The 64,489-nt window shown below is 36.7% G+C and overlaps 1 protein-coding gene across 3 annotated transcripts; it reads right to left on the bottom strand.

The window, feature by feature from the left end:
• Positions 1-19,675: 19,675 nt before the first annotated feature.
• Positions 19,676-57,422, bottom strand: SAXO6 (stabilizer of axonemal microtubules 6). 3 transcript variants are annotated; one of them, XM_014070377.2, is made up of 15 exons: positions 57,299-57,422; positions 51,830-51,944; positions 49,960-50,324; positions 48,740-48,874; positions 48,073-48,249; positions 46,190-46,308; positions 45,896-45,995; positions 43,705-43,743; positions 43,204-43,379; positions 42,140-42,412; positions 40,449-40,573; positions 39,965-40,098; positions 35,774-36,020; positions 34,924-34,992; positions 19,676-21,879 (listed from the first exon to the last, which is right to left on the bottom strand). In XM_014070377.2, the coding sequence occupies exons 1-15, from the start codon at positions 57,314-57,316 to the stop codon at positions 21,764-21,766; spliced, it is 2,208 nt and encodes a 735-aa protein (XP_013925852.2). In that variant the 5' UTR covers positions 57,317-57,422; the 3' UTR covers positions 19,676-21,763. The 3 variants fall into 3 exon arrangements, with proteins under 3 accessions (XP_013925852.2, XP_087579591.1, XP_087579592.1); XM_087723465.1 differs by lacking the exon at positions 57,299-57,422 and adding an exon at positions 56,936-57,137; XM_087723466.1 differs by lacking the exons at positions 43,705-43,743; positions 57,299-57,422 and adding an exon at positions 56,936-57,135.
• Positions 57,423-64,489: the final 7,067 nt, after the last annotated feature.

Below are 64,489 nucleotides of genomic sequence, written 5' to 3'. Positions count from 1 at the left end.
TTCTCCAACTATAGCTCTCCAGAGGTATTAGGACCACATCTATGGCATAGCATAGATGAATAATTGCCATTTTAATCATTTTGAAAGGTGTATATAGCAGAAAGGCTGCTTTAAGTTTTACTGTACTAACTCTCACCATCCCTGATCCACATACAGTATGAACAAGATCTGATAAAGAGTTTAAACCAGTGACTTTTAGTTGAGCACAATTTTATATTACTGTTCTGCACATTAAACACTCTAATACTATGACGGTGGTAGTTCAAGAGGAGCTTTCTGAATTCACAATATTTTTTATACAAGGATACGTGACTGAAAATGCTACTGATTGAGTTTGCTGTGAGTCCAAACTAACCATCAGCTTAGCAGCAGTCCCATTGTTGAAACACTTTTAGTCTGTCCTCAGCTTAATCAATATTAAATTCTCCTTTATATTATAGTTAAAATTCTTTGACATAAAAAACATCATTTTCTCTTACATTAATTAGGCCTATTGTGATAAAATAATGGTCAAAATGTTTTTACAAAATAAGTTACTTTAATTATTCTTACTCTGGAAAGAAGTAAATAATTTGAAATACAGTATATCTGAAACCTCAGAAACTGCAGCATCCAAAAATATTTGTAATTTTTTTTGTATCATATGAACAAAGATTTTTGCAAACTGATCTTAACAGTGACCTATAATATATATTGCTTTTTCTTCAGTATACGAAAAATATATCATAATTTTGATTATGTTTTGTTCTTCTTGCCTTGGGCCTGTTCTTGCTGTCTTTCAAGTGCACGCATCCCTCAGATAGTCATACAGGATATCAAGTTCACCAACCATTTTGTTCATTCCATTGTCTCCCAACTGAAAAATCATAGAAAAAGTATGGTCTTCAACTGGTCCAAGTACATACTGCTTTGCGTAGAACTTTATTTGGTGATTATTTTTATAGTGTGTGTTACTTAATATAGAATGGCCAAATATTGCTCGTTTGTTTTACCATGTGGAAGGTAGGATTTTTTTTGTTTTGCTTTTGGACCAGTTGTGTTATCCCATATGATAGAAGACATAAGACATTCCGTCAATTATCAAGCCTATTTAGCGTAATCATGGCCTTGCAGAACCTAATTCTGATATCTCATATACACAACATCAAATAAAATATAATCAAAAATTATAAAGACTTACAATTTTAAAATAACCTATGGCTACTTGAGTAGCAACTTAAAAACAAAAATAATTAAAGAAAGCTATATTAAATATATTTGGACTTCAAACTGTCGTAATGCAATTCTATAGCTACTGCAGATTTTGACCGATCTTAATAGAAGTGAAAGCATGAATTGGAGACTTAATTTTCTATTGAAAAAAGATCATAGCTCCTCTGACTGATAGCTGTACTGCATGTTTACCTACATCATGTAAAAAACCCTTCCCAATATATTGCAAAGAGAGAGCTGTTGCATTTGCCATCACCAAGATTATTGTTTTGCTCTGATGTTGTTTGCCATCATAGTGAAAATATGCAAAAGCAAATATGCAACAGTTCAAAGTTTGACAAAATAACATACTCAAATCAAAATACAAGATGTTGAAAACAACTGAAGAAATGGAGGGTGAAAGAAAAAATACAAATAATGTGGATTCAACTATGCTACATGTCAACTTTCCTCAATTTCATTCTTATCTTGATTTAACATGGTCTACCTTTTCTCTAATAATGTATCTACAATCCCTGAAAGCTGGTCAGAACTATTCTAAACATTTAATTCAACCTTCCATAGTGACAAAAATAGACAGCATACCTCCATTTTGTCATCAATCTATTCTTAAATTACCTGTTCTAATTTATCTGTCATTCTTTTCAAATTTCTTTCTATGTATGTTGTATCTTCCGGTGGATTCTGAAAAGGAAATATATATTTATATATAACAATGTGGTTTGCATTTCACAACTCTTTCTTTTTACTTATGTTGAACTTTAGAAATCTTGGATGTTTTGATTTGAGGTTTCCTCTGTTAGAGTTATCAGCACCAGAGCTATGGTATTAGATGTAGATGAAGATATAGATGAAGATGTAATGTAGGTGTACTATAGATAAACAGAGGCTAACTCAATTTGCAGTTTGAAACCATCCAAGAAAGAAAAAGAAGTGGACAATTTGAAGAAGCATAGGGAACAGATAAAACCATCTGAAGTTTTCTCCAAACTGACATTTCCTTTACATATACTGAAATATTCCTCCCACCATCATCTGCAATGAAATGGTCTGACTGGAGAGAATGTTTACCCAATATACAATTCTTATTATGCTTACACAATTACGCAGTTCTTTAACCAATGCCACCAAAAAATATATTACTTCTACGAAAAAGGGATTTTGGTTCTTCCAATCATGGAGAGTATGTGTGACAGTATCTGTTACTCTTTTCATTAAGTAGCAACGTTCATTCATCTGCAAAATAAACAGGCAAATATATTGACAATTGCAGGAGGGGCAAAAAGGAACAAGTAAGAAAACATGTGTTATGTTGTCCTGAGCAAAAACCACAAGGTGCATCCTAGCATCCAATGGTCAGGATGTAAGTATGTAATGATTAAAATCATGTCACTATGTCCGTCTCAACATTTTGACAGTTTGCTGCCATCTGGAGGAGTGAGTCTTCGAAGCCAAGATAGCCATAACCCTGCACCTGAAGGCTCTCCCATTTTTCAGAGTTGCACATGTGATGTATATAAAAAAGGACTTTGATCTCAAAATTACAGCTTCTGTTTCACTTTTGAGAGATTTTGCTGCAGAAGCCTAAGTTTATATTGATAAAAAAATTAAATTAATTAATACATGTTTAAAATAGAGTCTCACCATGACGTTGATGTATAAATTCTGTCCCACAAACCTGTTAACTGTGTCCCGATCATTAGCACTTGCCTGAAAAGAAAAATAGGAAAATTGTAAGTCAGAAAAAGGAGCCTTTATCTTTGTGGAAATCCTATTTTGTAGCTACCAATTTACTGGAACTACAGTAGCTTTCTAATTTCACCAGGGAATTGTAGAAACCAAGAAAAAGGTAGAAATAAAAAGGTACATTTTTATTTCAGCTAGCCATAGATTCATACACTACATTTTGTTTTTTTTAAATAAACACAGTAGCTGATTTCTGCATAACTTGGTAAGCAATATGCCATTACTGACAAACCATGGCAGAATCACAAATTGCTCTAAGTCAAAATTAGGCAAACCAATATGAAAATGTGGCAAAAAGAGTAAAACTCAACAAAATAGGAAACCTGAGGAATTTGCTGGAGAATCTTGACATGGAAATCACAGTATATTGTAAATATTTAATAAATCTGAAATTTACAAGATTTATAAACAGAACATAACAGGGAGCAAAATTAAACAGCTGACAATGTGCAGAAAGCCAATAAAGAAATGGACATGTATCAGGCTGCTACCAGATTACCCTGCAGAGACTTCTGGATATGTTCCACTGAGTTATGGCTTTTTCAGATTACACTTATTATATAGCCAATTTTTGAAACCCTAACTCCCCAGGACAAATCCAGCTGTCACAAAATAGCCTGTCTTTTCAGAAATAAAAAAATGGCAAAAAAAAAGGATGAAAACTGGAAAATACCCATTAGAACAGTCCTATAGCCAATACTCTGGCATTATGCAAAGCCCTCTGGTTTTACCTCTTTGGCCACAGTATAGGTCATGTTCTTGAAGGCAAACTTCTCAAAGTGACGTGGGTTAAGCCTGCAGGACTTATAATTCCGTGTGCCTTTTTGGTTCAAGGGCAAAGGACTTGAAACAGTGAGGAGGAAGAGGTAATAACAGTAGAACACCCAAAGAAGATAGCATCTTGTCCAATTCTTCCATGGATCCATGGTTCCAGAATAATGGCAGACAGTCCTGGAATGTCTCAGCTACAACCTTGGACTTTGTAATAGACACAGAAAAGTAAGATTACCCCCAAAAGACACATAAAATGAATAGTTCTAGTCTAGTCATATCTATAAAACAGCAAGGCATATACATTAGTACTTACTTGAATTTTTTGGATGCAATTTAAAACAGCTGAAGATACTCTTATATAAGTGTGTGTGCATATCCATTACTTCTGTACTCAGACAATAGAGATGAGTTAAAATGACATCATAAGATCTCACACTTTCCACTTCCTGACAATTTATTAACCACAACATTTTTAAAAAAGTCACAGATACAGTAAATTACTTCTGAAGTGTCCCAATTGATGATGATGGGGGTAAAAAGGGGTTTTGTCACCTTGATATGTGCAAGTTAAGGTCAACCTAAATGTGATATCATGCTTTAAAAATGCAAATTACAGGCGGGAAAGACAATATATCTGGGCCAAGCTCACAGCAAAGGGTTAAACCTCTCTTGATTTTTTTCCCATCAAGATCATTGCCACAGATCTGCTATTAGACCTTGAAAAGATAAACTGATGGAAATTCAAAGTATCTCTGGTTCAGTTCTGTGGTTGCTAGATTGCAGACAATATATTCTATAACATGGAAGAATATCTCTCTTGAAATAAGACTAGTTTGCATTTTGTTAGCTTTCCAAGAGGTACTAAAGCCAGAATTATTTAGAAAACTTACAAAAAATGAATGATATCAATGCTATTTGGACTGCTGCTGTTGTGGTGAGATATTGTGAAATATAGGTAGTCCTTGACTTATGAACACAACTGAGCCCAATGTTTCTATTGCTAAGCAGAAGAGTTGTTAAGTGAGTTATCTCCATTTTACAACCTTTTTTGCCACAGTTATTAAATGAATCACTAAAATTGTTAAGTGAAACATGCAGACATTAAGCAAATCTGGCTTCCTCTGTTGGCTTTGCTTGTCAGAAGTCAACTGTGAAAATTACATATGGTGATGACATTTCCCCAGGACCATACATGCCAGTTGCCACGCACCCAAATTTTGATCACCGAATCACGGGGTTGTTGCAATAGTTGTAGGTGTGAAAACTAGTCACAAGTTGCTTTTTCAGTGCCATTGTAATATTGAATAGTCATTAAGTGAATGCTTGTGAGTCAAGGACTACCTGAACATTCTGTTTCTTTCATCTTTACCTACTCCAGTATTGTCTACAAACCAGAAAGTGGAACAGACCAATCTTTATGGAAATTTTAGCCTCATGCGTATAGTTGTATGGGCTTTTTGTATCATTTTTAAAAGTCTTGTTTAAAAAGAGTGGAATTGTCTCCTCATTCCTTAGATGCTGTTTAACTGTTTAACTGTTTATTAAATTTATAGGCCACCCAATCCCGGAGGACTCCGGGCGGCTTACAGAAACAGAAATTAAGAGAAATTAAAAACAGATAAAAACACAACAAATTTTAAAAGACACAACATGCACCCAATCTAAGCGGGGCTGGACCTCAATCCAATATACTATGTAACAAAGTTACTAACCAAGAGTAATTGGTAAAATATCTTGTTAATATTCTCAAGCCAAAGGAAAAGATTATAAAAAAGAAAGCAGAAGGGTGAAAGCCAACTGTCCAAGTATGAACATTGAAAGGACAGGTTATACATTTTACATATACATGTTCAACAGCTTCTATTATTTTTCAACATCATTTGTTAAATCATTTGCAGCAACAATCCTTTTATATTTAAAAGTACTGAGTCTAGACTGATAGGATTTAGCATAGATTAAACTCCATGTGACAAATTGTGGTTTCAGTAATATCGAAAATATTTTTAAAGTGTTTATATTGTATACAACATATTTCTATGTTCTGTACAAAACATTACACACATACTTGATACATCTCCTCTAAAGGAAGAATTAGGAAAGTTTCTGAAACCCTGCTGGACATAATACAAAGCCAAAATAGATACTCAAGATATGTGTATTGAGAGTATGTTGAGGCCGGAAAAGTCAGGATCAACACTGAACATTCAGAACATGCAGGAAACTTTGTTAAGGATCCAAGAAACAATGGCAAGGATACAAAAGGCAATAGCAAATAATCATGAAGAAACAAAAAGATACCATGAAAAAATTAAAACTGAAATGGGAGAAATGAATGGGAGACATTAAAAGTATAGACAACAAAATAGAGAACATCCAACAAACTATAACAGAAAATGAACAGAGGATAAAATCAGTAGAAACAAAAATGGAACAAGTTGACCCAAAAATTGAAACAGAACAAAAATGTATGCTGACAAATAGGGACCTTGAAGAATCGATTGTCTTTCAAGAGGGAGAAGGTATCATATTATCTAAGATTCCAAAACATTATACAAGAGAAGGAGGAAGACCTCGGGGGGGGGGGGGGATGGCAGTGATCTTTGCATAAATTTTACAGAAAGACAAACAAGATGTCAAAAGAGACATAGATGAAGTGTACAGGGTGCACACAAACTATGCACAAAGATACAGACTGGCCAAAGAAGTGCACATAAGATTTGAGTAAGAGCGATCAGAGATGAAATGTACAAAAAAACCAGAGAGGAAATGAAAGCATAGAAAGGGAAAGAAATAATAACACTGAAGCAAATACCATGTAGAGTGAGAAATCAGAGAAGACAATATCAGTTCTTAACAACCCAACTAGCCAAATATAAAGACATGTTCAGGTGATTAGTGGCGGAAGGCATCCTGATTACATGGCAGGAAAAAAATTTAAGATAGACATAGTGGAAAAAGCACAAGAATTCTTTGAACACCATTTTGTAACTGAGGAGGAACAGGAAAGCAAAGAAGAGGTGGAAAGTAAGAGTCAAGAAGAAGACCTAACAGAAGAAAAAGAGAAGGAGAGAGAGAAGAAAAGAGGATACAAGAAAGGGAACAAGCCTAATGGGAAGGTGCAAAAGGAAGAGTCCAAAGAGAAACTAGAAACATGAGAAAACAATACAAGTAAACCACAATAATTTCCATAAACATAAATGGACTAAACTCAGCAAGGAAAGGAATGCAAACCCTCACAAAATTACGGAAGTTAGATATAGATGTGATATGCCTCCAAGAAGTACATATCAAGAAAGAACACAGTAAACTACTTGAAAACCCAATAATGGGAAAATTATACACAACACTAGCACACAAGAAATAAAATCAAAACTAATATATGCAGATGAAGACGGTAGAATCTTAGTGATAGAATTAGAAATAGAGCAAAAAGCAACCCAACTCACAATAATATATGCACCAAATAATAAGTAATATGAATTCTATAAAAAAATACATAACAAAATAACAGAAATGGAATATGATCATATTTGTATAATTGGAGACTACAATGCAATTGTGGACATTAAAAAAGACTACAAAAGCAATAAAAACTAAAACAAAGAAAAATATATTGCCAAAATCATTATTTGAAATGGCATCAGAATTTAACCTGCAAGATGCATGGAGAGAGACACATGGGTCATTCAGCTAGTATACATTTTATTCAAACCCACACCAATCTTGGTCAATGATAGATATGGCATGGATGACACCAGGACTATGTAAAGAGATAGAAGAAATAGAAATAGAGACCAATAGTTGGGTGGACCACAATCCAATAAAAATAACATAGAAAGACCAGAAAAAGAAAAAGAGATGGATGATAAACCAAAACCTATTAAAAGAAAAAGAATATAGACACATTTTAGACAAAGAACTGAAATTATTTTTCGCAATAAACAAAAAAGAAGACACATCAGTACAAAATCTTTGGGACAAGCTTATATACGGGAACTAACAATAGCCTACATGGCAAGAAAAAATAAGAAAAGAAGAGTACAACAAGAAACATTACAGGAGGAACTCAAAGATACCAAATCAGAATTACAGAAAGATCCACAAAATAAGACTATAAAAGAAAAAAGAGAGATTATAAAACATAAACTTAACCGTGCAGGAAGAAATAGCTCAGAAAATTAAAATGGCCAAGCAAAACTATTTCAAGCGTGCAAATAAATCCAAATGCTGGCTATCATACAAATTGAAAAAAGAAAAAGAAAAAATAATAATATACCAACTACAAGATGAGGAAGGAGTAATACAACATAGAAGAGAGGAAAAAAAGAGCATAATACAAATATATTTCACAAAACCTTCTCCAAGATAATATAGCAGAAGATAAGATTAAACAATATCTAGATATAGCAACTATAAATCAAATTACAGATGAACACAGAGATGTTAAATAGACCAATCTCTATAACAGAATAACAGAGCGGCATTGAAAAAACAGAAAAATAATAAAACACCAGGCCCAGAGGGAATATCAGTCAAACTATACAAGAACATACAAGGAACATTAGAATGGTTATTATTAGAAGTATTCAACGAAACCTTAGAGGAAGCCAAAATACCGGTAACATGGACAGAAGCAATGATAACCCTTATTCGGAAAAAGGAAACAGACCAACAAAAAATTCAAAACTGTAGACCCATTTCACTACTAAACACCAACTATAAAATATTCACTTCAATAATATCTGAAAGGGTCAAAAGAATCTTAAACGAACACATCCACCCAGACCAAAACGCTTCCTTCCAAATAGACAGATCAAAAACAATTAAGGAAGATAATCATAACAAATTAATACAACAAATAAAAAAGGATCTAGAGAATTGGAAAAAATTACAACTGTCACTTATAGGATGTATTCCCTTTATTAAAATGAATATATTGACTAGAATATTATTCCTATTCCAAATTACCCCAATAAAACTAGTGCTCCCAGATTGAGCAACAGGAACTAGACAACATATTGCAAAGCATAGATAAAAAATTGATTAGGAAAATATATAAATTCTTGCTAAGGTATAAAATGGAAGATGAAAAAAGGGTCAAAGAAACAATGATAAGGTGGGCAAAAAACTTTGGGTATAGTATAGATCTGGAATAATGGGGAAAACTCTGGGAAACAAACTTGAAACTGACTATGTCTGTGGCATACAAGGAAAACCAGTACAAAATGTTTTACAGATGGCACCTCCCCGCCAAGCAATGCTTGGAAAGATGTTCCCAAACACATCACCGATCTGTTGGAAGTGCAAAAAAATCATATGACTTATTATAATCTATGGTGGAAGTGAAAGATGGCAAAAAAAATACTGGACCAAAATTAAAAAGTGGCTCAGAGAAATAACAGGAAATTATATAGATTAGAAACTATTTCTATTGGGTATAATTACAAAAAATTACAGTAGAGAAATACAATACCTAATTCTTTATATCATAACCGCAGCTGGAATAAAGTATGCCCAAAATTGGAAAAACAATTCAATACCAAAGGAAGATGAAGTGATAAGAATTTTTTTAGAGTGTGCAGAGATAAACAAATTGATGAAAGAAATACAAGGAAAAGAGGAATCGGAATATTATTTAATATGGAATAAATGGTATAAATGGTTAGAGGATAGAAACAAGTAGTAGGGAAACATAAAATAGTGATGTCATAGAAGTGTTAAGATATAGTGATAAGATAAGATATAATTAAGATATGTTAAGATATAGTAACTAAATGATAGCAAGTATATAATGTACAATATGTGTAAAGTGATATGCTGATACAAACGGTCAAGTATAAGTAAGTATGGAATAGTATATGCAAATAAGTAAAGAACAAGGGGACCACAAATGTAAGATATGAATGTATAGGTGGGGGGAACACTAATTGTAAAGATATACCGATATGGAACTGCTGTATGATTGAATTTTTTTATTGTTTTTTGTTTTTGTTGTTCCTTTGTTGTTTTAATCTATGTCTTGTTTGGTTGATGTGTTTAAAATAAAAAATAAAAAAGATATGTCCAATAGTGTTCGGTAATTGAAGAGTCGAAATGGACTATATAGGAGAGTATTCTTCCCAAAACTGTAAGATTGCAGCTGCTTTAAGTAAATCATAAATTAGATGATGGTGTTATTCAGAATGATTAATATAAGATAAAGAATTGTTTGCTGATCATCACTTCTCTCTACTTAATTTGAATTAATTTTCTCATATATAATCAGAAGAGCAGGAGTCTGAATCTTATATTGCTTAAATATTGTGCTTATTTTCTGAAAAACAGTTGTTTCTACATTATTATTTTTAAAGTATTATTTTAAGCCAGTGGTTCTCAATATTTTCTTCACCACAGTCCCCCTTTAAATACCATTTGTGTCATGGACCATGGCCACAGACCTCCAAGACTTAACTCAAGATTTAAATCATAACATTTCTTTAATCCTTTGTGGACCCACTGTGATGACATCGCATGTCCCCCAGTGGTCCACAGGCCATAAGTCGAAAACCACTGCTTTAAGCCATGTTATATGAGATCCCATCTAGAATATCATTAAATTGGTTGGAAATTGCTCTCCTTAATTCTATTATGCATATACAACTCTGCTGCGCTTTCTATAGTATTTTGAACATCAAAATGATGTAATCAGTTCATCCTGCCGCTTTCAGTTCTTCAGTCTGCCCTTCCCTGTTGGTTGGATCGAATCTAGGAGAACCAATTTCCTTGACTCTTCTTCAACCTTCTGAAAAATGAAAATGTCAGTAGGACTTCCGCAGAATTTTGGAGATCTTGCAATCTTGACCAAGTTGCTTTTGTAACTATTATTTCTTCCTGGAGTTCTCAGTTCAGTTAACCAACTTAGCATTACATAATTGTGTATATTTGTCTCCCAAGTCCAACTGAATTTTGAGCTATGTTGTTGTTGCTCTTATTGTTTTAAAGAGAGATTTGGCACTACTGATACCTGCCAAAGATTCAGTGTGTATGTTGTGATTCCTAAGCATTTTAATCTCTTCTTTGTTTAATGTGGATGAACTAATATATTCAAGATTACCCTACAATTTTTGCTAGGTCTAAAGTAACATTAACATATTGTAGCACTTACCACTGAAGAATTATAGCAGACATTCCCAATTGCTTTATAAACATTATGTAATAATGAAAGACATAACATAGTAAGTCCTACTTAGAATTTTTTTTCTTTCCAATAACATTTTGGAAATTTACCTTTTCCCATTTATAAACTAAAGAGTGGTTCCAAGCCACATATACATTTTGAGATTCTCAGTTTGGTAATAAGTCAGAATGGCTGTTACTTGCAAAAGTTAACCCACTTTAAAAGCAAGGAAACAGGACTTGCATCAAAGCCACAATAATCTCCCCCTTAATTTTAGTTTTCAGTCATTTAGATGATATCTCTTTTTTCTTTATCTTAGAACTTGTGCAGACTTATTCTGCACATATTGACCTTGGTGTATTCATATACTGTGAATGTTTCAAATTATGATTTGAAAATTTGAAAGAAAATTTGAAAGATTTCAAATTTTTGGATGAGATTTTGAAGGGCTAACATATCAAAGTAACAGCATCGTGAAGGCAGATTTTTTTTAATATAAAAAAGTTTTAAGAACATGAGAAGAGCCTGCCAAAGAACAAACAGATGAAATGGTGAGGCAAATGGGAGAAGTTACCAAGAAGAAAAGCCAAAACCAAGAAAGAGAAAGGTCTTAGATCTAAAGAACGTAACAAGGAATTTCAGAGGGCAGATAAAAGGGAAAAGCCAGACTACAAAATCAAGGTAGAAAGCAGCATCTCTTGATCAGCTGGGTTTTTGTAGTCCAGATAAGATCACTGATATCTGATAATAACTTTGTTAAAAGAAGGGTTTCCAAAAATATATTGACGGCAACAAGAGGGAGTGAGTCAACATGGGACATGTATAATTAAAAGTGTGCAATATGTTCTAAACTTGAAAGAAAGCATCAAGTTCTGAGGTTATGTCCCAATTTCAGACTAACTAGTTTTATACTGAATTCAAGATAAAACACTGCTGTTTTAAGCTGTGCTGTTTGTTTATGTCAATGCCATGATCATGTTGTTTTTCAATCATGATAATTAATGGTGAAGAGTTATATCTTTTGCTACTTTTATGTTTTCATGGAGTTCACCGAAATTATTCCATTTAGTGCTACTTTTGGTTTGGATTCTGCTGGTATTTGTGTCGGCAAGCTACAAAATTCAGTAAGGTTTGTGATGTTGGCTGTTTTTCCATGTCAAGCAAGAACACTCTGGATGTTACAAGTTTTATTCTTTCAGAAACAGCCAACAAAACATTTCAGTGGAACATAAAAATGGACCATAAAATACCGGAAATCCTTTTTTCTATTCTATGCATCTTATTGAGTCTTTCAGATATATTCAAATTGCCACCACAAATCACTTTGGCCTTACTAGTTAAACAAAGACTGGAAACTAATGTATCCAGCATATACCTAGAATCTGTCAATTGTGGCTTCTTTTGATTTTCACCTGTCAGAATCTATCTACTTTACTTTGTTGAACTTGAGAACTTTTATTTAAATTTTTACACTAATGCCCTTTTAAATTGGGGATAAGATTTCAACATTTGGAAAAATTCAAATACAAAATTAGATGAATTTGCACTCATGAAAACTAAACAATCCACTGATTGATCCAGGATATCTGCCTCTATATTCCCAACCTGTGTCTCCCAATGACACCAACATCACCACTGTAACCAAGTTCTTCAACGTGGTGCTGGTCATTCTCTTTTCCCTTTTTTCTTAAATCTTTTGTAGCATTATAGACTTCACTAGGGAGTAAGATGTTCACATAATTATCCTAAATATAATTTTGGATACTGGCCACTTGTGCCTCAAGTGAGCACTCTGAAATTATTTGTTCTATTATCTGTTTGTTTTCTTGATTATCCATTCCCAAAACCCTTCCCAATACAAAGTTCAAAAGCATTAATACTCTTTCTATTCTTTTTCTTTTGTTTTTGTTTCTACAGAACCATTACCTTCATGGTTCTAATCATAGGTGATATAGACACATCGCAGCATTTTGTCCAAGTCCTTATGGCTATTATTCTAAGTCCTAGTCTCTTGGCTGCTGGCTCCTTTACAATTGATAGCTGCTTTTCTTCAGGACTTCAATACCTTCATTGTTAATTTTAACACTGCTCCTTTACTTTTACAGAGACTATGTTATTAAACCTTTCTTACTGTGGTTGTTGTTGAAGTAACACTAAAGGTGCTATCACTAGATATAGCCTTGTTTGTAGAAGATGCCATATTTTTAACAAACTTTCTTTTATAACATGTACTTTCATGTTTTTCTTCTTTGGCTTCTTTATACCATTAAAACCTATGGAGTCTATTGCCTGAACCAGTCTTCTATAATTGACATTATAGAATGCTATTATGAATTGTTCTGTCCCCCCCTTCTTCGCTCGTTAACAGATAACAGGCAGACAAACTTAAAAGGAAAGAACTTTATCAGTCCTCGGCTCAGACTGGCTGCGAGCCCAAAAATAAACATAAATAAAGTCTCTGACAAGATAACAGAATGCAAAACAAAACTCTTACAAAGCAATGCACTTCTCCAAGTGTCTCCTTGAATCAGGGTTACAGAAAGCAAATCACTTCTCCAAGTGTCTCTCACAAACCACAACCGATGATCAATGAACGTTGAACGAACGTTGACTCCTGCAACCAGGGCATGGCACCATCCGTCCTTTTATCCCCAGAATACGCCACTAACGAGGCCCAGCTGCATTGTTAATCTTGCATCCCGAAAAGACTCACAGGAAACTTCTGCTGAGTCACAACAATGAATTATTAGTTATTTCTAACCTGCCTTTTCATATTCCCAAGGCACTGAACAAAGCCTAATTCTTCTGCCTTCTATTTGCCTCCACAACCCTGTGAGGTGGTTTTTGCTGAAAGAGAATGACTGGCCCAAAGTAACACAGTGGCCATCATGACTAAGGGAAATCAAGAGGTCTCATATGTTCCTGGTTTCTACACCAACATTTTAACTACTACACCAATAAACAGCTTGTCCGATAATATAATTTAAGGTTGAAAATGCAAATCCACCTCTTTTGAATCTGGAGGAATTTTCTTTTCCTTAAAAGAGAGAGACAGAGACAGAGACACACAGAGAGAGAGGTGGGTGGGAAAAGCTTGAAAGAGAATGATTTCTGATTTTTGCCAAAATAAGCAGAACAACTAGCATTTCTCTAAATGCAGTGTAATTTGTTTTGGGTGATCTTGAATACTATTTTGTTGGCACATGAAATTAAGATTATTGTACATTGGAATCTGACAACTGGACAATATAAATAGATTTTCCATGCTATGAATTTGTTAAAATAGATTTTGCTAGATTAGCCTTATTGCATTTGATAAAGTTATTGTATGACAGCTGATCAGCAAGCTAGTTAAAATTGGCTGAATTGCATGAGATTTAAGAATATACATATTGGCCATACTTGTAAGAGAATTCACCAGTGGGTTCTCATCAAATTAGAATGAAGTATCAAGGTAACAAAGGTGTTCTAGAAAATTAGAATCAAATGCCTCAACCAGAAGGCAGATTTTGACTGAATATTAGAAAAAGAATCCTAAGAATAAAACAAGTTTAACACTGGAACTAATTTCTCAAGAAAAGTGGGTCAGACTCTTTATTGAATGAGTTCAAGGCAAGGCTGGAAAGAAAGGTAATAAGGATTCTGTACCAAGAAGGTTTTGGCTCAATGACCTAGCTAACTATTTCCAACTCTAGATGTTCCCTTTATGCTTATTTATAACCAATTTTATAAATCCATTAGTCATCAGTTTATTCATATTGGAAGAACAAGATTTCTAAGTACTATCATTCTGCATGTTGTAACTAATATCTCCAGGAAACATATATTTCTTATCTCTTTAACCACAGAAACAGGAAACACAGTAGAGTTTTGCTGAGGTTAGACATTTTAAAAAACCTTTCAAATATTTAATTATACAAACGTGGGTTTTCAGACTAACTTTGTACATTTACATCAAATTTCTTAAATATGGTGATCCAAGTTGGATCCAATCTGAAAATCGTCTCAGTCATGCAAAATCTGATGTTTGATAGAAATCTTTAATAGATGGTCACCCTGAATGAGCAACGTGGTATATACCACATTCCTATAAAATTATTCTGACCGTGAGAAGCACCAGTGGACAGTCTGTTATGTTGCCTTTGTAGGACAAGGCACTGGAAATACATTGTACACAATCACTCCTATTCACTCTTACACTTATTTTCAGGCTTAAGTACAATGTTAGGATATTCCTCATCACAAAATGGTGGGTATCTTTAGCAATCAAGATCTCCAAGAACCACATAAAGCAGGAAGGCTACCAATGACCAGAATGCTGTACAATCTGATATTTTCAAAAAGCACTTTGAAATAAAGTAAACAAGCACATAAAATTAGGTGTAAGCCATCGTATTAAATGTAGGCCCATTTTTATCTGTTTCTGAAATGGGTGATTCACTGTCCACATAGCAGCTATAAATTCAATGACTTAGGTATAGCAATTCTTTTCAGGTTTTTACCATCAAAGAAAGTATGATAATATTCCATTTGATGACCTACTTAAGTGAATGAATGCTTCTTTATTATTAGTTTTAATGTCGTGTTTCATAAGCAGTGATTTATTAAAAGGTTTAGAACTGCATCCTAAAATCATTTATGGAAAACTACATGGACAGTTTGGGCTAATGGACACATTTCAATAGAACTTTCACATACTTGTTTATTGATCAATTACGAAGTTTTGATGTGTATGGTAATTTACAAGACAGCCATTTATCTGAAGACAAATTTCATAAGGATGCTCCTACTAGTACCCAGCCGTACTTCTATCAAAACAGTTTGCCTTAAGTGCATTTCAAACCAAAGCACCGGAGAGCAGAGAACTTGGCAAGTACCAAGCAAAGCATTCTAGATATAGGGCTGACTTTGGGCACCAGGGCAGGACTGTAAGATTTGGAGAACCCCAAAGAACTCAGAACTTTCTTCTGAGCAGCCTGTACAGAATTAATTGGTGAAATTATTATGCACAAAAATGATGCAAATAAGTAACTTTATAAAAGGAAGATGTAATAATATGATGCAAACTAATTGTAATGTTTTAATTTATTATATGTATAGAGTTTATTAATATTTATTTCAACAAGTTGGATGTTGACATAATCAGGGAAGAATTTTAAGATTTTCATCAGCAAATAAAGGCTACATACTAAAATGTAGCCTTTTTCCATATCATATAAATTATTTCTTGATAATGAAATAAAGGTGACAAACTGTTGGAAGGAAAGAGGCTAACAACATTTAACTGATTTCAATTTTGATTTCAATTTTGGATCTCTGCAAAACTGTTGTTAATTCCAACTTTGTTTTCATTTAGAAAATCAGATGATGAGGAATGAGAAAAGCAGAAAGGGAGCTGTAAAAAAACCCATGAAGGTTAATGTGTGAGACAACTGGATAAGGAGCCAGTTGACTAAGTACAAGCAATTATTCTTTTGGTGCCTTGTTTTGTGCTAATCAAATATTTCAGATAGCAATTATGGATTCAAAGACACCATCAAACAACCCCAGAATCCAATACAAATACATTTGGACTGATCCGTCCTTACCTCTCTGAAATATAAGACGATGCCCAATGGGGGTGTCCTATGATGGAAGTGGTGAGTGGACTAGAAAGTAGATCCCATCCCCATCCTATTGTATTCAGGTTTTAAACTTATTGTTCATTTTAATTTTTAATGTTTGTATGCTTGCTTTTATGATGTTGTAAGCCACCTAGAGTTCCTTGACAATAAAATGGTCAGCATGTTAATAAATAAATAACAATAAATAACAATTTAAAACATCTCATATTGTATATCACACAGGAATTTAAAAGCAGGGTTGCAGGGTGAGGATTGCAAAGGAGCAAACTGTCTTAATTTTTTTTTTAAGCTACATAATTCACCATTTAGTGGGTATTGTCCTTACCCATACCTAGCTCAGGGAAGGTTAAGGCTGGTAGCAACACATATTAGTTACCAAATTGACCAAAATATTTTTCTTATTACGTGCATGAAATCTATTCTGGAAATCATATAACAAAGCCACTAAGGATATTTTTCATAACACGTTTTCTTCACTACAGCCCTCTTTAAATACCTTTTGTGTCACAGACCATGGCCACAGACCCCCAAGGCTTAACTCAAGATTTAGATCATATTTCTTTAACCCTCTGTGGACCCACTGTGATGACATCGCATGTCCCCCAGTGGTCCACAGGCCATAAGTCGAAAACCACTGCTTTAAGCCATGTTATATGAGATCCCATCTAGAATATCATTAAATTGGTTGGAAATTGCTCTCCTTAATTCTATTATGCATATACAACTCTGCTGCGCTTTCTATAGTATTTTGAACATCAAAATGATGTAATCAGTTCATCCTGCCGCTTTCAGTTCTTCAGTCTGCCCTTCCCTGTTGGTTGGATCGAATCTAGGAGAACCAATTTCCTTGACTCTTCTTCAACCTTCTGAAAAATGAAAATGTCAGTAGGACTACCGCAGAATTTTTGAGATCTTGCAATTTTGACCAAGTTGCTTTTATAACTATTACTTCTTCCTGTAGTTCTCAGTTCAGTTAACGAATTAAGCATTACAAAACTGGGTAACAGGCATGTCACATCCAGGCTACAAAATCGAGGTAGAAAGCAGCATCTCTTGATAATCTGGGTTTTTGTAGTTCAGATAAGATCTCTGCTATCTGATAATAACTTTGTTAAAACAAGTGTTTCAAAAAATATATTGACAGCAACAAGAGGGATTGAGTCAACATGGGACACATATCATTAAAAGTGTGCAATATGTTCTAAATCTGAAAGCATCAAATTCTGGACACATATCATTAAAAGTGTGCAATATGTTCTAAACTTGAAAGAAAGCATCAAGTTCTGGATACGTACAGTGGAACCTCGGTCACAACCATAATCCATTCCATGACTTCGCTTGCAATCCGATTTGGTCGTGACAGGAAGCAAGACTGACTGTGCATGCACGTTAAAAAAAATGGTGCAGAAGGGAAAATTGCTGTGGCTGTGTTTGATCACCACCCGAGGATATGTTCCTGACCAGAGTGGAACAGTTACGGATTTTTTGGTCGGCCCCCGACTTGGTAGTGGTCAGAAGCGTTCGTGACCTAAGGTTATACTGTATCATTAAAAGTGTGCAATATGATCTAAACTTGAAAGCATCAAATTCTGAGGTTTTGTCACAACTTCAGACTAACTAGTTTTATACTGAATTCAAGATAAAACACTGCTGTTTTAAGCTGTGCTGTTTGTTTATGTCAACACCATGATCATGTTGTTTTTTCAATCATGATAATTAACAAAGAGCTATATCTTTTGCTACTTTTATGTTTTCATGGACTTCATCGAAATTATTCCATTTAGTGCTACTTTTGGTTTGGATTCTGCTAGTATTTGTGTCGGCAAGCTGCAAAATTCAGTAAGGTTTGTGGTGTTGGCTGTTTTTCCATGTCAAGCAAGAACACTCTGGATGTTACAAGTTTTATTCTTTCAGAAACAGCCAACAGAACATTTCAGTGGAAGATAAAAATGGACCATAAAATACCGGTAAATCCTTTTATTTCCCCCTAATAAATCTGTTGTATGCATTATTTATTTATTTATTAAATCTTTACAGCGCTCATCTTTCCTACAGGTGACTCTGGTCAGCTTTTATTTAGAATTATTAAATAGAATTATATCTATCAATATTTGCACTTTTTTCCTAATATGCCCTTTTAAATTAAGGATAGGTTTTCAACATTTGGAAAAAATGCAAATATAAAATTAGATGAATTTGCACTCATATGAAAACTAAACAATCGACTAATTGAAATCATATAACAAAGCCACTAAGGATATCTTTCATAACATGTGGTGTGCAACTAATTCAGTTTCTTGAGAATTTTTATGATACAGGTAGTCCTCGACTTATAACAGTTCATTTAGTGACCTGTCAAAGTTACATCACTGAAAAAGGTGACATGACTATCTTTCACACGTACAACTGTTCTAGCTTCCTCGTGGTCACATGCTTTACATCCAAAAGCTTGAGAACTGACTCACCTTTATGACTGTCACAGTGTCCAGCAGTCATGTAATCCCCTCTTGCAACCTTCTGACAAGCAATATCAATTCATTTATCCACCATGCTATTAATTTAACAGCTGAAGTGATTCACTTAACAAATGTGGCAAGAAAAGTCGTAAAATGGAGCAAAAGTCACATAACAAATTTCTCACAACATAAATTTTGGGCTTAATTATGGTCCTTAAGTTGAGGACTACCTGCATTTAAAGATAGCCAACATAAAAACTGATAGAGGTGGGTACATTTCTTCACTCTTTGGTTAAGCAGAAATGTCAAATGTGGCTCAAAACGTACAAGTATAATCTTTTGATTAAAACTTTATTCAAACTACCAGATACTAAAGATTTCACAACTTTAATTATTCTATTCAGCTAACTCTAGCCATCTATGCTCTAGCCATCTATGCTATTAGTGTGAAACAGAATGTTGCCTATCCTATTTCTTAATAAATTTAAAATATCTTCAATTATGCTTCTAACCTTTTCAGAAGATGGAGTGATTATAAATGCTACAATGCAGCAACTGTGTCATAACCACATTTCTGGGTTGTAATATATAATTCAAATTAGAGAGATTAGATATATGGGCAGAAGTGCCAGAAAACTGAACGAATAAATATTTCCAGGAACACCTCGCTAAGAAAATGGTGCACTCATTCTGCTTGGCAGACAGAATTAAATAAGCAAAAGCCTCATTTATTGTATTCAAAATACAGCAATTGTTTGTTTGGTCCCAAAGTGAAAGATCAAAATTTGCAAAGATAATCAATTTGTTACATTAATGAATCAGTTGGGCTCATTTTCAGGTAAACCAGACTGAATGCTTCAACAGCAATTTTTCAGTCATTATTTCTTTTTGTTAAATTAATGTTCATACATTCAACATTTCTTCCTCAACTAAAACTATCTCATAAAATTGATTTTTGCAGAGTTGAAAATGAAATTATCTGATCTACACATAATTTCTGGATTGATATGCAAATGAAGACACCAAGATTTTCTGTTTCTCTAAATGTTTCAATTCATTTCCAATCACTTTAAAAGTATTAGTACATAGTTGAAATACAAATTTTAAAATAAAACAAAAATTTGAATTAACTGAAATTTATGTTGAAATGATACTGCAAGTGAATCATGGAAATGTGGCACAGATGTGAACATTTCTAATTAAGATTTTTTTGTACACAAATATATTACTCCATTTTTAAAGCATGTACAACTTGATTTCTCATCATACAAATCTAACCATCTTTGAAATATTACAGAAAAGTCAAGGGTTTTTGCACAAATTCTATCTTTTTAATGTTTAAATATAAGAATATTAATATGTGAAAAGAACTAATTATATGCTGTATATTTACTATAATTTTCATTCTAGTTTAAAACAATGCTTTACAATAATGCAATAATCACATCAAGAAAATTTCTGAATTATTAAAGTATAAGACCAACAATATATTGCTTCTAGAACTTGCTGGATTCAACCATTTCTCTTGCCACTAGTCATTATGAAATTATGAAACTTAGTGTCCAATAGCTAGGGAACCACATCCCTAATCCATCTTTTTCAAATTACCACAGAATTTGGGGAAGAATAAATAGTCCCTAAACTTAATATTTAAAACAAATTTTGATCTTAGTTTGCCTAAGGATTCTCATATACAAAATCTACAACTAGCTTATGATTTAAACCCAATAAAATATATTGCCAAGAACGTATCTTCTCTGAAATTTTGAACTATCACACAAGAGTAATACATGCTCATGTGCTTTATTATACAAGTCATGTTAATATTACAATCTGAAAAACAACAGACTTCAGTTTTAAGCTAGTCATCATGATATAAATATTGAGCTAAAGGAAAATGGTGAGCAATACTGAATTGCCAAAGTATTTGAAAATTGACTATGACATTAATATTTGTGACTGTATTGTTCATGATAATTTCATAATAGAAACTGCTTTAAAAAAATTCCCCAACTTGGTTTCTTCCAAAATTTTCTGAACTATAATTCCCAGAATTCCCAACAACATGGCTATTAGTCCTAATGGCTGAGAAGTATAGGAGTACTAATCTTAAAAGATCATCCAATTGGGCAAATTAGTTTAGTGTTTTAGAATAATAAAACTGTATTTGATCTATCAAAAACAAAAACTGATTATTCATGCTGGAACACAGAGATTAATAATAAAGAATCCAACTAAAAGTTATATATAAATATAATGAATGAAGGTTTCTAAATAATATATTTAATCTTGCTGAGTAATACAAAAATAGCACAAATAATCCTTAGTTGCTAAGTAAGCAATATAAAGGTAGCAGGTAGTTTATTCTTGTTTCATCTTTTTTTGCTTCCGCATAACTTTTTCATTATTGAGTTGTTGGCTATGTTTAATGTTCATTTCTGTTAGAAGATCAAAGACTTTTTGAAACTTGTAATACAGCACCATTTCACTGCTTTTTAAAAGTGATATGGAGTCCTTTGGAATTCATTAAGTAAAAATAGCTTATGATGTAATCTATTTGTTTGTAATGCTTTTTTGACAGTGAGGTAGAATACAGATTTTGAATAAGTTAATATTTCAAATCAAGCACTTAACTATTAAGCCAAATCAAAAAGAGTATTTGAATATCCAGCATTTTTATATCAGATCCTTTCCTTTTTTATTAGTTAAAAAAAACCCGGTATTTAACTATTTTTTTCTAGAAAAAATTATTTTTTCTCTACTATAAAACGAATTGCAAGCACAGCAAAATTCAATCACATCTTGCCCCAGAAATTTTCTTTTCTTCTTTGAGCTCGTTCTAGAACCTGAGATGCAAGAGAACCAGAAGCAGCAGATCGAGCAGATAACTGGGACAGTCGGTCATCATCATCTATAAGTACAAGGAGCAATAATGATATGAAAATTAGTATGAAACATACCCAAAATATAGATAACAAAAAAATTAGTGAAATAAACATTGTCTAAAGTCAGAACGCGATCTCTAACTAGCATACACTACACTGTATGGCTAATTATGGGAAGACAAAATGGGCCAGTGAATAACACTTCAATATTTTGTTTTGGAGAATATTTGAGAAGTTAAAAATAACAGAAGGAAATTATTTAAATAAATCAGGATTGAAGAACAATCAGCAATATTTTACTAATGATTTGATGGTCAAAACAAAATAAAGGGATTTATGAAAACTGCATCTAGATACAGGTATACATGAGGACTTCTGATGAAAAATCTCATAAATTCTAGAGGGTTCTGAATACAGTTCTGCACAGACATAGAATCAATTTAAATGAATTATAATTCACAGATTCACAGATTTAAATTCACAGATTTTCTAGATAAACATTTAAACTGAACAGCGGGGACAGAGGATTAATTGATACAGAACATTTCTGTCCCCAGCAATCTAAAATTCTTAGGGTTATCAGTGCATGTAACATAGATGTTTGTGCGGGTAAGACTATCACTCTTGCTGTCAAGCAAAACCAAGTATTTAATAGTGAGTGCCATACCATGTGCATGAATCATACAAGTAGCAAGAAAATAGGGGCAATCAGGCAAAACACAGGTTATGTAGACAGTAAGCACAGGGTCAATCAAAATGGACTCAAATGTCTATACACCAATGTACAGAGTATGAGGAATAAACAGGGTGAATTAGAAATTCAAGTAAATGAGGGCAGATACAATATTGTTGACATTACAGAAACTTGGTAGGATGAAACCTACAAATGGAACATACAGCTAGAAGGATTTAAATTATTTAAAAGAAATAGACCAAATAAAAGAGGAGGTGTTGCACTATTTATAAGAAATAACTACATATCTACAGAAATAGGCACAATAATGATGAGAACTATATTGAATGCATTTGGGTCAATATTAAAGGTTGGGTGGGAAATGACATTGCCATAGGTCTATACTACAGGCCACACAACCAAGCAGAGGAAGTAGATGAACTTTTTGCTAGACAGCTAACTAAGATACACCACAATAGTAATGGGGGATTTTAACTACCATGACATCAACTGGGAAACAAACTCTGCACCAAGTGGAAGATCCAACAGGTTCCTAACGAACCTAGCAGACAACTTTGTTTCCCAAAAAGTAGAGAAGGGAAGAAGGGGATCAGCCATATTGGGCTTAATTCTCACTAACAGAGAGGAAATGATAGAAAGTGTTGAAGCCACAGGACCCCTGGGGGCAAGTGACCATGCAATATTGGAATTCAACATTGTGCAAACACAAGTAGTAGAGTCTTGGACTTTTAAGAGAGCTAATTTCAATAAGCGCAGAGAGAGCTTGGGAAGAATTCCATGGATGAGAATCCTCAAGGGGAAAACAACTCAAGAAGCTTGGGAAATTTTGAAAAATGAGATTATAAAAGCCCAGTCTAGCACAATACCAATGAAGAAAAAAAATAACAGCTCCCAAAAGAAATCAGCATGGCTGTATAAGGAACTCTCTGACAAATTGAAAGACAAAAAAGATAAGAATAAAAAGCGGGACATAAATAAGGCAGAATATCAGCAAATAGCCCGAGCCTATAATGATGAAGTGAGGAAAGCTAAGGCTCACAATGAAGAAAGGCTTACCACAAAAGTAAAATATAACAAAAAACGCTTCTCCCAACATGTTAAAAACAAGAAAAAAGGAAACAATTGGTCCATTGTTGGGAGAAAGTGGCAAGAAGGTGACAAGCAACAGGGAGAAAGCAGAACTATTTCTACTTATTATGCAAATTATTATTTTCCGTCTAAATCTTACTACTGCGTTTGAGGAGAACTTTGGGGAGATGATTTTCCTTTTTGGGGTATGCAGGGGGTACCCTATACCATCGTCGGTTCCTGGTCCAGCTATGGGAACTTCCTGGGACCTTGGGGGGTACTCTTGAGCTGCGATTTCCTGCCCTGTAGCCGGAACGTTGAGTGAAACGGGGTGGTTGGCGGTGAATGGAGAATAGAGAGTGTTTTTCTGCTGCCGCCGTGGGTGTGGTCGGCGGCGGGGCGGGGCTCCCTATCTAGGGTTTCTGCCGCTGTCGGTGCTGCTGCCCACGCCGTGGTATTATCCCGGTTGCTCCCCTTTGCTTATGGATGTGATAGACTGGATTAGTGGGGGAGTGGCTGAGGCGCCTGGCATGGGCATTGATGCCAGCAGAAGATGGCTTCGGTAGTTGGTGTGGGCACAGTTGGAGCGGGGGGGTTCCTGTTGTGCCCCCCACTATCACCGCCATTGCCTGGGCCACCGTACTGTGCTATTTGGCCTCTCCCCTTGTGATGCTATGAACTGTGTTAACAGAGACGGATATGAGTGCAGCTGACATGGACACGGCACGGATCAGTCGTTGGAGTTGTTGGAGCAACCGCTGCTGCCGCTGCTTATTTATTATCTGCTGCAATTTTGATATCTGACCGTTACCCTTACATATTGTCTTCAACATCAACCACGGATATGATGGACATAGGTCTCCCGCTACCCCTTTGAACACTGTCGGCTCCCCCCCCCATGGATATGTCAGCTCCCCGTTCCATCCCCCTGTGATGTCACTCCGTTTTGGTTGATGCCACTCTCTCCTCAATATTATACTGCGACAGAACTTTACTCCCTTTGGGAACTCCCCCTTTCCTGGGGACGACCCTCTTGCTTATCAAGACACTTTCTTAATGACAGGTCTTGGGATCCCGTGAGGTGGCATGCGAAAAAGAGGCTTCTTAGGGGTTTTTTGTAGGGTTTTTTAAATCAAATTTTAAGGGGTGGGCGGAGGGGTTGATTCTGGTATTTCACTGGGTCAGAGGCCGCAAAGGCACAACATGGTCCAAGGCGATGGCTCAGACAGACTTGGGGGGGGGGAGTCTGCCAGGAGACAGGGCAGAGCTAACTAATGGGTGCGGGTCGGGAGTGCTGGAAAGGGTTGGGATTCCAGGGGAGACATTAAACCATTCAATTGGGAGGGTTGCCATCTCTATTGTATGTGGGAGGAGCAGATACGATGGAGACCTAGGGCCAAATTATGTTCAGGAGACACAGGTTTGCTGTTTAAGAGCAATTGCGCGCTCCGACCCTCATTGCCCCTCTCGCACCCCTGGGTGCTCGGGATTACAGCGTCTCTGGCTGGTATCACTTAACACCAGGTCTGTGGTACATAAGGCTCCCCTCATTTACGACTTCATACAAGAGGGGAGAGCGGACCTGCCGTGCATTATGGAGACCTGGTTGGGCCATGAGGGGGGTATTCCCCTCGTTGAATTATGCCCACCAGGCTTCCAGGCGTTTCACCAGCTGAGAGCCCAGGGCAGGGGTGAGGGGGGATGGCGGTGGTTATTAGGGAAAATCTTGGACCTCAGATAGGCGGGTGTGAGTCCCTTTTTGTGAAATGGGGCCTTGGAGTCCAGGTGGGCCTTTTTGTTACGTACCTGTCTCCGTTACATTTCATTGGCCCTGCCGGAGCTGCTAAATGTGTTATCCAGATTGGCGGTTGATTTCTCCAGGCTTATGGTTGTGGGGGATTTCAATCTGCCTTCCATTGGCGAGACATCCGAGTCAGCTCGGGAGTTCATGGCTTCCATGATGGCTATGGACCTAACTCAGTTAATTCAAGACCTCATTCATAAGGGGGGGCATACGCTCGACCTGATTTTGGATGAATGATCTAGATTTAGGGGATATTTCTATCCAACCCCTGTCAAGGTCAGATCATTTCCTCCTTAGGCTTGACTTCCATACTGCCACCCCTCGCCACAGGGAGGCAGAACCGATTAGATTGTTCCGCCCCAGGTGCCTGATGGACCCTGAAAAATTCCTGATGGAGCTTTGGACTTTTCCTGAATCCCTTGCTCACAGTTCGACCGAAGCCCTAGCAGAAGCCTGGGATAGGGTGGCCACTGGGGCCTTGGACCACGTTGTGCCTTTGCGGCCTCTGACCCAGTGCCGATCCCAGGTAGCTCCGTGTTTTACCGAGGAGCTCCGGGAGATGAAATACCGGAAAAGACGCCTAGAGAGTGATTGCAATTTGGGAGTCCTCCTGGACCCACAGCTGACTTTTGAACACCACTTGTCGGCTGTGACCAGGGGGGGCATTTGCCCAGGTTCGCCTGGTGCACCAGTTGCGTCCCTACCTGAACCGGGAGGCCCTCACAACAGTCACTCGCGCCCTTGTGACCTCTAGACTGGACTACTGCAATGTGCTCTACATGGGGCTGCCCTTGAAGAGTATTCGGAGACTTCAGCTTGTCCAGAATGCAGCCGCGTGAGCGATCGTGGGTGTACCTCGGTTCACCCATGTAACACCTATCCTCCGCGAGCTGCACTGGCTGCCTATTGGTCTCCGGATACGTTTCAAGGCGCTAGTCGTCACTTATAAAGCCCTTCATGGTATTGGACCTGGGTACTTGAGAGACAGCCTGCTGCCAATTACCTCCACTAGACCGATTAGATCCCACAGATTGGGCCTCCTCCGAATTCCATCCGCCGGCCAGTGTCGACTGGTGACCACTCAGAGGAGAGCCTTCTCTGTGGCTGCTCCGACCCTCTGGAACGAACTCCCCGTGGAGATTCGGACCCTCACCACCCTCCAGGCCTTCCGCAAAGCCCTTAAAACCTGGCTGTTCCGACAGGCCTGGGGCTAAAGAGCTGTTGCCCCCGTCTCGAATGGTATGACTGTTGTGTGTTTTAAATTATGTATTGTTATGCTCTGTTTGTTTTTTTTGTTTTTTTAAAAAATTTTTGTCTGTATTCCCCTTCCCTGGTTTGAGTTGTGAGCCGTCCTGAGTCCCCTTCGGGGGAAAAGAGCAGCATATAAATGTAATAAATTGAATTGAATTGAATTGATTGGAGGGCCAGCCGGTCCGAATCAGACCGAATACTAGTAAGAATTCATATTAAATCCAGTTAGTGGTGATAAAAGTGGCAAAATGGCATTTTTCCGCTCTTATCGCGTCCACAGATAACTGCCCAGCCGCCCTGTTTAGGGTGACCCGCTCCTTACTTAATCAAGGAACTGGGAAGACCCCTTGCAGGGTAGGGCTGAAGAATTTGTTCAGTATCTGCAGGATAAAATCGCTCAGATTTGGACAGGCTTGGACTCTGACTGGGTAGATTCGGGCGAGTCAACGGGGATGAATCTTGTGGAAACTATCTGGGATGAGTTTGATCCTGTGACTCCCAAGGGGATGGACAGGATTATGGGGAGACTCAGTGCTGCCACTTTTGTGATATGGGGCTGGCTCCAGGCAATTACCAACGCTTCATTGAGAGAGGGGTTCTTTCCCACTGCCTTGAAGGAGGCGGTGGTGAGGCTCCTCCTTAAGAAGCCTTCCCTGGACCCAGCCTCTTTAGACAACTATCGTCCGGTCTCCAACCTTCGCTTTGTAGCGAAGGTTGTTGAGAGCGTGGTAGCACGTCAGCTTCCCCAGTAGCTAGACAAAGCTACCTATCTGGATCTGTTTCAGTCGGGTTTCAGGCCCGGGTACAGCACGGATACGGCATTGTGTTGGTTGAGGATCTCTGAGGGGCCCAGGACAGGGGTTGTTCCTCTGTCCTGGTCCTATTAGACCTCTCAGCGGCTTTTGATACCATCGATCATGGTATCCTACTGCGACGACTCGGGGGGTTGGGAGTGTCACCATTTTGCAGTGGTTCTCCTCCTACCTGTCAGATCGATCACAGTTCGTGTTGACTGGAGGGCAGAGATCGACCCCAAGGCTCCTCACTTGTGGGGTGCCCCTGGGGTCGGTTCTCTCACCCCTCCTGTTCAACATATACATGAAAACCCTGGGCAAGATCATCCGTGGTTTTGGGGTACAGTATCATCAATACGCTGATGATACCCAACTTTTCATCTCTACCCCAAACCACCCAAACAATGCCCTCGACATGATGTTCCAATGCCTGGAGGCTGAACGGATCTGGATGGGGACGAACAGGCTCAAGCTCAATCCCTCCAACACTGAGTGGCTGTAGTTCCCGTCATCCCGATTTGTGCATCTTGTATCATCTTTGATGATAGGGGGAGAAATTTTAGCCCCCTCAGAGAGGACCTGCAATCTGGGAATCCTCCTGGATTTGTGGCTTGGTTTAGAAGAACACCTGACGGCCGTGACCAGGGAGGCCTTTTACCAGGTTCTCCTGGTACGTCAGTTGTGCCCCTTCCTGGATTGGGATGCCCTGTGCACAGTCAGTCACACCCTCGTTCTTTCTCGCCTGGACTACTGTAACACTTTCTACATGGGGCTGCCCTTGAAGAGCACCCAGAGGCTTCAGCTGGTCCAGAATGCGGCTGTGCGGGTTGTCATGGGGGTACCTAGGTGCTCCCATGTTACACCCCTTTTAGGCAGCCTGCACTGGTTGCCGGTTGTGATTCAAGGTGTTAATTATGATTTTTAAAGCGCTCCATGGCTTAGGCCCAAGGTACTTGCAAGACCACCTACTGCCACCGGTAGCCTCCCACCGTCCAGCACGATCCCACAGAGTTGGCCTCCTCAGGGTGCCGTTGGCCAGGCAGTGTCAACTGGCAACCCCCAGGGGGAGACCCTTCTCTGTGGGAGCACCTTTCCTTTGGAATGAGCTGCCCCAGGAGCTTTGCATAATTCCCGACCTCCGGTCTTTCCAGTGCACCCTAAAAAGTTGGCTTTTCCAGCAAGTCGGACTGGCCTGAATAAAAATAAAATTAATTTGAATTGTTAATTTTAATTTAATTTTGAAATCTCATTGTAAATGTCTATTGGTTTTTTTTTGGATATTCTATTTAATCTTTCTTTTAATTTTTTTAATATGTGTTTTTATGTTGTACACCGCCTTGAGTCCTTTGGGAGAAGGGCGGCATATAAGTCCAAAAAACCCAAACCTAAACCTATTTAACTCATTTTTTGCATGTCTTTACACAAAGGGATAAAACAGTCCAACCTATCAAAAACAGCACCACAAAAATCAGATTAGGAACACAAGTTGAAATAGGGAAGAAAATGATAAGTGAGCACCTGTCTACCCTTGATGAGTTCAAATCATCAGGACCAGATAGATTATACCCCAGGGTTCTGAAGGAACTGGCAGACGAGATCTCAGAACCACTGAACTATATCTTTCAGAGATCCTGGAGCACCGGGGAACTGCCAGAGGACTGGAAAAGAGCTGATGTGGTTCCCATCTTCAAAAAAGGAAACAAAAATAGATCCAGGAAACAACAGACCTATTAGCCTGACTTCAATACCAGGAAAGATTCTGGAAAAGATAATCAAGCAATGACTTAGCGAACACCTAGAAGTAAACAAAGTAATAACCAAAAGCCAACATGGGTTTGTCAAAAACAGATCATGCCAGACTAATCTTATTGCATTATTTGACAAAATTAGTAGACCAGAGGAATGCCGTCAATATAGTTTACTTGGATTTCAGTAAGACATTTGATAAGATAGACCATAACCTACTACTAGATAGAGTAGAAGAATGTGGGTTAGACAGCATCTCCACCAGATGGATTCATAACTGGCTGACCAATCGCACTCAACGTGTAGTCCTCAATAGAAATGCATCTACATGGAGGGAAGTTTGCAGTGGAGTACCCCAAGGCTCTGTTTTAGGTCCAGTATTCTTCAACATTTTCATCAATGATTTGGATGAGGGAAAAAATGGAGAATTCATCAAATTTGTAGATGACACCAAGCTGGCAGGAATAGCCAACACTCCAGAAGACAGGCTTAAGATACAGAAGGATCTTGAGAAATTTGAACAATGGCACTGTTGTGGCTCGGTAGGAGCCTTTGGAGCTGCTATCAGAAACCTCCTGTGAGTGGTTTCAGGATGCTCACAGGAGAGAATAACAAGCAGCTGTGGCTCGTTAAGGATCTCCTCCTGTGGATAAAAGACTGATGGTGCCACGCCCTAGTTGCAGAAGTCAACGTTCTTTCCGTTCTGTTCTATTCCGTTCCTGTTCTAGTCAAGGTTCCCCATTTGTGTTCATGATTCAAAAAAACCAACTTGGAGAAGTGGTTTGCTGTAAGAGTTTGTTTTTGCATTTGCTATTGAACTTTTTGCCAGATAATTTATCTATGTTTATTTTGGACTAGCAGCCAGCAAAATCCGGGACTGATAAAAATATTTCCTTTGAAGTTCTGTTTGGCTGTAGTTTTTGAACGGGAAAGGTGGGGGTCAGAACAGGGCACTATCTAATAAAATGAAATTTAATGGTGAAAAGAGTAAGGTTCTACATTTAGACAAGAAAAACAAAATGCACAGGTACAGTATAGGTGGTACCTTGCTCAATATTAGTAACTGTGAGAGGGATCTTGGAGTCCTAATGGACAACCATTTAAATATGAGCCAGCAGTGTGCAGCACCTGCCAAAAAAGCCAACACAATTCTAGGCTACATAAACAGAGGGATAGAATCAAGATCACGTGAAGTGTTAATACCACTTTATAATGCCTTGGTAAGGCCACACTTGGAATACTGCATTCAGTTTTGGTCGCCACGATGTAGAAAAGATGTGGAGACTCTAGAAAGAGTGCAGAGAAGAGCAACAAAGATGATTAAGGGACCGGAGACTAAAACATGAAGTACGGTTGCAGGAACTGGGTATGTCTAGTTTAATGAAAAGAAGGACTAGGGGAGACATGATAGTAGTGTTCCAATATCTCAGGGGTTGCCACAAAGAAGAGGGAGTCAAACTATTCTCCAAAGCACCTGAGGGCAGAACAAGAAGCAATGGGTGGAAACTAGTCAAGGAGAGAAGCAACTTAAAACTGAGGAGAAATTTTTTGACAGTTAGAACAATTAATCAGTGGTACAGCTTGCCTCCAGAAGTTGTGAATGCCCCAATACTGGAAGTCTTTAAGAAGATGTTGGATAGCTATTTGTCTGAAACGGTATAAGGTTTCTTGCCTGGGCAGGGGGTTGGACTAGAAGACCTCCAAGGTCCCTTCCAACTCTGCTATTGTATTATTATGGTCAAATGAAGGTAGATCTTATAAGGCATATTATAAAGATTCACCATAAGGACTATGCAAAATAAATGTGTGCATTACAAAGAACCTGACTTCTATGATATTCAAATTCTGAAATTCCTACTGCTAATGATCGATTATTTTGTTATCTTTGCTTTTCTGTTTAGCAAAGGTATAAAAGTAGTCCCTACTTACTGACCATTCATTCAGTGGCCATTCTAAGTTGCAACAGCACTGAATGAGTGATACTTGTAACAAGTTCTTGAAGTTCCAGATGTTCTACGACTTCTGCAGTCAAACGGTAACAATTCAGGCATTTGGTAATCAACTCACACCTAAGATATTTACTGCGCCCCATGATCATCACAAAAAGTCAATGGGCAAGCTGGCAGGGAAAGTGGCAGCCTCCTTCAGCTGGCTTCCCTACGGTAGCACTGACCTGCAGCCTTTTTGCTCTCACAGCCTGCATCAAGGCTTTCCTTGGTATTGCCTCCCCGTAGTACTCTTCACACCTGAGCCTCCTGCAGCTTCCTACTTAACAACCCACACATTTTGGGTTTATGACATCAACTAAGACTGCCAGAATTTTTGTTGCTAAGTTAGGCAGTCATGTGATGATGTTACACTTTATGACATCAGTTGTACTATCTGTAATGTTATCATCACAAAAAGTTTAGGAAAATGGCAAGGATTAGATAATGATCTGATAATTCTAAAATGTTTATTTTCAGTAACCTTGCTAAGCAATTTGAACAAGCCCTACGTTTTCCAATCTCAGTTGTTAGGAAGTATGAAGTTGCAGAAGAGCTTTCTCTTTTTCTTTCTTTCAACATACACATTTTGTGCAAATGCATGGATCAGACTCAGGCAAAGTAGTATAAAATTTTCCCTTTTCTTATTTAGGGGTGTTACAGTCATAACAATGTGCCCTGTAAGATAAAGTTATGCTTTGCAGTGCAAAAATCAGCAAACGTTGATTTTATTTTTCTGCAAGAAATCATGACTGTACATAAAAATGCCAAGTTACAAAGGAAATTACATTTCAAATACTGTATTTCCTCTTTAGTGGTTAACATGACACAATTTTCTAACCCACCAATAAATTGTGCCAAATCTGTATAAAATAATTTTAGCATCTCATGAATATTTTCAAACTCACTGCCACCCATTTTTTATTGCTCTATTTCCAGAAAAGACTAATCTTGCCAAAGAGGCACATCAGCAATCTTACATATCAAATAGAGCATATGGTCAAAAGGTACTACTGAAATAGTTTTTGAAGGCTTTTAAACTGGAGTAGGATAGCTTCTTCACCCACTTTATATGTTCTTTGTTGCACAATTTCAAAGCTACTGTTCAGCTATTATTTTCTCATTGGTGCCATCTTTATCTTTAAAAATATTCAATAGGATCTTAGCTGATTTACATTCTACTATTTTTATTTTTTCTTATTCCGGTCTTTGTATGGTTATTAGCATAATCGTTTAAGTCACTGCAATGCTAGAATCAGTTTAGAGAGCCTCCTTGTGCTCATTTGCTCCATAATTGTTGATGCAAGGATAAATCAAGCCTATTAAACTAGCCATAATAGCTTGCAGGCTGCCAGTTAAAATTAATGTCAAACTCCTGGCAGCGGGTCTGTAACTGAAATCCTATATGTGCTGTTTGGGAGTGCCAGTGTGCCCATGGACATTTCTTATTATCAAGTACATGTTCCATCTTTTCATATTTATTAAAATTATTTCAGGTTAAAGAAAACTGGAAGTTAGAATGCTATAAAATAAAGTATAAAGAGTGGTTGATGAGAATTACATTGATTAAGTGCTGTGCCAGCAGAAACAAAGTCTTAGGTGCTGCAGATTGTCAGTGATTTCCTTCTCCAGCACATGGATACACCTGGAAACATCTACCTACCTACCCTCTTTCTCTCTCTCTCTCCCTACCTACGTACTGTATTTCTCTTCTCTCTCTCTCTCTCTCTCTCTCTCTCTCTCTCTTTCTCTCTTTCTCTATCCCTTTATCTACCTAACTCCTAACTACTCACTCTCCCTCCCTACCTACTGTATTTCTCTCTCTCTCTCTCTCTCTCTCTCTCTCTCTCTCTCTCTCTCTCTCTCTCTCTCTCTCTCTTCTCTCTCTCTCTCTCTCTCTCCCCCTCCCTCCCTCCATCTATCTATCAACCTACCTACTTTTTAAAAAAAAATTGCCTCTTCAAAACCTTGGTGCGTATTATACTCTGGTGTGTCTTATACTTCGAAAAGTACGGTAGTTAAGAAGGTAAAATGTCTTGGAAACTTTCTAACTGCTAAATGTTCTACCATAAAAGAAGACAATTATGCAAAATTATTACAACAAATACGAAAGGACTTGGAAAATTGTGCTAAATTATAATTATCGCTCATTGGAAGGCTTGCAACCATAAAAATGAATATCCTATCAAAAAAATTATTTCTATTCCAAACTGTACCAGGAAAAATGTTTTCGTGGAACTAAATAAAATAATTTTAAATTTTATTTGGGGGGGGGGAAGCTAGGATAAAATTAAAATTACTACAGACTCAGAAGAGGATTTGGCATCCCAGATTGGGAGCTTTACTATCAGGCAGCAGTGGTAACATAGCTCAAAGAATGGATAGTACTTCAAAATAAAAGAATATTGATGATAGAGGGTCATAATTTACAGCTGGGCTGGCATGCTTTTATCTGGGAAGGAAAGAGTAAAGCCCATAAATACTTTCAGAAATATGGATGAAAATCAAAAGAAACTTCTACACAAAAATTTCCAGATGGATATCAGCCGTGGAAGCAATTATATACCCCAATGTAATAGATTTGAATAGGATATTGACATATAAGGAGTTATTGGATGGGCAAAGAAAATTTAAAACAAATCAGGAATTAAAATTACAGGGAATTGAATTAGGCTGGTGGCTATACCTACAAATTCAAACAAAATACAAAAAGGACTTAGAACAGTACGGATTTCAAAACGAACAACAAGAACTGGACAAAATTCTTGAAGGAATTTTGGAACAGAAGGAACAGGAATAGAAGAAAAAATGATTACAAAAACATACAATTATATCTTAAAATTCAAAATGGAGGAGGAAACAATGAAGGAAACAATGATAATTTGGGCTAAAAACTTCAGGTATAATATTGAATTGGAGCATTGGGAAAAAGTATGGGAAAAATTATAAATTGACAATGTCGGCATCCTATAAGGAAAACATTTACAAAATGTTTTATAGGTGGCATTTACCCCCAGTGAGATTGGCTAAAATGTTTCCAAATAGATCTCCAAACTGTTGGAAATGTAACCACCAACAGGGGACCTTCTATCATATGTGGTGGACGTGTCCGAAAGCCAAAGAATTCTGGACTAAAATTCAAAAATGGTTAGAAGAAATAATAGAACAAAAAAATTGGCATGAACCCTGAGCTATTTCTTCTAGGAATAATAAAAAAATATTAGTAAGGATATCCAGTATTTAATGCTTCATATAATCAGAATTTCATATGCCCAAAGTTGGAAACTAAAAATCATTCTATCAAATGCAGAAACCATAAAAAAAGGTGTTTGAATGCTCAGAAATGAACAAACTAACGATGGAACTAAGAGATAGAGAGGAAACAGAGTACTACAAGATATGGAATAGGTGGTATAACTGGCTTGAAAAGAGATGTAAAATCAATGCATAAGAAACACATAGCAAACAGAATGAAAAGACATGGCATACATTTAGAAAGCAATAGAGATGGAAATATTGTATATAGATGAATATATTGCAAAAATGAGAAAGTATGAAACAAAGAAGAATATGTATAAAATAATAGAATGGAAAATGGAAAACCTGAAATCAGAAAAAAGAAATACCAATAACAGAAAGCTGTAAAAGTGTAATTGTGAATTAAAGTTTGGAAAATGTCAAATAAAAAAAATTAAAATACAAAAAAAATCTAAAATTTATTAACCAACCTTCATCATGATAGTTTCGCTCCTGAAGGGGTAACTGTAACCAGCTCCTTTTAGGGCTTGCAATATTGCCTATTAGAAAAAGTATAATTTACTGCATTATATCAATTCAGAAATATGTTATTTTGTAAGAGGAAATGAAATCAAAATGTTATCTAAATTGGAATGCGCTTTTTATAGCAAATTTTGATTCAATGTTATACTATATATATATATATATATGTATGTATGTATGTATGTATGTATGTATGTATGTAGATGTAGATGTAGATGTAGATGTAGATGTAGATGTAGATGTAGATGTTTATATATATATATATATATATATATATATATATATATATATATATATATATATATATATATATATATATATATATATATATATATATATATTAGCATATAGGGATGACAGAATAATATACAGTATATTTTCAGAATAGGTTGTTTAAAGAACAACCTATTGTCAACTATTTAGTAAAAAAACAGTTATGAAATCACTCCAAAACAGATCCAGTTTGGATCATACCTTGATATGCCACATATTTCCTAAACCTGACCACAACAAATTGCTCTAAGATTTATTAAAGTTCAGCACAACTGGAAGACACTACACTGAGCAAACAAGTCAACATAGCTGCAAGCATTTATCTCAATCTAAAACCAACAGTAAGTAACTTTCTGACTAAGTAAGTTATATTCTTCTTTTGATTGTTATTCTTCAAAGCATAATCACACTATCAAGTTCTGTTGGATACAAACCTATATTTGAGTATTGGTTACTGTTATTAAAACAAAATATTGTTTTGAAAAGATAGGTCAATCTATATAAAGATGTATGATGCAAACTAACCATTATGCTGAAACTCTGGATCCCGGAGACTTCCTTGAATGCGACACAATGGACTCCAATAGGGTACAGTAGAACCCTTAGCCAGCTTTGTTTCTGAAACTGTAGGCATCTGCTCGGAATGCATTAATGTTGCATGGTTTCTTGTACCAGAAGCATCTTGATTGGAGTACTGATCCATTCGTAGAGGCAAAGGGTCCAAAGATTTCAGCCCTGCAGCTGAAGAATTAATCACAGTTTTTTCTTCATCCTAAAATGCCAAAACAAATGTTCTCATTGTAAATAATTATCTTATTTGCTATGATCCCTAATGTTGTTTACAAAAAACCCCAAAGGTTTTTTAAAACCCTGTAGTAATAACCAGTATTTAAACAAGTGAAAATAGTTTAAAGTCATTAAATGAAAGCAATCAGCCATGCTTCTGTTTTGTATGTCTTATCAGTAACTCAAAGATATGTGCAAAACTTTTTTTAATTCTAAGTGTTTCGAACATGAAATACCTCATCCCAAATTTGAAATGTTTGAAGCTAAAAATACTCCATTTCAAATTCAAAATGGTTTGATCTGAATTTGAAATATCTATTCTAATTTTAGCAAAAGCTTTTCAAGCTTTGAGACAACCACATTTTGTTCTCAAAACAGCTATTTTGAAACCTTCAATCATAAAAACAGCATTAGAGTACTTCTGGTAAGGTTGAAATAAATTACTTCCAAATTTGAAATAAAGGCATTCACAAGACATTGTAAATCTGGAAAGTTTTCCAATCTCTAATACCACTTGTTAAAAAGCTTTGTTATTTCATCTATTTACTATAAGGTGCCTTACAACAACTGCTTTCTTATGTTGAGATTTCAAAAATCTTGCATGTAGTTGTGTGCTATAATTTATATAGTAAATAAATATATAATTATATTACATATAATTTTTCAGTGCATGAATATGTAATTACTAGCTCCAATTCTACCCAATTACCTTAAAAAATTATGGATCTTGCCATGAGGATCCATGCAGTAAACCCAGCAGACAGAACTTAGTTAGCTGAAGACAGCTTGCCAGGACTGGCTGGAGAGAAGGCACTAGGACAGAACAGGTGGATGAAACCTATATTCTGATGTTGATGCAAAGAATGTTGATGCCTGCAGATGTTCTGACCCCCCCCTCAGCCCACACCAAAGCACTCCGAGCCAAAGATACTTTATGGAATTTATTCTCAGACAGACAAGTCCTTGGCAACAAACCAGCACAGACAGGCCTTGGCAGCAATCCAGCACAGATAAGCCTTGGCAGCAATCTAGCACAGACAAGCCTTGGCAGCAATCCAGCCTGCCAAGCTAACACCACAGTTCTCCAACATTAGTTAATGCGTTGACTTCTGCAAAAGGGGCGTGTGCACAAGCATTCCTTTTATAGTCTGGAGAAGAACCTAATTACCACCAGCTGAGTGCAATTACCTCCTGTAACTGCGTAACTGTTCTTTATGCCTATTAGCTCTCCGATGCTGGGCATCTAGGAACAACTCCCTTGGCTCCTCCCCACTGCTGATGTCCAAATCACACTCCCTTGTCTCCTCCCCACTGGTCCAAGGCTCAGGCGCCTCCTGGTGGCCAACCAGCCTCTCTGCGCCCTGCTCAGAGTCGGAACCCTTTCCAGGGTCCTCCACATCCTCCAAAGCCGTCTCATAGGGCCCCTCACTGTCGGAGTCTGGTGGCAGCTCCAACGGCTCCTGCTGGGCCACAACAGCAGAGTATGGAGATCACAGTGACCTAGGATTCCATCCCACTGCCTCCACCCTCCCTTTGGCAGATGAAGCTACATTGCCCTGCTGCAATTGCTGCATATGTCCCAGATCTGTGCGCTCACCAACCGCTTTGAAATCCAGACCAGCAATAGAAAAAGACAACAAAAGTTAGGGAAGAGAGGGGAGGGGGGAAAGGCACAGATGGAGAAGAGATGGGCTGGTGGGAGAATAGGCATCAGAGCAGTATAATGTGACCATGGGATGCTGCAACTGGTTATACATGCAGGCCAGTTGCAAGTGCCCAAATTTTGATCATGTGACCAGGGGGGTACTGCAACAGCCAGAACCTCAAGGGCCAGTCGTAATTACCTTTCATTCAGCACCATTGCAACTTTGAACGGTCACTGAACAAATAGTCATAACCAAGGACTACCTGTAATCTCCAAACAGAATGAAAAAGGTGACTCAAGCAAAAAGGACATGAAAACCTCTTAAAACAAAGTGAAAAGAATGATGCTCATTGGAAAATCAAATAAGGATGCTTAGTAGAATTATGAAGTTAAAGAAATTTTGCATGAGAATAAAATGCATATAAAAGAATTGGTCCTTCAAAAAATAAGCATAAGATAAAGATATCACATAATGTGCACACAGACCAAAATTAGTTGCAAAGAATGTAATCAAAGAACAATTAAGGTTTAAAAAGACATTAAAATGTAGAGATATTTTTAAAAACTGTTTAGGAGGCTATGAAAAGGACTAAAGGATCCTCCAGTAACAGGACTGAGTTAATAATAAGTTAGAAAAAGCATGCTAAGCATGGCTTTTTGAATTCTTTACAGCTCCTTTACCAGAAATGATACAGAAACTGTGTTTTCTTCTATGTAATTAAATACAGTATTGCTCTGTGTGTCAGATTTCTCCTCCTCATGGTCCACTGTGAGTCATTGATTAGAAGCAGAATGGAGGGGTCAGCAGTTTTCTCCTACAGTTATATATTGGAGACTTTTTTCCTGCAGCATTTTTTTCATCAGCTGCAAGGTTTTTTTTTAATTTTAATATTTTTTTTGCCACCACCTCCATTTATAACAAATTTTGTTCTTTTCTACTCAGTTTTAGATAGTTATTTTGCTGCAGAAGTACATTGTCTCCCTGGATGATTTATCAATAAAGACATAAAGTATAAATGTACAAATGCTTGTAGTGATGTTACAGGAATTTTGTTCGGGAATGTGAAAATCCATGTACTTTTTGATAGAGATGATTCCATGTTGTTAATTGAGAACCTGAATGATTTATTCAGTATGTTGTATAACACAACAAGTTTACATTTGAAAAGTAATTTATCAAGATAATTAGCACAGAAAATAGAGCCAATAAGTGCAAGTGATAAATGATAAAACCAAGCTGTGGATCAATTTATGTAAGTTGGAAAAAATATTTACTAAGAATGGGAATATTGATAAATGGAAATATTTGGAAATGTGGTTAAAAAGTGTGTATATTGCAAAGAATAAAAAGAATATATAAAAAGAAACAAAATCAACTGTGATTTTATGGTGCTGCCCATATTGTTATACTGAACTGACAAGTATATATCTATTGATGGTATGGATATATGTTCCTGGTTATAACCAATACAAAATGTTTGTTTAGGCAGTTTGGTCATAAAGAGAAAGTAAATGTCTCTCAAATTATACAACCAATATGTGGAAGAAGAATAAATAGATTAACAGCCAGGGTAAAATTCAGAAGGTCATAGTTGCAAAGAGTGAAATTGTCAAAATGAAAGAGGTGAGATATTGAAGAATAAAAGCCAAAACATAAATAGATACAAAAAGTCTGAGAAAAGCAAGAATGGTTTGCCAAGATAAAAAAAAAACAAGAGTTATGATAAAAGATATTGGAGTTAACGTACAAATTATTTTTTTACATATCACAAATTCTAATCAATTAAGTCAAATTTAAAACAGGAAATAAACTATTATAGATTTCATTATAGCCATATATAATTTCCCCAGTGCTACGGTAATCCTTGACTTACAACTTGGCATTTAATAACAGTTAGGAGTTATGATGGCCTTGGAAAGGTGCTCCATAAAGCACATCCAACCAATATCCCTACAGTGGTCTCAACTGCATTTTAGGCACTTGGCAACCAGCTCACATTAACAACATTAGCATCTTACAATCACAAAACTGAAATGTGCTACCTTTTTTGTCAGTTTGTGGCAAAAAAAACCCACTTATTGAGTGATTCACTTAATGACTGCCATAAAATCTATGGTAAAATCAGGTCATCATATAGGTGCTTTGACTTACAATCATCGTCAAGAACTACCTGTACTACTTTACAATTTCTTATTTGACAAAATTATAATTTCCTTTGTAAAAATATATTTTATAGCAAGCAAAAAAGACATTACAAATATTTCTTACAGCAATTATACCTTACCCTGTAAGTTTTTCCTACTATTTGTTCTCTTGAAACTTGACTATTTGCCAAAGACTGCTTTTCTGAAGATTCCTTTTCTATTTGCAGGAAGGATGAATTCTTCCCTTTCTGAGGAGATACTAAAACAGCACCTCCTAAAATAAAAATGAACAATATGGTTGCTAACTGTGGCTATTATATTATCTCCAATTTCTGAGAGACTATACCACTTGCATATACAGTAGTTGTATAGAAATCTAAAAGGGAGGCTACTAAATCATATTCTGCTTGTAGACTTCCCAGGAGCACCTAGGTAGTCACTGCTGAGTGTAAAAAAGATAACTTTGACTTCCTTATTTTCTACATTAACATTGGAGAACGGCTTTAATCAATTCATCATCACAATTTATGCTGTTATTAAAATTAATTTAACATAAAATGAATTCTTAGTGTGCATGTTAATTTATATTTTGGGAAGTTAAATAAAAACTACCAGTCTTTTTACCTGCAGCTGGAGTTGTCAGATCATGATGTGTTCTTTGGATTCCACCAAGCGTTCTAAGTTGTGGAGTTGGAAGCCTACCATGTGTTCTTAAAGATTCTGAAGAATCTGCCCTGCCTCCTGAAGAACTTACATTTTCCAAGGCAAAATAAATAAAAATGTGACAAAATATAATTATCCAATGAAGAATTATTTACAATCCAGAGTCAGCATTAGAAGTTCTAAGGTTTGAATTATTTGAGTCATAAACAAGATACCACAACAGAGCTTCCAAGTTATTATCCCCAATTATCTCTGAATTGTTTCTTTTTTGAATTTGTAATTGTTGTTGAAGATTATTTGGGATTTTGTTATAAAATCTAGAGTAAATTTTGTCTTTCAATCAATATAATTACACATCAATTTTCAATAATTGGTCTTGTCATTTTTTAAACCCTGCTTTCTTCTTTGTTACATTTGAAGAATACAACTGCAATCATTTTTTACACTGTTACTTTACTGTCCTACAAATACTTATTAAATGTTATCCCAGACAATAATTTTCAAATTATACATTTATCTTAATATCTATGAAATAATGATTATGCATTTTTTCTTCATATGTTTAAACAGATGCTACTTTAAAAAAATATTGGATTAAGTTAGTGAATCATCTTTAATTTCAGTAAGTCATTATTTATAGCTGCATTCAAATCAGAAAGATTGCTTTATCAAGCTTTGAAAATCAGAATTAGAACTGACAATATGTGACTGGGTGCTATTTGAACATTTTCTTAAGGTATATTACCTGTTCGAATTTGTATAGACAAATTCTAGCTCAAGTTATTTACCATAATACATCTAATCTTATTTGCATCAATGCATCAGAACTCCCCATTAATGATGAAATTAACATTGCTCTAGCTACCGCGTTTCCCCAAAAAGACCTACCCTGAAAATAAGCCTTAACCTGATTGTTTAGTAAGCCATGCCCCAAAATAAGCTCTAATGAAAGGAGTGGGCGTGGTCAGCACAGGAGGCAGTGAGCACTCACAAGCTGACAATGTCTGGCAGCAGTAGCAGCAGCCCACACAGCACAGGTGAACTGGTTCTCTTTCCAAGCAGCAGGCGGAGGCAGAGACGGGATGAGGCATGTGATCTGGATGCACTATGCAGGCCATGGGAAAGTTGAGAGTCAGTGGACCAGAGCAGGCAGCCAACCATGGGAGGCTCCTCTTCACAACTCTCAGCTTGCTTGCAGCCCACGTGGCATGTCGGGATCGCCTACCTTTCACTCTGCGCCTCTGACTCTGCCTGCCGCCAGTGCTGCTGCACAAAGATGAGCCTCCCACGGCCGGCCACCTGCTCTGGCCCACCAATTCTTAACTTTCCTGCAGCCTGCGCAGCATGTCCAAATCACCTGCCTCCCCTCCCCATCTGCTGCTTGGGCAGTGGAACAAGTCACCAGCACTGTGTAGGCTGCACAGCCGAAGTGCATCAACCAAGGGACCGTCTGCAGCTGCTGTTGGAAACCGTCAGTTCCCACACGGTTACCACCTCTTGTGTGTGCCAGGGGATGATGCACCTAGCCGAGCTGATCACCCTGAAAGCGTTTTCCCCAAAAATAAGCCTTATTTGGGGGGAAATATGGGTAAGAGATGTTTAATCATAGCACCATAACTCCAAACAGAAAAAATAATATTTCAAATATTTACTTTTGTTGATTGTTTATACTGGCATCGTTGACATTTCCCCCCACTTCTTTAATTTCACCAATTTCTTGCTTATTTTCTTCTTCTTTGCATTCTCTTAATATAGGTGACATATTTTCTTGTTGCTCATCATCATGTGATTCATCCCAAACTAAACGCCGCTTGACAGGAATAGTAGAAGCATCTGATACACCTAAATTCCCAACGTTATTTTGTTGCAACTGTGCAGGTTGTGCCAATATTTTAGGTCCTGAAGATAGTTTGTTTTCAGGGATCCTAAATATAGAATAACAATTTATTAAATGTAAAATTTAGTAGCCATTTATATATTGTAAGAAATATTTGGGACCTTCCTCAATGATATGACTAATGATAATTATATCAACTTAAATACATTTATGTTTCAATTATACTCATCTGCAAATTTAGTAATTAAGCAATCCAAATGAGGAGGACCTAAGAATTATACAACTACCGGTAGCTCTCTGTAACAGTAGAGGCTTGAATTGAAAATCAAGAATAGGTCTCCATGTCACATGGAAACCAGATTTTCAAAGGAGTTTTGCAATATATGCTAGCAATCTGCTAAATAAAGGAGGAGGGGAAATTACTGTGAATAATTACTGGGAAATTATTATACTAAGCAATACTGTGCTTGACAATCTTTGTTAATATCTAAAATCTCTTTGAATTCTCTGTATACATACTGTATATGTAAATGCACACATAAATACAGTGCTCAAGGACCTTCTCTATTTTACATATTCTTAATCAAATTTACTTGTGAAAGAAATGTGCAAAAGTCAAGAAATATTTAATAATATACTCATATTGTGGCTAAAATGTTTTTGGATGTAGCCTGAATCTTAATGATTTCATGGATATATTAATGCAGTAAATGATTGATATACCATCTCTTTCTTTCAAAATACCTTTAAAAAAAATTTCGCTAAGGTATTGTCTGGAGGTTTTCCAACTAAATATTAACCAGGCCCAGCCCTGTTTAATTTTCTATACCAAAATACCACATTTTTAAAACACAATCTTCTTCCATGTCTAATTTTTACCCTGCTAAGTCAAGTGCTCTGATATTGTTGCTCATGGTTTCTTCCACAGTGGATTCAGAGGACAAATCCCAGAATCTATTGTTATCTGACAGGATTTGATTTAAATGATCTCTGGAAAAGTGGGTTCCTTGTATCCTCTTCTTATAAGCTTCTGCTTTCTCTCGAAGTTCTTTCACCTGGATATGAAGATTTCACACTGTTATTGATGGAAGGTGGGTTTTTTGTCAATTTTGTTGGCTAATTAACAGCCACCAACAGCACAGAACAGCATGTCACAGACACTGCACAAACATTGCAGCACAAATATCAAAGGAAAAGATATTTTTAAAGAATGCTTCTTTTAAGCAGTCATGCCAAAGATCACTGGTCACTAAAGCATCACTTATTCAGCAAGCATCAAAAGGACTCCAACTATGCATATGCTTAATATAACAATAGTTTTTTTTACGATTCATAAATTTTATAATTTCTCCAAACATAAAAAACTTAGACATGACCAACCTCCACATACCACATGGTATTTAGAGTGTTTTGAGAACCCTGAGGAGAGGAATACAAAAATAAACAATATTTATTACTAATTTTGTATTAATATTACAAATGTACTTCAAAAAATAAAATGATTTCTTCTATTCTTCTATGACTATGCTATTCTCCTGCCTCCTAGAGTTCACACTACAGAAGTGTAATTTAACTTCCTTAAAAACACAGCATATCTAATGAACAGTATTACTCCAATCCACAAGATTGAATAAATACTTGACAATTGTAAAATGATATAAAATCATTGTAAAATGATTTTCTGAACTGATAATGAACAGCAACAACTGATCTCCATTTTTACATGTATATTATTATTTCTATAGCATCCGTCTACCAAATTAAATAAAAAGTTGCTCCTCTGTTATTGTTCCATAAAGTTGATTTTTACTAGGGAATACTGACTTTAGCCAAGGTAGGAGAAATTGAAGATTTCTGGATTTTGTTTTGTAGTTCTTTATGATTTGTGAGGGAGTTCAAATTAGCTTCAGTGGTCGTTGTTTCACAACAGGCCACACCAATTTATTATTTTATAACCTAGCATAACTGTTTCATCAAATTAAATTCTGTTTCACAATACCAAGGAGTAGAAATAAAGCACTTCTTTTTGAACGATTAAATAAGCCTCATCCTTTGCAAGATTCAGACAGCTATTTCAGAAGCTGCTGATGGTGGTTTCCTTTACATGGCTCTCCTCAAAATGTGATGACATTTCTCATTTTTAAAAAATTGCAAAAAGTACAGGGCTGTAACAGAAACAGAAACCAACAAATGTCCCAAGAGCATCAAAAACAGGGAAGCAGCAATATTAAGATTAGTTGTATACCATTAAAGTATTTAGTGTCTGCTACCAATTTCCTATATCATCTTACAGGTTTTACATTAAATGTTATATTAACTCAAAATGAAGATTAATTATTCATAATTAAATAAGATTAATTATTTATGGTGGGAGAAGGAATTATCTTACATTTATTGAAAAGATTAGAAAGTTTTGAACACTGGGAACAAGCAACAAATGCACATTGCTTTAGAACCTGCTAGAAAGCTTGAATTCTGAGGGCTGTTAATTATCATTCTTTTCTTTACTGTCCAGTTATTTCACACTGTCCACTTATTTCTTCCCCTCACTTTTTTTTTTTGTGGAAAGAGAGAGCGCGGTGTAATAGCCTAGTGGTAAAGACATTCACCTCTCACTCTGAAGATTTAAAGTTCAATCCTAGATAGCAGTAGATTTTTCTCTCCTTAATTAGTTTTCAATATTCAATTAATGTGAAATTTATTTTTTATCTCATTCTGTCCTTTTTGTAGTAGTTTTTACATAAGGGGAGATGTTCAGAAATCGTTTATCTGAAATTATTAACTCTAGGATGACAGGTTAGAAAAGATCAGCATCTTTCTCTATGTTTAAATATTTATTTATTATCTTGTCTTTTTAGATCAAAATTATATTTTCAGCAAATACAAACCCCATCAACAAACCAGTTGATGAGAAAAATTTCAGAGAACTTGCAAAAGTCCGTAGTTTTATTCAGATTGCTCTAAAAGCTAATTATTTCCTCTATTCAATAACAAAGCAGAATGCCAAAGTTTAGGCACATAAAAAAAGATTAAAGAGATGTAACACATTAAACTAATCTTTATTTTAGTCTTCTTGATTACAGAAATCCAATTCCAACTAATTCAGGAAACCCTCTGTAACTTTTAATGGACGAATATTTGAAAACAAAACTGCCTATTCAGTGATTGAGTCCAATCTTGTTCTCTCTGCAGATATATGAAAGGTAAAATAAAATCAACATTACAAAAGCACATTTACCAATTAAAACTGAGTGAAAAGAGCTACCTTGTAACATTAGACCTCAAATCAAATGAGGGAGATGTAATTATAGTAGAAAAGAAATTATTTGAAAGAGTGAGTGCACAGAGAAACCCATTTCTGAGAAACAAGAGCAGAGATCCAAAATAGCAGCTGATTAAATGCAATACTGAAGTTCTACCATGTTTGGTAACAGAGTTCTGTTCTACATTTTTATGCCATATAATACTATTTATAAAATATACAATACCATATATTATAAGGACAACTTTCAAAAGATGAAGCAATATCAAAACTTTCAAATGATTTCCTTGGAAATAATCACATACTCACTTGATAGGGTATATTTTTTCTGACATGTACCCAGGCTCCTTGTTTATAAATGTATTGACTAGGAGACAAGAATTTTGATCTATATTCTGTATTCATTTTCCTATAAAAACACAATTGAAAGTAAGAATTAAATACTACTTTGTAATTGTGTAGGGAAGTAAGAATGCTAACCGAATAATCAGGAGATAACAAAATACTCCTTCTGCTCATTTTCAAAGTTGACTGTATTTAAACAACTATGTGTAGTGAAAAGAGAATTCAAGGCATTTTATATTCTGATATGCTTACACTTACTTAAAACGTCTATGTGAACACAGCAACTTCTGTTTGTGTTTTTCTTCTTTCTGCTTTGTTTCTAATTCATTTTGATTTGAATCTTCTGGTGTCTTTGAAGTGGTTTTACTTTTTTCATTCTAAAAAAAATACTTTATTGTTGAGTGTATAAATTATAACTTATTAAAATATATACCGTATTTTTCAGAATATAAGATGCACAGGAGTATAAGATGCACCAAGATTTTGAAGAGGCCAATTTTTTAAAAAGTAGGTAGGTAGATAGAGGGATAGATACGGAGAGAAAGAGAGAGAAATACAGTAGGTAGGTAGGGAGAGAGAGTATAGTTAGTTAGGTAGGTAGCTAAAGGGATACAGAGAGACAAATAGAGAAATACAGTAGGTAGCTAGGGAGAGAGAGAGGGTGTAGGTAGGTATGTAGAGGGATAGAGAGAGAGAAATAGAAAGAGAGCGAGAGAGAGAGAAATACAGTAGATATAGGGGGAGAGAGAGAGAGAGAGAGTAGGTAGGTAGGTAGGTAGGTAGATAGGTAGGTAAATGTTTCCAGGTGTGGAGAAACAATTGCTGACAATCTGCAGCACCTAAGACTTGTTTCTGCTGGCACAGCACTTGATCAATCTAATTTTCATCAATCACTCTAACTAAAGAGCTTTCCAAAAGGAAAAAAGAAAAGTTTTTGCACTCTGCAAACCTCCCCAAAACGGGCCCGTTTTTCCCCCCCAAAAAGGCATGAATAGCCTTTGGGGGACTTGCAGTGCTCTTCAGGGGGGGAGGGGGCAAAAACAAGCAAAAAACAGCCAGTTTTTCATGAAAATGGACACATTTTTGTCAAAAAAATTGCATGCATAGTCTTATGGAGACTTATAGAGTGCTGCTGGGGACTGGGGGGGGGGACGGGACGGCCCTTTTTTGCTCATTTCTGCCCTCCCCAGCCCCCAGGAGTTCTCTGAAAGCCACCATAAGGCTATGCATGGACATTTTGGTGAAGGGGCAGGGCTTCAGGAGGCAAAAAATGCTGTATTCGGTGTATATGACGCACCCAGATTTTCAGCCTCTTTTTTGAGGAAAAAAGATGCGTCTTATACTCCCAAAAATACGGTAATTATATTTACTAAACATCTAACTTCTAAACACAATGATTAATCTTAATTTTATGAAGTACATAAATATTTTTAAATGTTTCCATTAGAACACTTACTGATTATAGTTTTTAGTATGATATTCGTGAACTTCAAAAACTCAATAATTGTCAGAAATAATTTGAATATACTATGTAACTAGGAAAATGTATTTACATTTGATTGAAATGTGATCAGGAAATAGGAGTAGAAATAAATAGACATAAATAGAAAATATTAAGTACATAATGTTTTTCATATTACAGATAGTTCTCAACTTACACCTCTTGTTATTGTAAGTGACCATGTTACAAGAGCACTGAAAAAAGTGACTGTTTTTCACACTTACTCACATTTTTGTTTACTTCATTGCCTTTTAATTACTTAAGATATTATTCCCAATATTCTAGATCAATAAATTTGTTTTTATTCATATATTCATGCCAAATCATCTACCATTATCTGTAAATATCTTTCACACCATGTTTTTAATTTTGACTTGATGGCATGAAGATTGAGTCTTAAATATATTTTGAAATGTTTGAATTAATATTTAAAATTTTAATGAATGAATAAGACCAAAAACTATCAAGAACTTCAAAAAAGTATATATGTGAATTTTTAAATCTTAAAAAAATACGCATCATTTCTTTATATAGCGTAATCACCAGGACGAGAACATGAAGTGAATTAACCAAATTAGAAATTCTAAGTATAGAAATTGCTAATTGAAAAGGGACATAATGCTTTAATAGGTAATAATACCTTTTCTTGAGAGGAAATGTCTACTGATTCGGACCTAGGACATTCACACTCTTCCAGAAAGCACTGTTTCAATTGTTGTATAGGAGGGGAAGGTTTGAAATTCCTTTCATATTCAGTTTCAGGAATAATAACAGGAGACTTAAATGGAGGAATGGATTGACTTGATCTGTGAATAAACTTTGGTTTATAAAATACATTATTTTTTTTATAAAGCTAAGTACATTTTGTCACTGAAATTAAAGAGACTTAGTGATCTTTAATCTCTACTATATCATTGCACAGCAGAAAAGTCTTAATCAGGTGATATAGAATGATCCAGCCATTTAGTTAAGGCAATATTACTCAAAATATAACTGTTAATACTTGAGAAATCAGCTAAAAAATCAGTTATATAGTATTTTGAACAAAATGGAGCATTTCATATGCAATGTAATACAACAAAAAACGCAATACAAAAAAAAAACTGAAAAAAGCCCCAATGAAGATATTACCCTGCATAGTAAATTTGCACTGAACAAGAATCACAATATTATTTTATTAAGACTACCTACAAAGGAAATCTGGAAAAAGCCTCACGGAGCAAAACTGAGTTTATTTTTAAATTAAAATTTATAAAGTTGTGTGATACTTTTCAAGAATGAAAACACTTCTTAAAATACTTAGTTACCTGATTTGCTGCAAGGACTGGAGAAAGCTTCTGGGCGGTTTTCCAAACAAACTCTCTTTGGTACTCAGAACTTCTAGGGAAGCTTCTCGATCGTGAAATATTCATGCCTGCTTTCCTTTGTAGAACCCTATTGAGCTGACAACCAATATAAACAACAAATTCAGAATGTCATTTCTTTTTGTGGTCTAATAGCATAAGTTTTTATCATTATTAATACTAAAATGGACTACCCTGATAAAAGCAAAGTATATTATGACATTCTGCAAGCTTTCTTATACAAAATATGGAAATTACAATGGCACTAAAAAAGTTACTTATGACCATTTTTCACACTTACGATGGTTGCAGCTTTCTCATGGTCACGTGATTTACATTCGGATGCTTGTCAACTGACTCACATTTATGACAGTTGCAGTGTCCCAGAGTCACGTGATTACCTTTTGCAACCTTCTGACAAGGCAAGTCAATGGGGAAGCCAGATTCACTTAACAACTGTGGTACTAGTTTAACAACTGCAATGATTCACTTAATAAATGTGGCAAGAAAAGTCATAAAATGGGGCAAAACTCAACAAATTTCTCATTTACCACATATATTTTTGGTTCAACTGTGGTCATAAGTTGAAGACTATCTGTAAACAATTATTTTAAACATTGTGTCAACGTTAGCTTTCTGGACTGCTTTTTTATTATGTTTTTCCTTTTGACTAATTTATATTGCTTATATGGGAGTTTAGGGAAAATCTATTAAATCTGTAAGACTAAATTCTTAGCGAAAAATTATTGGGCAACATTACAATTTTCTTCATATTTCTTTCTTGGATTTTTTCTTATGTTATTTATAATTCTTTAATCACACGTTTCTTATATTGACCTGATATTCTAACCATCCTTCTGTAAACATTATCTCCTTCTTTTTCAAAGCCCTCAAGGGGATTGCTTGCTTTATCCTTTATTAGAATCCAAAGATTCTTGCACCCTTTCTAGTGTAATGATTACTTTTCCTAAACTGAGCATTTTTCAGATGTGTAGACTCTGATTTCCAGAACTTTCAGCAATTGCCATTTTGGCTGTCTGGAAATTCTGCAAAAATAAAGTTCAAGAACATGGAATGCACCCTGGCAGGGAAGTTTGTATTGTGCATATTAATAACGTTACAATGAGTTATTTCTGAGCTTTAACTCACAACATCAAATCAAACTTTTTTTTTATACTTCCTACCCCATGATCTGTTTTTCCTAATTCTTTTTTGGTAGATGCTAATACTTTATTTTCATGCACTGGAGTTTGGGGCACTGACTTCTTGTTTCTTCTAAGTGCTTCAGTTGATTCAGGTCCAAATCCTGCAGAGTTGAGATGCAGTTTTTCAGGAACTCTCGGTGCATCCAATGTCTCAATTGGGTCCTTATTCAGTTCAACATCCTTGCTGTCAGTTTTGTGCAATTCGACTGGCTCACTGACTTCCAATTCTGATAACGCATCTTTCTGCAAGCCATTACCTCCATTCCATTGAAAAGATTTTGAAATTTGTGTGTCATAATAAGGCACTCGTCTCTTGGAAATAAAATTTGGTTCTCTTGTGATCCCTGTAATACATGTAATATCAAATACTCTGATAATTTTTTAAAAGAATGTGAGCACCACTCTATTTCTTTTGTACGAATGCAGAAGAAAAAAATATAAACAAACATTTCATCACAGAAATGCTTCTTTTAGTTTGAGTAACACCTAGTAGTATATTAACCTTCACTCTTACTACTTTTTATTGCCAAATACATATCAAACAATGAAGAATAATTAATTTGTTTGACCAAATATCTAAGTATATTCTCTTTCGGTCTTAACAGGAACCAAATTAATTTAGTATCTAATATTGTTGTGTTTTAATGACATCTAATGTATTTAATGGTATCTTATAAACCCAAACTATGAAACTGTGTTTACCCCTGCTGCATGATAAAATTTATTTGATGAAGTCTGGATAATCACTGTGTTTCCCTGAAAATATGACATGTCCTGAAAATAAGGCCATGCCATATTTTTGGGTGGGCAAAAATATAAGCCCTCCCCTGAAAATAAGCCCCTTGGCTAACCCCCCTCCAGCCAGGCAGACCGCTACTCATAGACCTAGCAGTATTCTAAAGGCAACAAGCTGCAGGAGCCGGGGGGAGGCAAAGGCTCTAGCGGGCTAGGTTGTTTAATGGTGCTGTGCCCAGCTGGAGAGATGGGTAGCCGGGCAGCTGCTATCTTGCAAGCGGGCTCCCGAAGACCCGGGAACAGTCTCAGGGGGAACCGGCTGTGTTGCGCTGTTGCAGCAGCGCAACGCAGCAGCCATGAGGTGGCCACGCTCACAGCCAGCCACCCAGTAACCTCCCTTTCCAGCCATGCAGAGTGCCATTCACTGACCTAGGGGCGCCAAGCCATGTGACCGCCTGTTCCCCGCCCCTCCAGCTCCCGCGGCTTTGCGCTTTCGGGATACCCCTATGTCAATGAATGGCACTCTGCACGGCTGGAGAGAGGGGTTGCACGAGCGCCTGTTCAGCCTCCTGCTTGCATGCCTCCCAGCCTCACCATGGCCCAGCTCTCCCTGCAGGGCCAGGGCGCTGCTACCGCTACTGCCGCCATCCCAGCATGGCTTCTTCCCTGGCTTCCAAACGCCGGATGTTGGCTGCCAAGTCTTCTGGCAGTGGCCACTCTGGGAGTGTGCACTGTGGTTGTGGGCCGGCTGCCAGAAGAGAATCAGTGAATGGCGCTCTGAATGGCTGGAAAGGGGGGTTACCGGTTGGCTGCTTGTGAGCGTGGTCATCTCATGGCTGCTGCGTGGTGCTGCTGCGACAGTGAAACACAGCAGTTCGCCCCTGAGGCTGTGCCTGGCTTTTCAGGAGCCCGCTCACAAGAGAGCAGCTACCAGCAACTCCAAAACAATAACCCACCCACCCTTGATAATAAGGCCCAAGCCATATTTTGGGAGTCAAAAGAAAATAAGATCCTGTCTTATTTTCAGGGAAACACATTAATATGTAGAAAGCAGTAACTATTGCAAGTATCTCTTATACAAGAAATACATCACAAAATATTGAATTTGTCTTACCAAACTCATCTGATCGAAGGCCAGCCCATCGGCACTTTTGTTCATGTGCAGAATTGCAGAGTCTAGGCTGTTCTGACTGCTTCCATTTGAAGTTTCTTTTGTACTCACTTAATCCCTACAATGATATAAAATGCGAATAGTAATTTTATGCCTTATTTCTTCCAAACTAAATAAAGTCACAATCTGGAAGAATTGATGTAAGCATTTTTACTTGATATCAAAGGTCAAATAATATTTCATAACAGTAAAAAATAAAAACAAAAGATTTCGCCAACAGGCTTTCCTATTTATATGATTTGATTCTACCTGAATGCACTATCATACATTTGCATAAACTTAGTTACATTCACATTTGTAGTATGCCTATCTTATTTCCTTAAATATTTTATTATGTATATGTAGTTCCTTCATGTAGAAAGGAAACAAAACTTATTAAATTTCTACTTCAGATTACTTAACCATCAGAATCTAACTTCACATCATGTTTGCGATTATATAGGTACTTCTTGATTTACAATCACAATTGGGACCAGAATTTCTATCATTGTTACTAGTCATAACTTGAGTTGACCTGATTTTACGACAATATTACAAAGTCATTAAGCAAATCATGTCATCATTAATCAAATCCAGTTACACCAATAGTCATTTTTGCCAAAAATTGGCAAAAAATGGTTGCACATTGTGACCAGGATTACAGGATGCTGAAAATGATCATAAATGAAATCCTGTTGCTAAGTGCTCAGGTTGCAATCACATGACAATAGGAGTAGTGAGATGGTCATAAATGCAAAGCACAGGCCATCAGTCACTTTGTCTGGGGCTGCTGTTATTTCAAAAGATTGATAAACAGTCATATGTTGAGATTTTAAAGCAACCACCTTTCTTTAAAGAGTCTGGATGGGTAAGTCTTTTTGTTATAACTGTTCTATTAGTTTACAATTGAAGGGAATTATAAACATTAAATAAGTTATTATTTAATAATTAAGGGCTATAGTACATATTAGAACAAAAAAAATCAATCCACATCATCACATATGATGTTCTACACGGCACATTATCTGTCAGAAGCCCTGTCTCTGCAAGTGTAGCAATTTGTTTAGAGGGGAATAATACTCTTAAAAAGATGATGCTGCACTTATAACGTAAACATCACAGTGAGGCTAGCAACTGTAAATATGGCATATATTTTGTCCAATTTATAAGGCAACAATTATTCATTATGGAAATAGACTGAAGCTGGTTAATTTTCCAAGACTTAAACTTAATTTTAAAAGTAGTTTGAAATTCTCTTCAACCTCTGAGCACAAGGTATTTTCATGTCATGAAGTATTTTTTGCAGATAAGTAATTGCATCTGCAGGATGCCACATATTAATAAAGTGAGACTATTAGAAAATATGTTTCATACCACATCTAATAATTAGGTACTCTTTTGTGAAATACTATATAAGATATTTGGGCAGTGAACAAGCCAGTCTTGTATCTGTATGTTTTACTTTATATTGTTATGTATGATTTGTCTTGCTTATGTCGTTGTATTTTTGTCGCTGTATTTTTCTTCCTGTTTTTTAAAGGTAATAATGTTTAATAAAAATAAAAATAAATTAAAAAAAAGAACAAGCCAGTCCTTTTTTGATTTTTCTTATTATTTTCTTACTTTCCCTCTCTTTTATTTAACAATTAACTCCTCTCAAATGTCTTATATTGAAAGTCAATGATGAAGCTGAGGTTTTATAAGGCAGTTTGATTATTCTTCACAAATTCATATATAACATTATGCTCTTTAATTAACAACCCATAATTTTTAAGAATACTTCTTGAGAACTTTTCTGTAGGTGGTTTTATATTCCATTTTAATATTCTTTAAGTAATATTTTATTTCTTACAGGAGAATAAAGGTTAATAATGAGCAGAAATTAAACAGAAGGAGGGAGGAAGGATTGCATTTCTATACAGGATATAAAGTGGATTTCCTTTCTTTCATAACTTAATTGGTTTCAATGCTTGATTGGTTCCACAAGAAAAATGTAGATTAATGCTCTACTCTTAACCACTCATCTCCATTGAATAAAAGATTGAAACAAATGGAATGATAACACAAATATTGACTTTTCTTTTTATATTTATAAAGTACTTTATAGGTTTAGGGCTGGGTTAGGATAGTTACAAGACAGTACTCCAAACTGAAAGAATATAACTTGAACTATTAAAGAAAATGAAAATCCAAATCTCCAAGATCCAAATTTTGGCATGGTATTTTTGAAAGAAGCTGTTTTTCAAGGACTACATATTGTTTTGGAGGTATGAGTAGTATTTCAAGGTTTCAAAGTCTCAACGTTTAAATATTTCATTCCAAAGTCATTCCAAACTTATCAGTTGTATTGCAGTATTGAAACAGACTATTTCAACTGTGAAATAAGGATTGGAGAGGCCTGTTGAGATGTTAGATCACTTCTTATAAAGTTGGAATGAACTTCTAATGAGGCTGAGAAACAGTATCTGGGTTCAGTACAGATAACCCTCACTTACCGACTGCCTTGTTTAGCATGTTTGCATTTACCAGTTTTAAAAAGATCCAGCCTTGTGACCAGTCCCTGCATTTACAACTGTCACATCCCACATTCATGTGATCATCATTTAGCCACTTCACAATCAACATGCATTTATAACTACTAGTGTCCTGTAGTCATGCAATTACCATTTTGCATAGGTCGCAACAGGGCTTGCAACATGGTTAATAGAGAACAGAGAAGCAAACCAGTGTCATATGATGTGGTTTAATTAGTATGATTTGGGATGGTCATTAAACATTGATTCACTTACTGACCAAATGGAAATGACATCATAAGTCTGACAGAAGTCATATGATTTTCTGCTCAACAACCAAGTTGCTGAATCCAATTGTCATTGCTAAATGAGGACTACCTATATGCTTCAACTTCTATGTTTTATAAACCTACTGTCATGGATAAAATTCTACTGTGTAAGAATAAATCTGAAACCTGCTATCTTACACATGTTGTATCTGCAGAGCAAATAAAAATGGATCAATAACAGAAGGAAAAAATAAATTAAAAGGCACAAAATGTTTGTATAAGGTATGTGCAAGTGCCAGGTAATTTTTATTGCTTGTTAAAGTGTTAAAATAAATTAATACCGTGTTTCCCTGAAAATGTGACATGTCCTGAAACTAAACTAAGGCCATGCCACATTTTTTGGGTGGCAAAAATATAAGCCCCCCCCAAAAAAATAAGCCCCTTGGACAATCCCCCCCCCCCTCCAGCGAGGCACCACTCGCCAACCTAGCGGTATCCCAAAGGCGCCAAGCCGCAGGAAAGAGGTGGGGGGAAAGGGGCTCGCGTTGCTTGGTGCCTTTGGGATACCGTTAGGTCGGTTAACAGCGCTGTGCCCAGTTGCAGAGGGGGGTTGCCGGGCAGCTGCTCTCTTGCGAGTGGACTCCCGAAGAGCCGGACCAGTCTCAGGGTCGAACAGCTTGTGTTGCGTTGTCGAAGCAGCAGCACAGCAGCCATGAGGTGACCACATTCCTGAGCAGCTGCCTGGCAACCCCCTTTCCAGCCGGGCACAGTGCCATTCACTGATCTAGGGATATCGCCAAGCCGCGGGAGCACCTGTTCAAAACCCTCCGGCTCTATGGTGTACACTCTGGGAGTACGCTCTGCCGGCAGCCAGCCCGCAACCATAGAGGATACTCCCAGAGCAGCAACTGCCAGAAGACTTGGCATCCTACCTCCGTGCTTTGGAATCCGTAGAAAAAGCCATGCGGCGGGCGGCGGCAGAAGTGGAGATGCCCTGGCTCTGCAGGGAGAGTTAGGCAAGGGCATCGTGAGCCTGGGAGTCGCGCGAGCAGGGAGCGGAAAAGCCGCTCGCGCAACCCCCCTCTCCAGCCGTGCAGAGCCCCATTCACTGACCTAGGGGCACTCCAAAGGTGCCGAGCCGCAGGAGCCAGAGGGCAGTTTCTTCTCTGGCTTCCAAACCCCGGAGATTGGCTGCCAAGTCTTCCGGCAGTCGCCGCTCTGAGAGTGTGTTCTATGGTTGTGGGCCAGCTGCTGGAAGAGAGTCAGTGAATGGTGCGCTGAATGGCTGGAAAGGGGGGGTTACCGGGTGGCTGCTCGTGAGCGTGGTCACCTCACGCTGCTGTGTTGTGCTGCTGCGACAGCGAAACACAGCGATTCGCCCCTGGGGCTGTGCCTGGCTCTTCAGGAGCCCGCTCGCAAGAAAGCAGCCTCCCAGCAACCCAAAACAATAAACCCTCCGTAATAATAAGACTCAAGCTATATTTGGGGGGTCAAAAGAAAATAAGACCTTATTTTCAGGGAAACACGGTATTCATATATATTTCAAATGCCTTGAAAATTATGTGCCTACTTTCTTAAAAGCCACTTAGCTTTCTCTTTATTTCACACTTCAGTAGCTTTTGTCTGATCTACTGCAAACTGAATTATGTTTTTTATCTTTATCACTCACAATGGTTACACTATCGTCCTTATTTCCACATAGGACATCTTGTCAAACTCAATTCATCACCTCTCTAAACTCAAAGCAAAGAATCCAAATAAGCACTTCCCCACAGCTCAACTCATCTCATCCCACAAATATCCAAGAGGTTTCCTACTACATTCTTGGGCTGTTCCAATTCATTTCAGTAACACCCTGGGATAGACCATAAAATATCATTGCCCAAGATGCAAAGATAAGTCATCTTCTAAATGGTACAAATTGAATTATGACACTTTTTCCTCTAGCAGGTTCCAATTGTGTTAAATGTATTATCGGCATTAGGCTAATTTTTTTTTATTATTATTATTATTATACAATTGTTTCACAGCGGCCAGTTGTTTCGCCGGATTTGGCATTGATTACTAGTCGGGCCCCACCCAGGGGCCTAGGACGTTGTTGTTGTTGTTGTTGTTATTATTTATTAATTATTATATATTATTATATATTATTATATATTAATTATTATATTATATATTCTTTCCATTTGAGCCCAAGCAGAGCAGACAATGGAGTTTCCCCTCGTCGTACAGCTTTTAACATCTGAATAAGGACCCTGAAGAAGGAGAGAGCCAGCCTTGAGACTTACCACCGATCCTAGTTTCCCATGACAGCTCATTCCCGTTGATAACCACATGCTAACTAACTCAGATAGGCTCACTGCCTTCCTATCCTGGGCCCCCTTAGGCTGGGCTTGGCGAAGGGTCAACGAGACTACCAGCAGCAAGCCGACTCGGATTATTTGCTGGTGGAGAGGGAACGAATCCCCAAAGCGATGACAATATGGGCGAAACGACCAATAACGCAACGGCCAATTATCAAGGATGCGCGAGGGGAGGAGAGACGAGATAAAGAGCGGAAGCCGAGGGCTTCTTCTGGCTTAAAGTTCCCGAGCCAAAGAGGGGAGAAGCCTCTCGCTGAGGTCACGGCGGCGGCGGCAGCCCGATCTCACCTTCCAGTGTACAGGCATGGCTCTTCGCCTGGCTGGAACGAGACGTTGGGCGGCGAAAACGTGCGCAGTAGTCTCCAACCTTGGCAACTTTAAGACCTGTGGACTTCGACTCCCAGAGTTCCTCAGCTAGCTTTGCTTTGCTTTGCTGGCTGAGGAACTCTGGGAGTTGAAGTCCACAGGTCTTAAAGTTGCCAAGAGGGCAGTTGCGTTGGAAGCGGAGAAGGACGCCACAGCCGTCAACACTGGCGTTTCCTTGACAAAAAAAGCCCCGCGGCCTCCTTGGCTCCGGGCCTCGAGCGCCTGCGCGAGAAGCCACCAATCAGAGCCTGCATGCGCGTTTGCCTTCGCCGCCTCTCTGGCTCCGCCCTTTCCAACTGCCGGCGGCTCTCCCGCGCGGGAGCGTTGACTTTGTTAGTGGAGGGAGGGCAGTCGTGCGTCCGGGGTGGAGTGTTGTTATTGTTGATCTCTCTTGGAGAGATCTTTATAATCGTCTTTTATTCCTCCGCTAAGGTGGTTGTAACCGCAGTAGGATAAGGCGGGTTTATGTTTATATTCAGATTCGTGTCCAAAATAAATAACGGTGAATGGGAAGATCTTACGATACTTTACACCCCCCCCCGTCAGATTGTTGAGATAACATGAGGCGGAGATGAGCATTACTCCAGGTGCCTTAATGTGTCATTAATACCGCTCCCCTTCCACGTTGCTTAATTGTAAACGGAAAGAGATGCGAGTGAGGATTAGCAGATCCCTCTTGAGGCAAAGGAGGATTTGGAGAATAGGAAAGGAGGACGAATGGAGATAAAGTAGGACATCAAGTGAGATTTGGACATTGTGCGAAACCTACTGGGTCAGGCTAGACAGCCTCTCGGGACCCCTTTACTTCTGTATTAAAAAGCTACATAGGCAGAGTTGCAGCTTGCAAAAGAACAGGAAGCAAGTGCCTAACCACAAAATGTTCTAGCCAACGTCCCTATGTCAAAACCTATGTCAAAAGTCCAAACCACAAAGTTCAATTAAAGTTCATTAATGACACATCCATACCTGTAACAAAAGGAGAAGTAAGACCCCATCTCCTTATAAGGCTTTCTCCTCAAGGTAACCACTAAGAAATGAGTTAAGTATTTCCATGTTACGCTGCCTTTGAGAATGTATAAGAACGCGTGCTTCGATAATGAAGGTGGTTCAGAACTTGCAATGCTAGCCATGAGCTAGCTTTCTGAACTTGGCTGCCAAGTAAACTTTTCCTGTATCCTAAGAAGTCTAAAGCCTGTCATTTTCTGCAACACCAACTGCTTAATCTTTTGGCATCTGCAACAAAATACATTTGAAACAGAAGAAAAAGTATTTAGGCCTATATGTGTATAAAATCACTTTTTCCAGAAAATGGGGGGGGGGGGGTTGACTGCTGAATCTTTCTAGTATATTTTTATTTTCAAGAACATGCTAGTAAAGAATCCAGGAAAACATGCTTGTCTTCACCCTAGAAACATGCGTATAATACAGTGTTTTTCAACCTTTTTTGTGCAAAGGCACACTTTTTTCATGAAAAAAATCACGAGGCACACCACCATTAGAAAATGTTAAAAAAAAATAACTCTGTGCCTATATTGACTATAGGCAGGTGTTTTTCCCACGGCACACCTTACACTATGTCACGGCACACTAGTGTGCCACGGCACAGTGGTTGAAAAACACTGGTATAATACATATGAAAGGTGCAGATTGAAAGAAACAAGGGGCTAGAATCAGGAAATAATGTAAATCTAGGCTTTGAATCTCAATAGGCAAGGAAAAGAAACAAACAATTTATACAATGACACATATATAAATGTTTAATGGCTGTGTTGTTAAAATAGTACCAGACAATATTTGATTTTAAGGCTGTCTAGGGAGGGAGAACATGTCCTCCTTTTGCCAAATGTCTGATTAACCCTTTCAGATGTAAATTCTATACAGGTCTCAAATTACAACAATTCGTTCAGCAACCAAAGTTACAGCAGCACTAGAAAAACTGAGTTATGACTAGTTTTCACACTTAAAACAGTTGCAACGTTCCCATGGTCACATGATAAAAATTCAGACTTGATAACTGGCATGTAATTATGATGACTGTGATGCCCCAGGGTCATGTTATCACCTTTTGCAACGTTCTGACAAGGAAAGTCAATGGAGAAGCCAGATTCACATAACAACTGTGTAAGTAACTGTAGTGATTCATTTAACAACTGTCAGAAAAATAATTAAAGGTTCCAATCTGACTTAGCAATTGTGGTCCATGTCAGAGGTGGGTTCCTACCAGTTCGCACCTATTCGGTAGAACCGGTTCATCAAATCTACCGAACTGGTTAGAAGAGGTTCCACCAGTGGACCCGGAAAGCAGGCAGAAGAGGTTCCAAAAAATTTTGAAACCCCCCACTCCCCCCCCCACACACACAAAGAAAGACAGACTGACAGAGAGAGAGAGAGAAAGAGAAAGAAAGGAAGAAATAAATAAAAAAGAGAGATGAAAGAAAAGAAAAAAGGGACAGAGACAAAAGGAAGGGGAGAGAGAGAGAGAGAGAGAGAACACATGGCCGGCAAGACATTCCCACAAAGGAGGCCACACCCACAGAGTAGGTTCCCAAAATTTTTGAAACCCACCACTGGTCCATGTGCAACTCTTCTGAGAGGCAAATATAAATATAGCTTGTATTTGTGCATTCTTATTTAAAGGTAACAAGCTGTTTTATTTAAATACCTCTTTTTACTTTCAAATTGCTCAAACTTCATGTAGTTTATCTATACAAAATCATATGACATAAATGGTTGCCAAATGGTAGATATGTTCTTATGCTACACCAAACTTCAAGCTGTCGAACTACATTTTAGCTTAACGTATTGTTGGAACCAACCCATGTTTTTAATGTATGGTTCAATTTGTAACAGAGTCAAAAAAATGAATTGTGAAAATGCTGGTTAAATTAATCCTAGGAAAGTCCTATCAACATAGCCTGTTGCCTGATCCTCTTCATATTTCCTCCCAGGTTTGTCTCATCAGTTAAAGGGAACTTAAATCTAGGTATCAAAAGCATAGGACTAAATTCCAACTAGGAACAAAGAATTGTTCAAAAAGAGTAAAATGTATTATAAATTTTAGTCAATTCTGGGGACTTTCTTTCAGCATATTCTTTTAGAAGCCATAGTCTCATTTTTAATAAGGGTTAAATTTACTATACAGTAACATTCTGTAGAGAAGAGCTGCTAGTTGACTGTATTTCAAATTACTGAGCAGATGTAAAATTAAGCATAAAATAGCTGGTGTGCTACTTACTATGCTAATGATTACTTTTGGAATTGTGCAAACTAGCAGCTGTTTTTTAAGAATGTAGGCAATTTGTAGATGTAAGCATGCAATTATTGCCATGGCCAGAGGCTCAGGTTATTAAATTGCATTATTGCACAACCCTGCATGTTCTTCATGTAATAACAAAATGCCTTATAATGAAATTATATTGTTGAAAATGTCAAATTTAAATAATAAAATCCAAGGTTACCAAAATACAGGTCTGTGTATTATAGGTGAGTAATATGCACAGTTTTTGGTTTATGTATATGAAATCATCGTAATAAAAGGGAAAGGGAAGATATGAAATAATTTATTAACTATCTATACACTACTAAAATTTTCTTTCCTGTAACTTTTAATTGAGTGAAATGATGCACCAGTAGGACAAAACATTTTGAACCAAGATAATGTCAAATTGACTAATATAAAAATGCATTCAAAATCTAGGATTCATAGTTCATGTGGAATTGAAATTTGGCAAATGTTATGACATAAAAATTATCATAAAAGAATTCCCAGGCTGATGTTTGACTGTACTATATAGCTCAATATGGGCTATTTTCAAGGCAAATACATATCTGAATGTATCCCAACTTTTCCAGTGAAGACAGTACACTAAAAACACTCATTGTTGAAGGAAATTAGCTAAGAAACAACTCTGAAAGGATGATCCAATGGGTCATTGGCTGTGTAGTTCCCTAATATAACTATATAACTATAAAAATAACTATATAACTATGTATAATTAAAGAGGTAGTAGTTGGGCTTATACTAGCATGGTGCCATGCTAGTCTTAAGGGCTCATATTGTAGCAACTTATGCTTTATTTCCTTACAAGGTTAAACTTTTGATTGATAAACTTGCATTCCCTCTTTTAAATTAAATATTTCATAATTTCCCAATTTAAATCAGCATCAAGAGCAAACTATTAAGTGTTGCCAGTAGGTGGCAGAATAAACTAGATTGAGCTTCATGTGTATTATTTAACAATAATAAACATTGTTCTGTGTCAATTTCTAAAACTGATTTAGAACCAGTGAAAAACATACTGCTCCAAGTTACAATATATTAAGATGCCTATTTTTTCTTAAGTTATTTTAGCAAAGCCATTGTAGTCTATTAGCTATGCATTTATTTATGCCTCAAGTTGAATAATTTCTGAAAATAGTTTTCTTTTTATGTTATAAGAACTCTCATTGTCCTTGAGATGTTTTATATAGTTGGTGCAGTGGTGGGTTCCAGATCCCGTCGCAACCGTGGTGGATGGGCCAAGCGTCCACCACGTGCACACATGCTGCGCGTGCATGCGCACCCACCACCCACAACATTCCAGATGCTCGGTGGAGAATCACACAGGCACCGTAACGCTCCGTGTGCAAATGGCCCGGTTGGGTCAAATACAGGTAAGGATGGGCCCTCCGAAGCACCATACTGGAACATTACCTGGTGCTCCCAGCAGGCACCGATATGCCTGTACTGGGGCGTACTGGCCGTAACCCACCACTCAGAGACAGAAACAGTTACAATTGATTATGATTAGGCTTTTCTTCCTTAGCAATCTGGTTTTAATATTGTGGTTTTGTTATTTTTGGTATCTGAAATTTTATATTATCTTTGCTATTGTTATTTATGGTTTGTATAATGGTTTTTGAAATTTTATTGATTTGATTAATGATGCTAACTTTTATTGCAAATGACTAAACTAGATTTTTTAGGAGTGTGCAGGTTATAAATTTGATTAATAAATGGCATCTTACTCCTTAGTCTTCTACTGGTCAACTGGAACAAAAGAGACTAATGGCTTGTCATACAAATGCAAACTAATGATGAACATGTTATAATTCTCTATGCCCTTCCTATTGCTAAGAGAGTAGTCCTTCACCATTGAAAAGATAAAATTATGGCTCTTAATTATTCAGGGGTTGAAAATCTGCTACTTGTCACATGTAAATAAGTTGCTTACATAGATTCTGCATGGACAATTACAATGAAATTTTCCTGAAATTGTTGAGTGTGGACACTATTTCTCCCTCCATAAACATACAAATAGATGCATACACACAAACAGTATATGTTTGAAAAACCCTTATATATTTTATTGTTACTGATTTTATTTTGATCATTTTTTTCTTTGTTCTATTTTATTAAATAAATACAGAAAAAAATGAGACCAAAGCTTGTGTTTTCTTGCATGGTTGTTCATCATTTGCAATCCGTTTCATCTCACCTCACAACTTCTGAGCTTCCATCTGCCACGGAATGTCCAGTAAATATTGTTAATTTTCAGCTGCAGCAGCCCATAATTGCAAAACTGCCAATAGTTTACCATTTTACCATGACAACTCACACACAACTTGGATGTTTCCATTCTTTTTAAATTCAAAACACTGAAGCCTTCCTGCCTTCCTTCCTTTTTTTGTTCTCCCATTTATCAGTTGACAAGAAAGCTGATTCCATATCATGTGCATTTCAATATTCAACTGACAATTGCCAGTTAGTTTCAAATTGCTTTAGAAATATTGGGAAATGAAACTTTTGGTGATGTGGTAGTGTCGGAAGTACATTGTGTCAAATAGATAAATTGTGGTTTGTTCAGTACAGTATTTTGGAGGATTATCATAAATGTTTGAACTCATTACTATCTGGAATTCCTCACTTTCACCCATTTAAGTGCATTATCCATTCTAGTTTTTTCATCTGGATTTTAAATCTTAACTATGTTAAGAAGTATGGTAGTATACATTTTGCCAGTTTTCCTATTAGCAGCGTTCTTAGGTATTTCTAGGTTTTTATTCTAAATTGCAAAAATTGTATGTCATAAAGTTTGTTTCCATAATAATCATGCTTCACTTTGAGAAACCATTTAAATTGAAAAGTGGAAAATATTTCTCCAAAGAAATAAAATAAGCTTCAGTTCTAAAAATAGATAATCTTTATAAAAATTGGTTCCTTAATGGCACGAGATGATGGTGGTGGTGGTGGTGGTGATGATTTTTATCTGAGAAAACTATGGTTCTCTGTCAAAATACTTTATAGCGTAGTAGTAAAACATACTGCACTACGAGCACTTTTGGGGAAGAAATGGCAAAGTGGAAACAAATGTAGTGGAATGGAGAGCTGGCAAATAGACAAACTTTGTAATTCTCTGGACGAAGTGGGGACTTGAGATCATCTAAAGGTGCTCCAGACGGTTGCTTTATTCAAGAAGACTGCAAGGCAACAGTCTCCAATGGGTTTTAGAGTTCTAGGAGATGAAGGAATGACCATATTGCTTAGGTTAGCTTCTTCAAAAGGACACTGGATTCCCATTCTTCCTTTGGAAATTGCTTGTTAACTTTTTAACTATTAGGAACCTTTGGACTGACAAATTCTGTAGCATTTTGTTCAATCCTTGAGGGGGGATCCAAATACAATTTTAAGAATTTTAAAACATTTTTAATTAATTTCATTGTACAAGGTGCAATGACAATGAAGTTAACTAACTAACTAACTAAACATCAAAAAGGTATGGTTTGAAAATGAACTAAGGGTCCAGAAGGTTTTGGGATAATTTGTAAGAATCATTCCTGTGGGACAATGTTTTCATTTAGAATTATTTAAAAAAAAACAGAATGGGACTTTGAAGGATGGGCAGTAGAAGAAATAGAAAAAAAAACTAAAGATTATAATTAAAGAGAAGAACACATTGCTACAGAATGGAGCAAAATTCAGTAGTTTAACATCATATTAAAGGATATTTTTGAACAATGGATCCAGAAGTTAATTTTAAAAGTATCTCACTCTATAGATAGATTATCCTTCAAAGATATTGAAGAGGAACAAATTTTACCAGGCAAGACTGGGCTGAAAACCACTTCTGAATT

The sequence above is a fragment of the Thamnophis sirtalis genome, unplaced genomic scaffold (genome assembly GCF_051295495.1).
Source record: "Thamnophis sirtalis isolate CommonGarterSnake01/CBP01778 unplaced genomic scaffold, rThaSir2_p1.2 scaffold_9, whole genome shotgun sequence".
Taxonomy (NCBI): domain Eukaryota; kingdom Metazoa; phylum Chordata; class Lepidosauria; order Squamata; family Natricidae; genus Thamnophis; species Thamnophis sirtalis.
This window is presented reverse-complemented; position numbering and strand designations above follow the sequence as displayed.

What these genes read in the sequence shown, in the direction of transcription:
- SAXO6 (XM_087723465.1), bottom strand. Translation starts at nt 56,983, where the DNA reads ATGTGGTTATCAACGGGAATGAGCTGTCATGGGAAACTAGGATCGGTG. An exon ending in ACATTTCCTCTCAAGAAAAG is followed by an intron (nt 46,309 to 48,072) that starts GTATTATTACCT and finishes TATTTTTTTTAG; the next exon opens with AATGAAAAAAGTAAAACCAC. An exon ending in TCCAGAGTTTCAGCATAATG is followed by an intron (nt 34,993 to 35,773) that starts GTTAGTTTGCAT and finishes TTTTTCTAATAG; the next exon opens with GCAATATTGCAAGCCCTAAA.